We start from the raw sequence: 52,292 nt of genomic DNA, 5'->3' as shown, positions 1-52,292 counted from the left end.
CTGGGGCGGGGGGTCCGGGTGCGGGAGTCTCTCGGACCGGCGGTCGGTCGGTCAGTCAGAAGGAGCCCGTTGGCGGAGCCTGAAGGCCGCTCGCAGTTGCGTTGCGTGGGTGCGTGTGTGAAAAACATGGCCTAATCACTCCACCCTGGATCGCAGAGAGCCCCGGACCCGTCAGAACCACATACTCGAGCAGCAGTTAAAGACCCCGCTAATGGCATAATTAAGCCTTTAACTGGTTCACTAAACGAATTCAAGAGCCGATCTTCCGAGGGGCCGAGGTGTCTTCCGGGTTTATTCTGCCTGAGCTCATAACCCCATTGAGCCAATTATGCAATCAACTAGGCCAGTTTTCCCTTTCCCCCAGATATTTAACTAGACCAGGCGCTGGGTGGTCACCCTGGTCTGGATGAGGTAATAAAACTATTTCTGAACGCGGTGAAGTCGGGGTTGCCCCGTCAATCCACTAGGTGGCGCCAGACAAACATGAACCGAGGCCGACAGCGCGTCAAATCTGTCTCGTAGAACCAGAGGAATCGATTGTTCCAAACGCGCCCCAATACAGCGTATTGGTATATTTTAAAAGCTGCTGTTAATCACACCCATTCTTCTTTTGATCACGCATGCTAAAGACTCGTGAACGTAAGGCAGTATGTGCAACGGGTTTACACTGAATTGCCAAAATGCCGACGTTCAACTGCATTGCGAAACACAAGCCGTGCGGAGAAATATCTGGCCAGCACGCTTCACAGTGCAACAGACCTGGCATAGAAGAACTGTTTTAAAGACTTTTCTGATGGGGGCATGGCTGTGATGGGGCGATAGGGATTATGTAACGCAGTTAATCCCGCTGGATCCCCGTGTCTCTGTGAACGCAGAGCAGCACCAAGCAGGCGGAAGACAACTCCGACCAGCAGGCGCTCGGCTCCTACCAGGTGAGAGGCGCCCTCGCCTGCAAACTCCTTAACACCCGGAAAACACAGTACTTCCCCTGAGACATCAGCCATCTCCCAACCTCCTTATAGCCGCGCTTCCCAAAAGAAGGGAGTCGTGTCTTCCGAAACGAGCTGGGAGCGGCGGTATGGACTCTGGACCCGTAAATGGGAGGTTGTGGGTTCAAATCCCAGCTGAGGCATAGCTGTTGTGCGCTTGAATAAGGTACTTCGCCCGGGTTGTTACAGTGAGTACGAGTTGTATAACTGGGTGCAAAACGTAGCTGCTCTTGAGAAGTCATTGTAAATAATGTTATAGGTTTATAGCTTCAATGATTCACAGCTGATACCAGTTCCGAGACAATTCGGTTATTGAATGTAACTAAAAGGCGTTTCTAGAAAACAGTAGGGGTGTTACCACGGTGTCTTGGCCAAATTTCCCCTTGGCCTTTACCCATCATGGCCTCCTAATAACCCCCCTCTCTGAACTGGCTTCATCACTCTGCTCTCCTCCCCACTGAGAGCTGGTGTGTGGGGAGCGGACTGGAGCATCATCCAGGTGGGGCTGCACACTGGTGGTGCTGGAGGGGATCCCCATCACCTGTAAAGCGCTTTGAGGGGAGTGTCCACAAAAGCGCTATATAAAAGTAAGGATATTATTATTATCATCATCATCATCATCATCACAGATTGGATATTTTTTCTTGCTTAAGAAGTAGAAACATTTTTACATAGAAGGCGGACCAGTCATGAACACAACTCCAGTCCCCGAGGGTGGTTATCTTTCTACACAAGTCTTTACCTAATCGAACTCGTGATTTGCTTGACTGACCAAGATGAATGTTTTTAAAGAGACCTATGAGACGAGCTGAGCAGCACACTGGGAGACGGGAGATAGGAGTCTGTTTTTGTTCCCACAATATATCCGTAAATGTAAAGAATATCTCCTTATGTGTTTTTTGAAGTTTAATCTGGTTGTGAATAATGACCAAAAGACAACCGCCAAAACTGGTTTTCACCACCTACAACCTCAGCAGGTTTCACAAGAACCTCCTCCGTATTTTAACGCTTCTGTTGAAAGGGGATTCTTGAAAAGCGAATCTGTCGCGTTTTTCTTTTTTAAATGGCGTCTCAGGTACTGTACTATGTGAAAAGCCTATTTTCGGGCACTGACGGCTATTTTTATACAAAACGAAGATCATGGCCGTTAATCCGAAGCCGCAGTGGAGAAGGTCAGGACTGCGGAAAAGCCGACTCTCGTTTTATTACGCAAGCGGGCGGCAAAGGCGGAGACGGTTGGCGGTTTAAGTTCATTAAATGCTGGATGAATCTTTGAAACTGGTAACGTGATCTTGGTTTTCCTTAGTCATTCCCCTGAGACATCAGCAATCTCCAATCTTCCTTATACCCGGCTTCCCAAAAGAAGGGAGTCGTGTTTCCCGAAACGAGTTGGGAGCGGCGGTATGGACTCTGGACCCGGAAGTGGGAGGTTGTGGGTTCAAATCCAAGCTGAGGCATAGCTGTTGTGCGCTTGAATAAGGTACTTCGCCCGGGTTGTTACAGTAAATAGGAGCTGTATAAATGGGTGCGAATAGTAGCTGCTTTTGTTAAATCATTGTAAATAATGTTATTAATAAATTTATAGCTTCAATAATTCACAGCTGATACCATTTCCGAGAAAATTCGGTTATTGAATATATACTGATGGAAAAAAGAAACACAACACCCCCTCCTCCACACTCTGGCTCTCCTGTCTGCGTGCAACAGGCTGAAGAGTGACTCATCCGTGAAGAGGACTTGATGCCACTGCTGACCAGTCCATCGCAGCCTCTGTCTGGCCCAAGCCAGTCGGGTGTGACGTCTAGGAGGTGTGAGCAGAGGGCCTCTGACAGGTCGCCTTGCTCTAAGACCAGCAGCATGGAGCCTCACTGTCCTGTCACTGATGTGGGCATTGTGTCTGCTGGCAGTTTCAGCAGCAGTACGGGGGCAGATCTGAAATGATCTTTCAGATGGACCAGTCTGATGTGTCGGTCCTGCTCTGGTGTGGTCACTCGAGGGCGACCGGATCTTGGACAGTCATCTGTCCTGCTGGTCTGCTGTAACCTCCTCTGCAGTCGGGACACAGTGGAACAGCTTACTCCATAGTGTCTGGCAACGCTGGCACATGACATGCCTGCCTGCAGCATGCCAATGGCCCTCTCCTTTGCTTCTGGTGACATACGAGGCATTATGGAATGCACAGCAAACTGACTAAGTGTGGCCTTTTTCTTGCAGTGACCTAAGCTTTGGATTAAGGCCTTTTTAAAGGTGACCTGATCAGGCATTGTTCCACCTGGACCTCGTTGGGTAAAAGTGCACCTAACGAGCTTTCGTGTGATTGGCAAGTTGCAATGCCTCACTGCACAAGCTGTATTGCTGGTCAGAGGGCTTAAAACACATTGACAACTTTTTGTGAAAGTACATAAGCTATAACTATAGTATTCGCATTTCAGAAAATGTTGCATTTTTTCCCCATCAGCATACTATTTGTGGCGATTTTATTAAATAATCCCATCAAGTGGGTTTTCCTGTTTGTAGTTTTCTTTGCAGTTCATTTTCTTCGTTAGTGGACAATACAGTATCAGAATGTAATGGAAACCACCCTCTCCCGACTCCCCACAGAGAAGCAAGCATGAGGACACCCTTTTATTAAATAAAAATAAAATTAGTTTCATTATATCCTTATACAGAGTCTGTATGATATAGTTTTACCAGTGCACGAAGCTCCTGTAACGACAGTCAGCACATTGAAATCACACACACACACGAACACGTGACAGAGGAACAGGGACAGCGCCCAACGCGCGTCCAGGACGTGGGACAGGCCGAGCCGGGGTCTCAGGCGCGGGCGGCGCCTCCGTGCGGCGGGTCCCGGCCTGGTCAGTAGCAGCGGAGCAAGAAGGTGTTGCAGGCGGCCCCCCGGAGGCAGTCGCACAGCTTGCCGATGCGGGGCCCGTGTTTCACCGCGCAGCGCTCGCCGACGTCACACTGCGCCCGGGGAGACAGGAGGTCAGAAGTTAAAGGTCAGCGCTGGGTCCGGTTTGAAACGGTACGAGACACTGCTGTGGAAATCTGATTCTAGGCTGGGGGGTCGTTACTCCTGACCGGGCCTGAGGGAATTTTATGACGTGGCAGAAATAACTGTGGTACATGACTCCTTAGAAGAAACTGAAAGGCGGGGATAACATTATCAGGAATGGCCACTGGGTCATACGTGGAAGTATTTCAGTGAGCCCAATACGAGCGGTAATGGTCACTCGTGAACACCCATTCGTGATAATAACACAGAGTGACCGTGGCTGTGCCCAGACCATAAACCCCTCTGTGACACTGGTGGAACTGGGGACACTGTGGGAAATACACCTTGTATGTGTCTCCTTCAGTGTTCTCAGGAAATGGCCGTTTTCACACAAATTAAACTCATCTCAAACCATCACTGGGCTGCAGTGAGTGAGACACCTCGCATCTCTATGACAGGAATGTACAACACTCTACCGTTTATACAGTAACATATAATGAAGCAGTGCATACCGAGAAGTTCGTTGTGAACACGGGTGAACTTGGGTGTTGTCGTGTTCTATCACACTTGTATTGTCCCCGACTCTCAAAAGGTGTGATAACCCCCCTTAAATAACTTCCTCATTCCTTTGAGCTCCTCACTGTACCACAAATGTGCACAAGTGGCCAAGCCGCACTCCACCGCGAGAGCAGTTTCACTACGCGCCTAGAAGATCTCCTTCTAAACCACGCAATGCATCCACGGATGTCTCAGCCTGTTTGTGTCATTAGCAGCAGACTCCGCCCGAAGAAAAACCGTAAATCCAGTTCGTACACACTGTTGAATACGGAAGCGCATTGCTGCCACCAAAGGAAAAAAAATCCTCGCCCTTCTCGTCATTACGACCAATTGATCTCGTAACTTCGAGAAAATTGTCTCGTAATTACTAGATGGTAATAATCGTATACTGTGATCACGCGATAGTGTCATACTGTATAATACCTGTATCGCTGCGTGCGGACTTACAGTTTGAAGCAGTGGGACTGATTGCACGTATAACTCTTTATAACGGAACCACCATTGCTTTGATCTCTAAATCCCACAAAACTGGACCTCATCCTTGTCATAATAATAATAATAATAATAATAATAATAATAATAATAATTTATTAATAATTTCCTGCACTTCTATAGCGCTTTTCTGGACACTCCACTCAAAGCGCTTTACAGGTCATGGGGATCCCCTCCACCACCGCCAAGTGCCAGGCAAGCTCACGGTGGCTTCGACATGCGCTCACCGCACAATGTAACATGAAGTAATCATCGCTATCTCGTAATTACGAGGCGATTTGTTTTTCCTTTGGTGGCAGCAGTGCGCTTCCGTAGTTGAAGACGAGTAAATAAACTGCCTGTGTGAGCCCGTGACAGCTTATCCTTTCGATAACGGCATAAAAGCACGTTTCCAAACAGGACCGGAGGGAATTCTGTCAACAGTTTATTCAGGAAAAAGGCACACGAGGCACGGGCGGCCATAAAAAAGACATTCTTTTATATTTCTATTAAAGCATGAAGTACAATGCCGACTCCCCTCCAGGTAGGAAATGCTTTGTTTTATCAAAAGAACAGAGTAGAATGAGCCGATTCTCGGTTGTGTTCTTGTGAATTACATTTCCCACAAACCCGCACAGGTCTGGCGGTTCCCAGAAAGTAATTTGAGGGCTATGACCCTGCTCTTCGTCTGACTTCACAGGACGTCTACGCTAACATCTTCTACGGTTCTGCGTCGCGATCTCTTTTTTTAAGAACGGTCAAACTCCGTATAAAGCAGATCTATCTAGAAGGGCAATAACTTGTAATAATAGCTAATAATCAAGGCGGTGAACTGGTTCTCAGCAGAGGCGAGAAGCGGCCTTCCGATGCGACAGGACACCTTAGCAAAGTTAGCTGTTAAGTCTGTGTGTGACCCGCTGTTTACTTCATCCTTTTCTCCTTCCAATACGGGGTCTATCCCGGCAAGCAACAGGGGTCAGGCAGGGTAACACCCTGGACTAGACGCCAGTCCATCGCAGGGCAGAGAGACACACACCAGGGAGTGTTTTCCCAGAAGCCAGCTGATCTCCCAGCATGTCTTTGGACTGTGGGAGGGAACCCAGGCGAACACGGATAGACCATGCAAACTCCACACAGACAGCCCCCCGGATCCGGAATTGAACCCAGGGGCCCCAGCACTGCCGCCCCGATATTTATTCGAACATTTAAATTGATTTAACTCTATATACCGGTATACGAGAGACGTTTTCCTCAGTACGTGCAGTATGCTGCCAACTGCAGCGCTGGTACAGGAAGAGCTTGACTTACCCTCGGGATCAGAGATTTCTTGTCCACAGACACTCTGTCGTCCTGGCTTTCGTCCAGCAGCCCTTCCAGCGCTTCGGCCTGGATAATCAGACAGGAAAGTTACGAAGAATGACCAAATCGTCCGCACTGAATAGCCCAGACCTGTCATTCTCACAGCTTAGAGAAACAGCCTGAAAAAACGAAAAACACGGTTGCTCTCCTGGCGGCTGAATCAGCAGATTATCAGGGATGTGATCGTGCGTCAGTCATATTATTGGACTCTTTTCACACAGCCGAAGAGCCGACAGATTCGTTAGCAATAAATGCATTTTAGTTCAGGTGCGGCCGGTCGTAGTGTTTATGAGCCCTTTCTCGCGTGCTTGGAAAGCTCCGTGTGAAATTGGAGCCCAGGTGTGGGATACGGACGGTCCCTTTTCATTTCTTAAATCTACCGAAAGGGAACTGAACGCTACACGCCTGTGCCGGAGTGTCACTCCGCCACCGCCGTTTCTAAAATTCACGCATCCTTTAGACAACTCACGAACGTCGCATTAACTGCGATGGGGCTTCTCTCCTGTTTTTTTTACGCGTTTTTTTTTTAATTTTTCTAGCTGTGCAGAGTTCTAAACATGCCATATATTCCACAGATAACGAACCTGTAGTATTGTTTGCAAGTCGTTTTTTGTGTGTGTGTGTGGCTACCGTAAGTAAATCGTTTTGCTTAATTTGTTCCCGAACTCAAAGCGACAGTTTGCAGAAGACAAATATGTATTTTTTTTTCCTCCACTACTTCCAATTTTCAGAGAGAGAGAGACGGTCTCTGTACCCGATCTGCTGGCGATCAGACCATAGGTTGGCCCCGGTGGGACCTGTTTACCTGCTGAGCCAATTCAAGCGCGCAGTCAGTGGTCCGATTACCAGCAGATGGACTGGACTCTCACACTCAAAAGCAAGGGGAAGCCGAGTTCACAGACTGAGAGCAAGGCGCAGCCGGATGCTCACCAGGTCTTCAGCGGAGTACCCCCGGCGGCCGTACTCCTCCTCCTCCTGCGGAGAGAGCGCGCCGTCGGCAGGCATCTGAGCGTGGCCGGCGACTGCGAGCACCGACAGACAGACGCCCAGGTACAGCGCCGACCTCACCTTAAAGCTGCCGCTGTCCATGGTGCTGTCACCCTCGGCGGAAACAATTTCTACGAGCTTCTCAGTCCAATCTGCCCCCCCGTCCTAACTGGAGTACCTCAGCGCTTCCTGCCCCCGAGCGTCGGAGTTCAGCGTAGCCCTTTTCGGTTCCCGGAGCTGCAGTCTCTGCCCTCTCTAGTTCAGCCGCGCTGCTTCCAGTGTTGCCTGGGAACTTTATTTATACCCGGCGGGCGAGCGGCTCCCTCTCTCCGGCAGCCTCACGTCATCGCTCGTCTCCTCCGACACAGACCTTGTTTTTCTGGGAGTTACACCTGGGACCGAGGGGGTATGGATTTCACAATGAATACTGATTAAAACGCCGACCTCAGCCAAGTCGTTACGGCTCGGGGGGGCTGTCGACGAGTTAATGAAAAGAACACGAGCCTTTTCGATTCTGAAGGGTTGAAGTGGATCGTTTCCTCAACCTGGGAGACCTCCTTATCTTGACAATATAAACTCATGTTGACGCCGATCACAATACATTCCCGCATTCAAGCACGTGTAACGCGACCTTACTCAAATAATAGGGATGGCGGCAGAAATATCTACATAATAATATGGGTGGTGATGTGGTTAGCAGCGCTCGGAGCGCTGGGGGTCCGGCTACAATTCCGGGGTGTTGTTTCTGTGGAGTTCACATGTTCTGGGTGTGCCGGTTTCTTCCCACAGGCCAAAGACATGCTGGTGGGTTAATTGGCTTCTGTAAAACTGGCCCTGGTGTGAGTGTGTGTCCGTGTGCCCTGTGATGGACTGGCGTCCTGTCCAGGGTGTAGCCTGCCTTGTGCTCGTTGCTTGCTGGGATAGACTCTGGCTCCACCGTGACCCTGAATTGGATAAAGAAGTTAGAAAACGGAAGAATATTAATAAAATGTATTAAATGCTTTGCTTCAGGATAATATTTTTCATTACGAATGACAGAACTTCTTATGGATAATAGAATAAACACAGCTTTTGAATTTTCTCAGTACACAACATAGTACTCCTGATAGGGCTAACATGTTTCTTGTAGGGTAAATGATTGGGAATATTTGTAGTCAAGATGTAACTCAGTGATGTGCTAAACAGTATAATAGTCAACTGGACTTCATTTTCTTACAGATAAACTGGCCGTTTTCTTTGTAAGATATAGTATGACCCCTGATATTATTGAAGCAAAATATCTAAGCAAGTCAGCCTAGGTTTCAAAGGTCATGCTTTTCATTTGATCTAATACCCCTGATCTGTTCTCGTGCATGTGTACAGCATTGCAAGTTTGAAAATCAATGTACTGGCTCTCCTTGAGATAGACCTGGGTCTGCAGAACACTACAGTTGATGGAACAAATAAGAACTCATTTTTCCAAGCATATAGCAAGTGATATGCAAATACAGGTATTAAGAACCAGATAATACAACATCTTATTTTGTTTAGTATATATAGTGTGAATGGGTGGCACATTGGCTCAGTGGTCAGTATTGTTGCCTTGCAGTTCTGGAGTCCTGATTCCACTCTAGACCCACAGTACTATCTGTGTGGAGTTTGCATGTTCTCCTCATATTGACATGGGCTTGATGCAATCATCGAAGTCACAGCACTAAAAAGCAAGTGACACAACAGTGCAGTGGTGAGCACTGCTGCCTCGCAGTATGGGGGGGCCCTGGATTCAAATCTAGACCTGGGTGCTGTCTGTGTGGAGTTTGTACGTTCTCCCTGTGTTTGTGTAGTTTTCCTCCAGGTTTCCTCCCACAATCCAAAGGCACACTGGTAGGTTAATTGGCTTCTGGAGAAACTGGCCCTGCCGTCAGTGTGTCTGTGTCTATCTGCCCTGAGATGGACAGGTGTCATGTCCAGGACATTCCCTGCCTTGCTCCCATTTCCCATTTCCCAAGTGGATAGAAAATGGATGGATACATTCATATCTGGTTTCTTAAGGCAAGGTTCCTTATGAATGAACAGGAGCTTTGTGTAGTCCTTGTGTGCAGTTTAAATAATTCAGATCACAGTGAGAAGTCACTCACTACGCAGACATGGACTCTGCTCCTGTTAGCTCTGATGGAGTTGCCCTAGTACAGCATGCCAGTTAGCGTGATGGGGATCTTGATTGGCCTACTGTGCCAAACCAGATGTCCTCTCCCCAAAGCAAGTAAAGTCAGAAAAAAGTAGAAACCGGACCTCTTCCATGCTCTTGAGGAGGAGCCCCCACCCTTCACTGAGGTGCATCTTTCCAGAGAGCAGCTCACGACCAAACACCACAGCCATCAGCTTCCTGCAACAGAGGGAGCTCATAACTGCAAACGCAGAGAGTTTCTGGTAGAAGGCTTGACAACGTGCTGCACAGCTCGGGGGATCTGCTGACATTTTAATAATCACTCCTCGTCTAATTAATGAGTCAGGGGTCTGTGCTCCACTGTCCAGCGCTGTCCAAAAAGCCCCCCCCCCCCCCCCCCCGACAATGCCCCCTGTGCACAATTATCCAGGAGATGGATGTAGTGAGTGCAGAGGCACTGCCGATAATGGCAAGGCGAGGATGGGCGAGAGAGATGTCATAGAGAATCTCTGCGAAGTGCAATTTGCAGCTGGAGTGTTTATAAGAAGGCCTATTAACATCAGAGGGCCAGACGCACGGTGGACAGATTTTGAAGGCCTCTTGGCCTCAGACGTGACAGAAGATGTGGAGCTTGTGTTGTGCGCTTGTTGAGAGTCGGCTCATCGCCATCTCTTTTGTAAATGTGCCTCGCTTCAAGAACAGGAGAGAAATGACATTAAATTCCTCCACTGTCGTTTTTCACATTTCCTACCGTCTGATTTGCAGACACTACTAGTTTACTCCGCAGCTTCTTCGGTTTTCATTGCGGATTCCTTGATCCTTCGAAACAGAATTTGCTTTGGCGTCTCCCGTGCTTTCTCTGTGCATTATGATGCAACGCTACGATGGCACGGCGTGGCTCTTCGGAAGAGGAGTAGAGAACATTGATTTTGCCCAAGAACACAGGTCGGATAGATTCATCTCAAGCTGGGTCTGCCTGTGCTGTGCGGCCTCGTGCGCAGAGAACGTCCTTGTCCCCGAACCAACTGCTTTGCGCAAGAGAAATAGAAATAGCAGATCAGCTGCTTCCCGCTGTGCAATAAAGAATACTTTCCCTGCCACAGGAGCGATAGATTTATATGACAATTGCATTTCTTTCACATTGACATTCCATGATCTCACACATACGGGGGGAAGCTGGAGGTGTGTGGTGTGGGGAGCAGTGCGATCTGAATACCAAATGGGAGCAAATTGGAAATCACGCCATCTATCAGGGTGCCATTTCCTACTGATTGGATGGCAGCCGTTGGAAGTGCCAGATAATTGTCTTTGACTGATGAACAGCCGCACCTGGGGGTGATGGCAGGAGCCAGTGATCCATCAGCAGGGTTGACGCAGTCGGAGACGAAGCCTGGGTCTCGGATTCTCAGCGTCCCGGTCTGGACCCAGAGGAGTGGCCCCTCCATGGCATTCTGGGAGCGGAGGAGTCTCTTTGATTCCTGCTCTTCCGTTTCTCCCACCCCCTTTCTGTCCGGCAGCGACATTTTCCAGACGCCCCCCTCACCACCTCTTAATTTACCAGGTATTGATTTTGCGAGCCCCCTTGCACTCTTTCTGTAAATATTTCAGTATTTCCGCAAGGGTTGATGCATTTTTTAATGCCGTCGATTTCTCGTTTATTATTTATTCCGTTGGCTAATGCCTCCGTCTGAGACGACCTTGCGGAAAGGTGGCAAGAACTATATTCCAAGGCGCTACGCGTGGAATGAAAATGAAACCTAAATCCATTGGGATGTAAGAAGCAAGATACGGTTGCAAAAATAAAAGTTTGGGGGTCTGCAGAAGGCAGTGCTGGAGAATCTTTTGTATAGGATGACTAGCTGGATGAAATGTGAGCAAGCAGAGGGCTTCCACTATGATTTGTCAGGATTTCTATATTACAGCATATGATCTGCTTAAGTGGCCAATCCAAAGCTTTTCCAAGATTCGAAACGCATGATGTTAGACTACTGGCAGAGATCACAGGGATGGGGGGTGATGTAGCCAGCAAGAGTTCTCTAGGTGACACACCAGGCAGCTCCAGGTTACCAGATCAGCCCCTGAAGAGCGTGCAGCCTGGTGGAAAAGGCATTGCTCCATCAGGTGGGCATGGGCAAAACAGATCTGCAGCCAGTTCTCCTGTGATTGTACTTTATTTGCACAATACGGCCTCCACCATGCTTGACCCTACGGACCATGGTGTACGTCCGTCATCCATCCCCCACTTTTCATCCACTTCTTCCAGTTCAGGGTCACAGGGGAGCCAGAGTCTGTCCCAGCAAGTAATGGATGCAGGGCAGGATACACCCTGGACAGGACGCCAGTCCATCACAGAGCAGGCAGACACTGGCAAACACACACACTCACACTAGCTGATTTTAAGTCAAGTAACTTCCCATCGTGAAAGGAAACCGGAGCACCTGGAGGAAACCCACACGCACACAGGGAGAACATGCAAACTCCACACAGACAGCACCCCAGGTCTGGAATTGAGCCCAGAGCCCCAGTATGCTGACCACTGCGCCACTGTCAGTATGATATGTCAGTATGATCCATTAAAACCACTTGAACCAAAAACTTTTAAATGCAGAATTCCGAAAGTTCTGTATCATTTTCCTATTGCGCCGCGTTGCAAAGCTCTAAACCCACCAGGCAGTAAATGTTTAACGATCATGTCCCTTGAGAAATGTCACAGGCTTGTGAAAGATCACTCCGTGAGCTGCCGTCGCGCTGGGTCTGAGCAAACAGCCACTGCTGGCCACGAGCTGCAGAGGCTGGACTCCTGAAAAGACACATAACTTTCCACCAGCAGCCTGGGGGCAAGACTGAGCCGTGGTAAGAGAGGGAGAGACGACGGAGGCTCTTTAGCCCGTCATTAAATTCTAAATGAATACTCTCCGGCTTGGCTGAAGTCTGCTCTGCAAACTCATTCTAGAAAGGCTGTTAAGTACACATACCTTGTGATTCTTATTTGTGCCGTTCTCTCAGGACAGCACACAATAGGACTGTACATTACAAAACAGATAATAATAAATAAATAATGACAGTATGTGCAGACAATACACAAAACCATAAATACATGCTAGTCCAAGTCAAAAGTGCAGAGTGCAGAGGTGCTTTGATTTCTGAGGCATTGCACAGTTAGCTGGTTCTGATTCGCACTGCAGGAGGGTGGAAGCTGTTCTTAAACTGGGCAGTCTGTGCTTTAATAGTGCGGGACTGCTGGGCAGAGCGCAGGGGGGGAGGGTGGTTGGGATCCTGAGCAGTGGATCGGGCTTCATTGTGAAGAGATAAGAGAGCCACCTGGGAAGTGAGATAATAACAGAATTTCTTGTTTTTGTATTTTTTCAAACTATGCAGCCCAGTGTCTTGAAGTTGGCTTTGCGCTCACATATAGAAAGTATAAAGATGCTGCCTGTCCTTGGTCAGTAAGATAAAGGGCATGTATTTGGTAAGCTGGCTGTATGCCCAGAACTTGAAAAGAACTAACTGTTGTCTAGTTTGCAACTTAGATATAATTAATTGGCGTGTGTTGCTGTCTTATCATTTGTTTAGAATGTGTCATAGTAACTCTTTGTGTTTTAAGGTATAAAGGACCATCTTCAGCTACTTATTTTTTAAGTCTGGTGGTTGCAAGCCGGACGTCCATATGCATATGAAATAAAGGGACTTCTGTTTCACAGACACCTGAACTTTGTCATTTGTATGACACAACAATTGTGACAGTGGATGGTGTGAATTTCACCGACAGATGGTAGATCCCATCCTACAGTCCTCTGTGTCGTTGGGCTGTATTGTCTGCAGGTGTGCTGTAGATAGAATATGAGAAAGGTTACAGACAAGAGAAGGCGGTTCGTCCTGTCTAATTCATTCTGTAGTTTTTGGCTTCAGAGAGAATAGATAGAGCCTTTATGATCCCCAGGGGCCAATTTGTTTGACTGCAGGAAGACAATATAAAGAAGACACACAAATAAACAATACACACGCACAGGAGAATCATCTGTTGAGCAGGGCTATGGCTGCAGGTACGAATGAGAACTTGAGCCTGTTTGTTTTGAGGTTGGGAAATCTGTATCTGCGTTCTGAGGGGACTAACTGCAAGTTTGTGAATCAGAGGGTGTGAGGGGTCCTCTAGGATGGACTGTGCTCCACACAGGACTCGGTACTGAGAGGCCTGGAGGACAGTCTGACAGCTCTCCCCCGTCTGTTCTCACTGCTCAGAGGCAGGTTCCCACACCAGCGGAGCAGGGCAAAATCAGAAGGCAGATAGTATCTTATTGATCAGAAAATCTCAGCTGTTTCCGATCAACTGATCTCAACTGGTTAATTTTTTTGTTTATTGAAGAAACTGTTAACTTATAAGATATAAGTCTTGGTAGCACATGGCCTCTTTTCTAGATCTTATTGGAAGAGGGAGCAAATTCCATCCAGCAGTATCATCTGTTTTTCTGTGAATTAAGGGACAGTAATTCAAACTGGACATTTGCGAGCGGTCTTTTTGTAAGTGTGCTCTTAAATATTTCACAGAAGTTAACTGCCAGTTTAGTTTACATTTTCCTATTTAGTTGACCTGTTGGATTATAATTATAAGACAGAAGTCTGTCTTCCCTACATTTAGTTGCTACCCAGATATCTCGCCAGATGTCTCCAGGAGATCCAGAGTGTCTGTAAGGTGCAGTAGGCTGATTTAAATGTAAGAGGATATCAGCTGTATATAGTGCAATCGTATGTTCATGTCCATTGATTTCTGTCTTGTTAATGTTTGCATTTCATCAAATTCCTTTCTGCTAGAGGTTCTACAGAAAACAAAAGAGGAGACAGAGGGCATCCCTGTCTTGTACCTCTTTCGTCTGATTAGATAACCATCGATCTTAATTTGTGTAGTAGGATTTGAATGAATGATTTCAGCTGCGTTTAAAAATGCATTCCCAAATCCAAATCTCTTGGGTGCTTGATATAAAAACTCCCAACTGAGCCAATCAAAAGCTCTTTCTGCATCTAAACTATCTTTCGATCCTCAATGGGTTCCATAATACATAATGTACGGCCAAAATTATCCAGCGTTTGTCTGTTCTGGATATGACTGGCTATATACTGTATCTTTATCATCTGAATTTATCAGATGAGTTAGAATTCTCTCCACACTTTTGGTCATGATTGCAGTTTAAATCTTATAGTCCGTGTTAAAAATGGAAATGGGCTGAAAAGACCCACATCTAGACTGGTCCTTCCCTTCCTTTCGCAATAACGGAAATAAGAGCTGCTCTTCAGGATAGGGGCAGATCTCCTCCTTCCTCTATCCAGTCAGAAGTTGATGAAGCAGAGGAGATAATTGTTTTCGGTACATCTTAAAGAATTCACTCAGGAAGCCACCAGTCCCTGCTGGTTTGCTAGATTTAGGATACGTTTCCTCACAGTTTATTCCTGCCGTGAATATATTCTTTTGTTCGGCACTTTGAAAGACCCTAGCAAAAGGACAGGCCCTGTTTGTTGGGGATTCCAGTCTGCGAGTGTGAATATTTGGAGTAGTCAGAAAAGGTTGCTTGTATTTCCTCTAGTCTGTAATGCAATTGTTCTGTTTCCAAGTCAATCATTTTATGGATTGTGGCTTTGGTTTGTTCTTCGCATGGTCGTCTTGCTCATCTTTGTATTCATTTGGCTCCTGATTAGTAGTAATTGTGTTTTAGGAATTTTCATTTTGTTTCTATTTCAGCAGCTTGCACATTACTTTTTTCTGCTCAGATTTTCAATAATTACTTGTATGTCTTTTGGGTAGGTGATCATGTGTTCTCCTGTTCAATACATTTTAATTCAGATTGTAGTGCCCTCCATCTTAATTTCTTCTTATCTGACCAAATCGAGATAAGTTCCCCTCTAAGCACTGCTTTGGCTGTATCCTTAAAATTACTGGAGACATCACTGTCTTCTGCATCACTGTTTTGTGAACATAGTTCAATCTCCTGTTTAATTTCATCTTTTATATTACTATCATTCAAAACACCATAGTTCATCTTCCATAGATTGTTCTGCTTGCTGAAGTTTAAAAGCTACTATTAAAGTAACTGCTGCCTGGTCAGATAGATCAGCTATTGCAGCTACACAGTCCTTAGCCCTGGTTCTGTCTTTTCTGTTCATAAGGAAGTGATCTAATCTGCCACATGAGTTATGAGGGTCAGTGAAATATATACAGTTCCTCTCTGTAGTCTCTCCACACAACTAATATATGCAGGTCTTCAGTAGATCTATTTACATGTTTTATCAGAGGTTTAGGCTTCTTGAAGGTGTCCAATTTGGGGTTTAGATAAAGATTAAAATCCCCTCCTGGTATTAGCAGTCCTATTGTTTCTGTGCCTGTTAAATATTTAATGTTGATTTGAAAAATTATATCACTTCCCATTGGTGAATGAACTTTAAGCACTAAGCAACTAAGCAGTTGCTAAGCAATCTCCTATTTTCCCTTGAACTAAAATAAATCGACCTTCTTTGTCTTTAATCTCTGAAAGTATTCACTATTCACAGTAGTCAGAATCAACTCTATGATGACCTTTAAATTTTGTTTTCATAGAAGAATAGAACAGTTGTTTTTTGAACAACCCCCACCACTCTTGGTGTAAAGAAGTGCCTCCTGCACTGACACTTCTCCAGTTGCCTTTTGAAGTACTGGTGCACCAGCAGGTGGCAGTCTTTCATTCTGGAGCACAATTTGCAAACCAAAGTCCCAGTATAGTGAGATGGATCGTTGTATGATAAAACCCTTCCACCTTTTGAAGGATGTGCTAAAAAAGAGAAAGGAGTTCCTGCCCACAGCAAGGATCTTTTCACAAAAGGGGTTTTGACTCTGGTCTTGTGGTCAAATCCAGAAATCAGACTTGAACTAAGTTCTCATTTGCTACATCTGAACCTGTTTCCTTCTCCTCTCCTCTCTTGATAAAAACAAAATTGGCACCTCCTGGGTGTTAAATAAAACCCTAATTGCATTATGGCTATTTTTGAAAGGCAAAAAGTCCTTGATTAGTGCGATTACTTAAAGTCAGCAGTTTTTCCTGTGTATCACAGCAGCTTCCAGCTCCACATCACCTCCACCAGTCCTGATCAAGCCCACCATCGCGGGGACTGACCTGATTAAAGCCCAGCTGCTTCACTTTCAGAGGAGGCCAGAATCTAATGTATTGATCAAAAGCCGCAGGGTCGTGTCTAAGATTAGTCCTGCAGGCGGACAGGTAATGGTGGCTGAGTGTGTCTGGCTCAGAGCAGTGGATGAAAGAATCAGGTCTGCTAATTTGTTCCAGCCCTCCTGCCCTTTTAGGATCGGCTGCGTCTGTTAGCTCCCTGTCTTGTGCGCCTTTAAAGAGCTTTATTCGGCGGTCGATACCCGCACGCGGGAAAGAAAGATGTTCAGGACATTCAAAGCACGTCCCCCCTGGCCGATTACTGCGCGGGGCTGCGGAGGAGAGGGTCTCCTGTTCTTGACTCCGAGATCGATGGTGTTTGAGAACTTCTAAACAGGCCGGGGGGCTCCCATGAGGCTCCAGCGACACATTGTTCCACCTCCCCCGTTTCTCATGCTGCTGGTGTTGCCGGCTTGCGCGTTCCGGCTTTCAAGGCAGTTGAAAAAGCTTCGGGAGACAGGTAGCAAAAAAAAAAAAAAACCCAGTGAGACAGTTTCAGTTTTCCCACGTTTTCCAACACGGATGAATTCCTGAAGAGGTGCATCGCACGAGAGGATGAAAAGCTACTCTTTTGATTTGGAGGATGTTTTTGTGGATTTTGAGGTTTGATTTTTTTGTTATTAACTTGGTGGCGTTAATGAAAAAAAACGAACCGGACTGCTAACAGTCTGGTCCCCCTGGAGTTGCATATGGTAATGGTTTTTGTACCTCCCCCCCTGTATAACACACACACAAATTCGAAATCGACAAATTAAGAATCAATTGGGCTAACCAAATGACTGGTGATTTGTAAGGAGCAAATGCTTTGCGGATTTTCATTATTTGACTACACTTGCAATTCAGGGTTGCGGAGGGGGGAAGCTGGAGCCTATCCAGGCAAGCAGTGGGTGCAAGGCAGGGTACACCCTGGACAGGACGCCCGTCCATCACAGGGCAGACAGGCACACTCACACCAGGGCCAGTTTTCCCAGAGGCCAGTTGACCTACCAGTATGTAGCTGCACTGTGGATCAGAGTACCCATCCATCAACTTTCTAGCCCCTTTATCCAATTCAAGATCGTGGGGGGAACTGGAGTCTATCCCAGCAAGCAACAGGCTCAAGGCAGGGTATACGCTGGATGGGACATTAGTCAATAGCAGAGCACAGACGCACACACTCACACCAGGTGTAACGACGCGTAGATCAGGACCCTGTGCAGAAGTAAGTGTAAACAGACACATGGAGGAGACATTCACCAAAGCTCTTTCTCAGCCACTTCCGGATTATACCGTCTGCACAGGGTCCTAAATATGCACTACACGGGAGTCAGGACCGGCCCCCGTGACAGCAAGACTCTGGAGTGGAGCAGCCTGTTGCAGCTGCTGACCCAGCCAGCACTAGACCCATTGCTCGGCGCCATTTGGAAAGCCCTATCACAGACTTGCCTGAGTCACTGAGTGCTAGTCTGATGAAGAACAGCATCGGGGTGAACTGACGTCAGAATGTGAGTGGAAGAGGTGGCCGGATTTAAAATGAATGAGACTGTTTTACCTTGGATTATGGGGGCAGCGATTCCTCCGGTAAATTGTCTGAATAATTCAGCTGCTGAAAGACGTCACCCCTGCTCCTTTTAAAGTGCCAGCTCATTTGTCACTACTCTTCTACCGGGCAGTAACCTTGCAGGAGGCTCTACACGTTTCGCCATGCTTGCGATGAACTTGAACTCTCGAAATGTTTCACAGCAAGGTGGCCAAGCCAGCAAGGAAGTAAAGAGCATTTTTAGTTCTTTCGAGGTTCGACACATGTCCATCTCCATGGTGACGGTCAGTATACAATTCTTTATTGGTTCCAAAGCATTGGAAACTTAAAATGAAAAAGCAATGGCCTGAAAGAGGTTTGTGTACTGATTCATTGCCATAGTTCAGCTCTATGTTTTCCATTTTCTATGGAATGGCCAGTGACTTTTCAATTTTGGATTACAGCTACCCCCCGTATCCGTGCTGACCCAGGAGATCTGAAGGGAATTACACAGATCTCCTGGAATGTATTTTCAAGCTGTCTCCTTTTATTTCCAGTTCTGCTGCCCCAAAGTTCAATCAGTGGGGCTTTCCTCTCGTGAAAGAAAACCGACACAACTCTCGCTGGCTGTGCCGCAAGCTCACAGGGGCCTGGATTAAAAGACTTTGCACATGGACAATGTCGTGCTCATTCAAGAGCAGCCTAGTGGCACAGCCTGGATTCAAACCAGCAACACCCTCCGGCTTGTAGGGCACACCATAACACTCAAAGTGGAGGCTAGGTTTTTTACCACTCTCAAGTAAAAATTCCGACAACAACAGGTTTTCACTGGCATTCTAAGAAGGGGAAGAAATGGGAAATGTGTGTCCATGTTGCACTGCTGTGCTTGGCATGGAGCACCAGTGATTTATTTCCCTTGAACCCCTCTCCAGTTTTTTGGAACCTTTAATATTTTGTTTTTTAGCTATGCATGACTTATAACCATAGCTTACATTTTTTTAGAAGAGAGTTAAACACAGTTTAACTGGAGATTAGAGGGATGTTCTGTGAAAGAAGTCCCGAAATAAAATATACAGACACTAAAGATTACTCACAGGGAAGTCAGATAAGTTGGATTTTGTAACCAGTGTGGCCGCAGCATTTTTTGATGAGCCTAAAATTCCATTTTATGTTTGCAAGAGCTGGTCAGCCATTGATCAGTCGGCCTCTGATTGTGCTAAAGTATTTGTCCAGTTCTTGTGCCCTGCCTGTGCATCTTTCTCTCCCTCCCCCCTTCCTCAGTTCACCTATTAGCCCACCACAACGGAAAATCCATTCTCATGCAATTAGCGCTGGCCAGTGGGTTGCAGTGGGTTCGACTGTGTGCAAATGAGCCATCGCTCAATGTGGTTCAATCTCTTGCTGCTCAGACACGAATCTGTTACCCTACTGTGGCCCCACTGTGATTCCCAAAGCACTCACATTAATTTTCTTACTGTATGAAAGATCTGTTGTTTCTGTGCAAGCAAGGGGAAAATCTATGGCAGAAATCTATTACAAGAAGGTTAAAAAGTGAACTACGGTATGTACGATTTTGGAAGTCAATCAGATTCCTTCTGTTTTTTTTCGCAGAGATCAATGGCCATCCTCATTGAGCAGCCACCTCTGCTCTGACATGGCTAAGTTACAGATTTTCTCCTGCCTCTTCTAGTTATTGCTCTTCTGTAGTATTCTTTGCTTCTGTTTTCAGCAGACTTGTTTTGATCTGTTGGTCCGAGACATTTTAAAATTGACCCTCCCGGTTTCCACGATTCATGTTAGCAAGAGGGAAGTAGTGTACTGGGATGTACAGTACAAGCGAATCAGTGCAGGTTGTGCAGCAGACATTTCACCACAGCAATGTTCCAACATGATCTGCAGGCAGTGAACAAGTCCCACATAACATCCTCAAAACGGCCTCAAAGTCAAGAGCAGTATTTCTGACGGATTAAAAGAGATGTATTCACAAGCCTGCTTGTTTACAGTGTAAAAAGACTGCTATACCTCACCAGAAGTTTTTTTTTTGCCACATTCTGAATGGCAGACAATGACAGCAGCATGGCGCAGTGCAAACCTGGACGTTTTGTCTATTTTGTGATGTAAATTGGAGTTTCTGTGTAAAGTTTGCTTTCACTGTGGCTTGAGAGACTCTCACTGCTGATTCTTTCTGACCTCGGGATATCATCATCGCCTTGCAGCTCCCCTTCGATGTTAGCGAGAGGGAAGTGATCTATGTAGAGGCTGTCCATCCCAGATCAGGAGTAGCCCACCCTAGTCCTGGAGGGTGTCAGTCCAGCTTGTCCTATACAATACGTCCTATACAAAACATTAGTATGTAAATACTTGGAACACACAAGTTTTGATTAATCTTGGAAATAAATTGATTCAGTGTTGTCAGGAATGACCCACTGTAGGCATTAAGATTTACAAGGTGTTGGCGTTCCTATTTAGAGCAGTATCTAATTAATCAATTGATTGTACAAATCAACTGGTTAGGTGGTCAAACACAGATAGATTCAAGCCTTTACAAATTGAGGTTGGCGATCTATGAAAGGTCCCCCGGAGCAGGGGCTGATCGCAGATACATCAGACTTTATAGACCAGAGCAATACTGACCTCTGTTATTTGTTCCAGTCAAACGCCTCATTTCTGGGGGCTTTTAGCAGTTTCATTTAACAACATGAATCAACAAAAAAAAGACCTACTGTGATCTGGGGTGCATCTCCATCAACACAAGATCATACCACAAGCATCTTTTAAAACATAAGATGACGAGTTTCTTGAAAAAAGGTTTAACTTAGAACAGTGATAGTCATAGTGGGGGGGTGGCACAATGGAGCAGTGGTGAGCACTGCTGCATCACAGCTCTGGGGCTCCCGGGTTCATTTCTGGACCTGGGGTGGTGTCTCTCCTCGTGTTCCTGTGTGTTTCCTGCAGATGATCAGGTTTCCTCCCACAGTGCAAAAACATGCTGGTAGCTTATTTGGCTTCTGGGACAATTGGCCCTAGTGTGAGCGTGTCTGTTTTTGTGTCTGTGTGCCCTGTGATTGACTGGCGTCCTGTCCATGGTGTAGCCTGCCTTGCCCCTGTTGCTTGTAGGTATAGGCTCCGGCTCCCACACAACCCTGAACTTGGAGGAAGTCGTTGGAAGATGGGTGAATGGTTGTCCACATGACTCAAAGCTGGGTGTTTATGACAAACTAGGAAATGCAGACAGGATCCTCCAACCCAGCCACCCACCATCAAGCTGATCATCCTCTGGCAGTGAGGCTCCGTGCACTCTGGCGGGATGTTTTTTCCCATAATTAATGCCACCCAGATGGTCAGAGAGGTGACCATGACCTTACAAACCCCAGGACAACTACCTTTAACCCTACCACTAGCACTGCTGAGTCCCTTGTGTACCCCTGCCTGAGAAATCCCAGTGAAACACCCCAGGCTCAAACCCACAACCTCTGGGTCAGAGCGTGCAGCCCCCACCTCCTGGGGTTAACCTGCTGAGCCGAGCCACCCGGGACCCCTGTACCCTTCTTCTGTTCTCGTACTCTTACATTCTGGGGTTTGTGTGATCCCAAGACCAATTAGCAAATTGGAAAATATACAACATGATCAGCCACAGAGAAAAGTCAAAGTGGCCTTTGACTGCAACGCCTGTGGTGACTATTTTGATTGGATCAAAATCTTCCACTGGTTTAAACTGTTCCTTTGGGGAAAAGAAACAATGCGTCCCCTGCTGTATTCTGCTGGTAGATGCCTCTGATCCGGCCCTTATCTTTTTCCATTAGGCTGAAAGTCAAGGATACTTAACCTAGACTCGAGTGTCCCCTGTCTTATGAGGATTAACCTGAAAGAGGGCTTAATGAGAGAAATGCACCCACTGGAAAGGGTTTGTATGCAGGACTGTGGCAAAAAGAAAACTGCCGGCATTAAGGCAGAGTCTTAACAACAAATGAGTCTGGAAATGTTAATACGTTTACCGTGAAAGGACTGCAATTAGGGAGATAAATATTTTATCATTTGGATATCTTTACTAATCTCTGATGTCAAAGCCCCAGCGACAGCAGAACAAAAACAAGGTTTCAAGTGCAGGGAAAGCAGCACAGAAAAAGCAGGGATTTTCTTTAAAAGCACTTCGGTAAATTATGGGAGCACGCTGATCTTTAGCAAATGCGCTCTCTTCAGATCACAGGAGCCAGAGCAGTATCTCAAGACAGCGGGCTCAGCCTGGTGTATGAAGTTCAGCTGGGGGAGAAACGTCAGAAGCTGGCCAGTCTGGTCTAGCTCCTGACAAAGGCAGTGAAATATAGTAAAACAGCTCAGTCATGGTAACACCATTTGGCAAGCTAGGAAAACTACAGCAATCGACATCATGTTTTAAATACATGTTTTAAATGATACATCCAAATTTACTGCAATACAAGACTGTCTGGTGGTTTATTAAGAGAAAGAAATATGTTTAATAATAATAATAATAATTCCTTACACTTATATAGCGCTTTTCTGGACACTCCACTCAAAACGCTTTACAGGTAATGGGGATCCCCTCCACCGCCACCAGTGTGCAGCCCCACCTGGATGATGCGACGGCAGCCATAGTGCGCCAGAACGCTCCCCACACATCAGCTGTTTAAACAATGTTTAAACAATGCAGACGCGTCAGAAGTCCCTTTTCTGTGCTTGTTGAAGACACATCTGTCCTTCGCAAGTGGCAGATAAGGTGTTTTATTCTGAATTGTATTATTTAGGATAGAGAGGGCTCTATCAGTATGTTCTCCCCATGTTCTTGTGGGTTTCCTCCCACAGGCCAAAGACATTCTGGTGGGTTAATTGGCTTCTGGGAAAACTGGCTCTGGTGTGAGAGTGTGTCTTAGTCTGCCCTGTGATGGACTGGTGTCCTGTCCAGGGTGTACCCTGCCTTGTGCCCATTGCTTGCTGGGATAGGCTCTAGCTCCCCCGAACCCTGAATTGGGGGGGTAATGGAATGCTAAAATAAAGTTCATTCAGGTTCTTGAAGCGCACTACTGCTGGAGTCAGTGATATTGACTCAGAGCCCCCTTTTTTAAAAAAAGAGGCAACCCAACCACTTGTGTAACTGTGCAGCCATCTCAGTCATTCATCTTTCTGACCCGAAGGAAGAAAAACGAAATCAGTTTCACCACCAGCGAAGGGCCCCCCTGACTGGGGCTGGACTGCTCCTCATCCTCCATGCAAGGACTTGAGGAGAAGACTTTTTCGATAGCTGAGGAACGTTTGAAGAATAAATCCATGAATGAAGCCAATGAGATCTCTGCGATATCCCTTTGATTCTGACTCCAAATGGGGCGTCTATCCCTGCCCCCTGGGATGTCTCCGAGCTTGTAAGCTCATCGCCACCTCGCCTGAGCTGACCTGTGTAGGCTCAGGGTGAGGGGAGAGAGAAAGGCTCTCAATCTTGTTTTTATTCCAAATTTCCATTCCTTCATGTACTTATATTCTCTGGTGCGTTTCCTACGTAATCAATTTTATTCTTACATGGAACCCTTCCGATCCAGAGCATCCTCAAGCACTTTACATGAATCATACATATAAAAAAGTACAGTCAGCAAGAAAACACAATGAAACCCTGTATAGATGTGACATTTCAAGAAAGAAATCGGTTCTGAATTGAAGGCCATTGAAAAGTTTTGAGGTGAGAATTAAAAACGGAGGCTGTATTTTGGCAGCATCTAGTGTTGTGTGTTATTGTTTCTGTATGTCATCTGGCATGGATCATAATGGCTCCGTTATCCATTGGATCTGGTCTGGGATGGATCATGATGGATCCATTATCCATTCTGATCCACGTTGCACTTTTGTATTAAAGAAAATACTCTGCATTGCGGTGTGTAATGGCCTGGGATTCATCACCATCAAATGGCAGTCTGTCTCTTGCTGTGGGGCAGACAGCAACACAACCTCCCTCTCTCTGCCCGGAACACAGACGGAAAGGTCTCGTTCATTCATCATCATCTGGAGGCTCGTTAACTGCAAATCTGCACTGAGGTCCGCGGTGATTCATTCATAAAGCCTTTATGACAGTCATAAAGGAGACAGCGGAAGGCTGCGCTTCGTGAGCCGATGAGCCAAAGAGAGAGCATGCTGGCACCGGGCGATCCTTCTTCATCAGTATGGACAGAACAACACGGCGTTCACCCTCAGCTCTTCGGGACATTTCTTTGACTTCCGAGCTTGTAGCAGCCCCTGTGAGAGCACAGGAGCTCTAAAGCTCATTCCTTCCTTTATCGTAGGCTGGCTAGTCACACACCGAACGGGCGTGCGCTATCAATCATGGCTGCTGCCTTTCTGAGCCTCGGAATGATTTGTTAAAATGTAAAGATTTTAAGGATGTAGACAAGGCCGCCCGGGAGAAAAACGCTGTTTTTACAGGATCCTGTCTTTGGAAACCAATAAAATAACTTAGTAGTATCTTTGGAATAAATCTTTGGAGGCGCGAACCTCTGCTTAGGGGCCGTGGGGAAGCGCTTGCGCAAAGCATGCTGGGAGGCAGCGTGGCATAGCCGGAAGCGAGCAGGTAGGTTCGCCGCTCGTCCGCGCTTTAGTTACGAAGTCCACGAACAGGCACTCAAATCTCCGGCAGCGCGGTTCGGTTCCCCCGGGGAGATAATTATACGCCAGGACGTTTTTAAACAGTTCCAGGGGCGATTATCCGTATCCTGCGGCTCGAAGACAAAGACGGATGGGGACTGTAGCGGGAAGTCAATGTTCGTTCTGGTATTTTCTAATAGCCGGGGCCAGCTGTGATTTATGGTGTTCCCAAAGTTGAGCTGCGGATAACGTCTGACCTTTGGATCGTAAAAAAGGTCAGGGGTCCCAATTATCCAGCGAAGGTATTGACAAAGTCAACCCAGCGGCGTTCTTCCAAATGGCAAGTGCAAACCATGTGGAAAAGCGCTTAAAGCCCAGAACGAGTGGCGCTTCTGTACACAGAGAGTGGTGGGGGGCTACCTGCCCAGCCCTGCTGTCGAAGCGGATACCCTGGCTTCTCTCTAGACATGGCTGGATGAGATCCTTGCATCTGTAAAGCTACCAAACAGGCTTAGAGAGGCCAGTGGTCACCTCTCGTTCGTGACGTGTTTTATGTTTTTAGCTGCGGTTGATGACGACTATTGATGACGTCAGACATCTGCGTCAAAGTAAATACTGCGCAGTGTGCGGACAAATGCGGCGCTTTGTCGTGGCGACTCTTGTGTTCCGGGAAGAATCACGAACTGAAGTACGCTCTGTTAACAGTGTTCACAGGGGGTTGAGCACCAGTCCGCTTGAACGATTTTTTTCCTACAACAAGATCAAATAAGCGTGTATGCGATTTACGTATCGCGTATGACTGAATTAGTAACTCGATCTTCACTGGTTTTAGATTATCATGTCGGGTAAGGAAAACGCCGTTTCCAAAGACGTAGAAAAGGCCAACGGAAACTTACAATACGTCTGTTTGTGTTGGTCTTTGTAATACACTACAGTGAAGAAGAAATTGCAGCCGAAACTTGACCATTTTCATTTTGAATAGGAAGAACCCTTCCTTCTCAGATGGACGGTGCATTTTAAACATTTGAACCAGCTGAAAAAAATGTCTTGCTTGTGCGTTGGACATTTTCTGTTAATTTAAAATGTTAGATGCGTCATGCGCCCATGTAAATTTATTTCGAGATGTAGCAGAAAATGACCTTCTTGGCTGTAACCCTGGTAAATGCAAAGAGACCCAGACAGCTCTGAGAGACCTTCAGCTCACAGCGCACTGTTTCAAGGCCCATCACATACAGTGCCTATAGAAAAGCCAACAGCCCTGGTGTCAGTGCCTAGAGGATCTGGTATCTTAAGTGTGTGATCTAAGAAATTTTGAAAATGTTAACAAGACAACAATAACTTAAAAAAACAACACCTAAAAAACAGTTCCCAACAAAGAACGGCTCAAATTTTCTTTTGCCTTTTTGCAGCTTTTGTTTTTTAAATTAGAATAGAGTTAAAACCCTATTGCAGAAGCAACCACAGAACGATATTTTACGATCTTGTAAAATAATCGAAGGATCTATCTGGCTTTTAAAAAACATTTGGGAAAAGGACCCCAGACCCTGTGGAATCACTCCACTGTGCCTGTCCCACTGTAATAGATAGATAGGTAAGACTCTATTGATCCCAAAGGGAAATTGATGGAGAAATAGTGGAGATCACCTCATTGAGCCAGCTCTTGAAACAGGGCAGGATGACAGGTTTCCAGCCTTTGATTGCTGCTATTTGAGGTTTTTTTCCCCCTCTTATCTCCACACCTCACACCACGGTTTTAAGCGGATAATATTGCATTTTATTGATTCAACTGTTTAACCGAGCAAGAAGGAGACTGATCAGAGAGGCTACCGATGAGCCTGCTGGCAGCTTTGAAAGAGTGAAAGAGCTACAGGCTTTTATGGCCAAGACTGGTTGAAGTGTGCAGTATCCCCACAAGATCCCAAGCACAGGACAAACTGACAAATGCAAAACTGAAGTATCATAATTGGACGCCCTGACGTGTCCCAGTTGCTGTCAATGAGAAACATTCCCGTAAGATGATGCTTCCTGCTTCCCAATGGAGGTGGTGATCCTTGGGTGATCTGTACTGCATGGTGCTGTTTTGAGTTTGTGCTAAATGCAATTCTTTGCAAACACGTGTAGTAGTCACGTGTTTGCAGGATCACTTACATATTTTGCTGCTGTTCTTGTTTCAGCCGTGGCTGCTTTTATGCCCTCCTGCTATACAGGCCGGAGTTGGAGTTGGGATTCTTGGGCACATGCACATTTCAGCCAGTCTTGGCCATAAAAGCCTGTAGCTCTTTCACTCTTCCCAAGTTGCCATTGGCCTCTCTGATCAACCTCTTTGCTTGGTCATCCAATGTGGAGGGATGGACTGATCTAAGCAGCATTTTGACAGTGCTATAACCCCTCCATCCTTGCATTTAATTCACCACTTCTCCCAGTTCAGGGCTGCAGGAGAGCTGGAGCCTTTCCCAGGAAGCAATGGGAACAAGGCAGGGACGCCAGTCCGTCACAGGGCACGCACACACTGCAGAATGAACTGCAGGTTAAACTGCACCCGAAGGACAGCACCACTTATAATTGTATTGCATAATTTCACAATGAGATTTTTTTGCTAGTTGAATGATTATTATCTTCCAAAGAGCTCGGCAAAATGTCTTCAATATTTATTCTTTGCAGACAAGCAACAAAACACTGTACAGAACTTCTTATGGAAATCTTTTTAAAGAGTTTCAGTGCAACAGTCCATCTGTCTATTTTTAATAACTGCTCAAGTCCAACATAGTGTCTCAGTGAACCAGAGCCTAATTGAGGCAGGACACACCCTGGACAGGATGGCAGTCCATCACAGTGCACACACACACTAGAGCCACTTTTCCCAGAACCCACCAGCATCTCTATGGATTGTGGGAGGAAACTCATGCAAACATGGGGAGACCATACAAGCTCCAGACAGATGACACCCCACAGGTCCAGAATTGGGGGAGCGGGGACCAGAAACCCAGGTCCCCAGCACTGCGAGGCAGCAGTGCCAACCCCTGTGCCACTGTGCTGTCCTGTTACTCTCCTCCACTTCTCAATAATCGTTTTGACCACCCTCCACTCAACATGCAACGCCTTTGACATGTTTTTGTATCTATCCTCGGCGTTGTCGTTCTACCACCTGCCGGGGAGTTCTTTGAAAGCTCCATGGTGCTCCCTAGTGGATCTCGACAGGAACTCCAATTCATTTTTCACAGCCACATGAAGTTTAAAATAAGGGTTTGGCACGGAGGAGACAAAAAAGCTTGCAAATGTCTTGTTGGTCCATTAGTTCATAAAAATGTTTTTGTATTTAAAAAAAAGAGTCAATACTGGGGTGCTGTAATATAAAATATATTATAAATTGTAAATGACGGCACAGAATTCGCTGTGTTTAAATGGTTATTGAATCAATTTAAATACAATTGCATTACACTCGATAAAAATGCTTATTGATTATCAGACCATAATGACACAAATAATTTTTTTTAAATTTGTTATATGGTGATAAGCCAGTTTGAATTGCTTATTGATTTTATCATCTTACATTGTTAAAACTGTTTTATTACATACTGAATGCTTTAATTTCCGATACATCCTAATTCTATAGCAAACCAAAAATAGTTAGGTCTAAGGATTGGCTGTGTTGTATTCGGAAATTGAATACCCATCATTTCAACTTCTCTGGGGGGTAGGTTTAAGGTGGCACTGGAGTATAATTATTGTGCTGGTTTCCTTAAAAAATTAAAGTTTTAAATGACAAATCTCACAGAGATTTGTGAATCAGATCAGATTGGTGATCCGGGTTTTATTTCTAATGAAAACGCTTTAATTTAAACCTTTTCTTTCCCTCCAATGTCACAGCTAGAGCTGCACAAAATCATTAGCAAATTATTTAGATGATCTTTTGCTGGGAGAGGGTGAGACAGACCATCGAAACCTCAGAATGGTCACGACACCCTACGTCGATTAGCCTGTGCTTTCTGCGAAACAACCCGGGAGAGAGATTTTCCCAGCAAAGACGACAAAAAAAATTCAATTTTTTAGTGCATCATGGGAACAACATGACCAGACGCATCGAGTCAATTCTCCCATTTCGGATCCTTTTCTTTCTTCCTTAATAAACCAAATCCAGTTATAATCTAATAATCCTTTCATGCAAGTCCTGTTTTATTGTGCTCAGTATGAAGATAAGTGGTATTAGAATAATGTTGCAAGCTGAAGAGATGTCAAGAGGTGTGACATCAGCTTGGGGCCCCGCTGGCTCGGCATCATTAACACAAGGAGATGTAACATTCGTAAGTCAGGGTAGCCAGTGGACAGATCTTGCGTAACTCTACCAGGTTATCTAAGGCAAAGCAAGAACTGTGCAATACTATATATTAACAAGTACAGCTGAATATAGTAACTTCTGAACGTAACGTAATTAAAGCAGAGGTGATGATCTTGCTGATAATATGGCCTAAACGGAAATAATTGCCTGCTTGAGAGGGGTGTTTGTTTTTTAAAAAAAGGTATTCCAGCTGGTGAGGCTTTTTCTTCAGGTGTGTCTTCAGGTGTCTTCAGTGCATAGTATGGGTGAGCAGTGTTGATGAATATTCTTCATGTTGGTCCTCCGCTGTTTCTGGGTATCTTGCACAGAACGTAACGGGGTCCTTCTGAACTGAAACAGTAAACAAATACAGAAATATCTTTGGTTAAAAAGGGTTAAGCTTTATTTCCTCGGGTCTACATGAAGACAGGAGTGCCCTGCTGTGGCTCGTATTCTGAGACTGTCCAGAATCACCCAGAAAACAAATTGAAGGTGAATTCTCCAGCAACCAGAGGCCTGGCCTTTCGGCACAGGGGGATTCACTGCTGTCTGAATAGGCTCTGTTTGGCTTGGGCCAGGGAGCTGCCTGGGAGATCATGTTCAAATCCTGGCAGAGATGAGCTTCCCATGACACAGTTACACAGATTCAGAGAGTGTTTTATAAAATGCGGCATAAGGTCACCTAGACAGATTTCTATCAGTTATGTAACATGGCTCATTCAGCAACTGTTCCCCAAGTGAAATCCTTCTTCCTGAACTAGAAGGTTTGGAATTTCCCTGCAACAGGAGACACATTCTTCTGAGTTAGAGAAGTGGTTCCCTATGTGTCTTTCAGCTTTTGATGCAGTCACATTCTCAATCACAGGCAAATCGATATTCTATTTTCTGTGTGAAGCAGATGATTAAATCTGTTTTCAGCTTTTAAAAAGCTGAATAGGATTTGTAATAGGTATCAGCCATGTACCAATCTCTGAGTTTGAGAAGTCCCTTCATTCGGCTGTGCTACATGGAATAACCAGTTGAGCTTCTGCAGAAGCAGTGGTATTGCTGTGGGAGTGTTAATTACTGTGCCATTTCTCCCTGTCTCAGATCATCAGGAATTGATTTTATTAAGAGCTGCTTAGACAGATACAGCTGTCCCCCAGGACCAGGGCTGGGAAGCACTGCTGTAGTTGAATGAATCTTTGCCTGAGGAGGTGTTGTGTGGCTTGGGGCTTGTAGGAGCCCGGGACATTGTGTTCAAATCCCAGCGGAGGGAAGAGCTGTGCAACACTGCAAGTTTCTGGAGAATTTGATATTGTGCAAGGGTGCCACCTGTTGACATGATGCGGAACTGCAAGATGTCAAAAGCTCGGTGCTCTATTGCATCGTTTTACAATAGCCATATGCGATACACATTTTACATGACTGGACTGTTATTCTGTAAGGGTTTAGCTTTTCATAGCAGAACAAAAATGAGGAATTTAACCTTGATTTGTACTACATTCTCAAAGGGCTTCTTTGTATTCACAGCATCTGTGACTATTATCCTTTTACTTGTATCAGGTCCCCTCTTAGTCTTCTCTGTTCAGGACTAAAGAGAATCAGTTTCTTCAGCCAGTCAGTGTTGGACAATCCCTTAAGCCCCAGAATATAGTTGCTTTTCTCTGAATGAAGTCCAGAGCAGCAATATCTTTTCTATTACTTGGTTATTGTACACAATATTCCAAGTAATATTATGCTTTATACAAATTTAATATAAATTCTATGCTTTTAACTAAATATCCTAGCATTTTGCTTGCCTTTTTAAATGCTTCTTTGTGTAGAAGATGTAAATAATGTGTCAATATTAACAACTAAGTCTTCTCAGTCAGCATTCCCCATTTTAGATTTACAGTTTACCAACCGGCATGCGATACCCTGCACTTGTCTATGTTAACCATCACCAGCCTGGTGTCAGTCCAGTAAACTTTCTGAATTTCATCGGCTGCTTCTACAGTATTTGCTAACCCGCCCAATGCGTTGTCATCTGCAAACTCAGCGCTTCCCTGAGGGCAACGCCACAGTTCTCATAGCAATACCTGTTCCTGTGCACAGCGCGAAAGTCCTGTTCCCAGACTAAAACAGGTGGGATAGGGCCAGGCAGATCAGGAGCACGGAGCAGGCGGGGGGGATCCCAGGTGCCTGAAAGTCATCAGCACATGAAATCCAATCGGTTATTTGCTCTGTGTTTTTTTGTTTTCCTCCTGCAAGCACAATACATTGAATGAAAAACATGGCTGCCGAGTCTGTATGGGTACCATGGAAATATGGTGTGGGCTGCTCCTGACGTTCAGGGCAGTGATCCATACAGAAGGTAGGTACCAGAGACCAGTGGCCCGTCGGGCCAGAGCTCATTCTGGATCCTGGAGAGTTGAGCGGACTCAGAGCATGAGAACCCCAGGCCATTGCAGGGGTCACCCCCAGCGAGGCTCATCCCCAACTCATATAGCTAGAGGAGCTGCCGGATACAGTTCCTCCCTCAAGAAACTGAAACCCACAGCTTGTCAGTTATGAGCCCGTGGCTCACCCATGATTCTTTGTTCTCTTCCCATATGGTATAGATAGGTTGCTATTGTATATACGTTATATATAAGTGGAGTCGTGAGATGAGTATGTGTTTTTTTTGTTCTTGATCCTTAAAGATCACAATGAAAGCTATTCTTTTCCCTTCTCTGTACATGTGACTCTTGCTGTGCATACAGCATAGTGTAAGCATTATTTCTAGCATTATTTTAATTTGTAACCCAAAACATAACTAGATTCTAAACAAAACGCGTCCTAAAAAGCCAGTAGTTTTGAAAGTTTGGATTTGCATCTTTTTTTTTGCTTGTGTAATGTAATTATATGTCTAATTACGTTTCCAGGGTGTAGCGGGAGAGACCGTTGCAGGTACTGTGGAAGGGATATCCTGTCAACAGTGCTCGGGCCAGGTAAGACTGCCGGCTTCTCTCTTCTCTTCCACTCCGGGCTACTCCCATGTCTGCACTACGTGGTGTCCAATCCAGGACTTCAGAGTTCCACTTTCCAGTTTTTATTTGCTACCTTTTAGCGGTATCAAAGTGTCTTGTTGTCTTGCTGGACAGTAGTTAAGATTTGAAAAACTTGAAAAAAATTATTAAACAGCCCAACATTTGTTTGCAGATAGCAATTCTAGAACCTCCCTTAGAACCTGTTTCAGGTTTCCACTCTTGTCTCTTGTCTGTGTTGCTAAATATTTACCTATATCATCTGCAAAGTTCCCATTTCAGTGAACTTTGGCTTTAAGTCATGTTTTTGCAATTGTATGCGCTGGATACTGTATGTCAGAATCAATTCTAAAATAATGTGTTTAAGGTCAGCCTTCTTTTCTTAAAAGGTACCCTCATTCATTGATACGACAGATGAGGAAAATAGAGGAAACAGCTGAGACCAAAATCAATAAACGTGAGATTACAAAAAGGCAGCACTCACCGTGTTAAGTACAGCAAACAGGTCATAGTGGACCTGACCTGAAAAACAACAGAGAATTGCTTTCTTCAATTTTTGCTTGTTGTGAAGAAATAAAATGTGAACAGTAATTTTATGTCCGGGGAAAATGTGCCCATGTTTTGCACAAAATGAAATGTTAAGGAGCGACGGTGAGTTGAAAGAGCATAACGGGACCTGCAGCAGTCCAGCTCGTGGGATTAGTAATCAAACTGAGTCACACAAAGAAGAGTAATTTGCGAAAAGCCTTACTGTCGTGGTCATCACTGTAATCATATTCGTACTCGAGTGTTGCAGACATGGTGCTGGTTTCTTCTGTAGAATTCCCTTCTCCCCCTGTAGAGACAGCAAGTGATCGTTTTTCAGTCCTGTCCATCTCTTATATGTTCCGGGGAATTCCTGCACTAATGAGGTAGATTCCAAGCAGGAATTCTGCCTCTCTGAAGTCCCATTTCCTTGTGGGGAGTTGTCACAGACTCAGTTAGGGGCCCCAGCCCCTCCCCAGAGTATTGCTCTCAGGGGTACCCCGCTCCAGGGAGAGCCAGAATTCAGAGTCGCAAATCCAGGCTTAATGCAGTTGTGAGACCTATCAACAAAGCTGAGCCTGGTCAAACATGGGCAATGGTGGTGAAGCTGGACCACTAGGTGGAGCTCTTCCTTCTGAATAAGACAATGTACAGCACACTGATAAAGCAGTCTGGTTACCATTCATCCAACTTCTAAGCGCTTTATCCAGTTTAGGGTGATAAGGGGGCTGGAACCTATCCCAGCAAGCAACAGGTGCAAGCCAAGATACACTTTGGACAGGACTCCAGTCCATCACAGGACACACACATACACAGGCACACCAGGGCCAATTTTCCCAGAAGCCATCTAACCCACCGGCATATCTTTGGACTGTGGAAGGAAACCGGAGCACCTGGAGGAAACCCACGCAAACTTGGGAAGAACGTGCAAACTCCGCACAGACAGCACCCCAGGTCTGGAAGTGATCCCAGGGCCCCAGCGCTGCGAGGCAGCAATGCTGACCACTGTGCTGCATCACGTCTGGTAACGTAGTGGTTTTATTTTCCCTCCAGAAGCAAAACTGAAGTCTGAGAGCAGGATGTTTGGTAGTCAAATTTCAAAACAGGCCACACACAGCAGTACATTCCGGTAGTACAATCTTTCATGTCCTTCTTCTCTAATTAGACTGTTTTTTCTAAAACAGTAGGATTATTTCTTATTCTTTGAAAAGCTGGTGAACCTGGGAAAGATCAGTTAGCCATCACGCCAGGAAAATATGGTACACAGGGGTGCTGAAAACCAAACTGCCTGACTGTGCTGGGTTTGTGCCTGCTCTGTTTTTGTGCTTGGTCTTGTGTCTCGGTTCATGTGTGCAATGAAAACAGTTATTGGGAGGAAAGGAAGTGTTACCAATCGTTGCTTTAAAAAAAATAAAACATTTGAAAAAACACAGAAAAGGGGAACTGGGAGCTCATGATCCAATTCACGGTCAGGGAGGCGATTTTATTGTTTCATCAGAATTGAAACAAAAGTCTGACAGCAGGGTGTATGGTGTCTGAAGGTTGGTGACCTGATAATTCTGTTTTGTCGTAAGAATTGAAACTGAAATTTTCTGAAACTGAAACTGAAATAAATGAAGGCAAACAAGAACGAATGGTCTCTGAGGTCTGAGAGAGAGTCTGATCAAGTTCTGTAATCCTGAGTCCAGGGAGGAGTGGTTGAAAGTTGGGCCCCCACTTTGAACACAGTGCTTCATTCAGATTGCTTTGGTAAAGTACCCTACCATATACATTTGGGATTTAAAAATAATCTAAAACTAAAGATTCTGGCTATTTTAAAAAATGATAGCCAGTTAACTTTGGAAAAGATGAATTGGTCCTCCTCAATCATGAACACCATATTCCACAATGCTGTTCCAGACCAAGCAGCCAGATCCCGGGGTGCTTGTGCCTGCTCTGTTTTGTGCCTGGTGTTTTGTCCTGTGCCTATCTCTGTCGAGAAGCCGCTCGCTTTCATAAGCTCTACACTGATTGGAGACCTCTGCCCTGGATCCGTGTCAACAAGCAGCACACATCCGGGAAGGCCTCTCCTCTGTCGGCAACCTCCTACGAGTGGGTCGTCACCCGACCTGTCTCATTTGTCTATCGCATAAAAGCGATCGCCCTGAGGTTATGAATTTCCTGCAGGCACGCCCGACAACATCGGCAGCCAAGAGTTCCATCCTGGAATCCCCCTGGCTGATGGTCTCGGGGCTGTTGCGCTTGGTAAGGAGCTGAGACCAGCATAATCTTTGAGGAAGCAAAACTACAGTCTTGGCACCACTGTGGAGCAATCACAAGGAGCATCAGGCCCTGTGGTCACAGCCTTCAGATAGTCTTCGAAACTGCACTCATGCCTGCTTTCATGAAGTGAGAAAGTGACAATTTTCTATAAAGAAGCAGAGAAGATACACTGTTTTCTGCTTACAGAATGGATGTCTCAGGAAGAACCTTAAGCTCTTTAATTTTGCCATCCTTTGCACGACTTAGAAATATCCTAATTCACATTTCTTTGTGAACAAATGTCCACCGTGTCCTTTTTCTAAAAAACAAACGGACAACAAGTATCATTCAGCTTTGATCTTGAGATGAAAGCAAAGGCTATTTTTTCAAAGAGTAGCTTTTCTTGAAACAGCTTGTCACAGGAAATACTGAAGGCTATGGAAGCACAAAGAAAAAAAAGTGTTAAACTTTTCTCATAATTGCTAGATCACTTTATGTGATCACGTACAGTTTGAAGCAGTGGGACTGATTGCACGTATAACTGCTCATAACAGAACCATCATTGCAAGATTTCATTATGACTCAACCCCAGTCGAAACTTTGACATTGACACAACCAATCAACCGAAAAACAATTGTAAGAGGTTGTACATACACTGAAGTAATCAATGCTATCTCGTAATCACGAGATCAATACTTCTCCCTTGGTGGCGGCAGTGCGCTTCAGTAGTAGTCTGAATAAGAAAGCACCTCCCTTCTTTTTGTGGTGAGAGACATGGGAGACATTAGTTTATTTTGGGCTTGTGAGAACAAAAAATTGCGCTGGGTCAAAATTAAATAGCTTTTAAAAATCCGCCTTCTTAAAGATGACCGAGATAGCGTGCTACCTTTTAATAGGACTTTGATCACCAGTAACAATTAAGTTATTATTAAATTAAGAGTTCAGTTATATAAGCTAATTTAATAAGTTAAAAGTGTATGAAAAATTATTATTATTATTATTATTGTTATTATTATTATTATTGTGCAGCACTTACCCCAGCACAGGGGCAGTAGCAGTAGCAGTAGCAGTGATAATCCATGGGTCTGCTTGTTCATGTTTCCAGAGGGAGTCTGAAACAATGTGTGTCTCTGCCGAGCTCTGGCTGGGCCAGTGAGTGTACGGGCAGAGGAGGGGGTGGACTGGGGGGGTGTGGCTTCAGTGTGACTTGACTTTTTTTTAACTGTGCTTTGCCAGTAAGAGACCGACCTACCAGAACCACAGGTGAAGCTCGGCCCATCTTGAGATTGAGCTACTTGCGGAACAGGCGGTGTGACGCCCCTACTGCATGTCCTGCAGTCATTCGTTTAAACCAGGGGTCCCCAGCCCTGGTACTGGAGAGACTGGGCCATTGTAAGTAATATTAGATTAACTTAGATTGCCTGCTTAAACTTAAGCAAGCTTCAATGAAGTGCTCAGTAGAATTGTTGTCAGAATGAAGGATATTCTGACTTTTATTCCAAATTACTTAATTGAACACACCACCTGTTCAATTGATGAGGCCCCAGGCTTTTAGAAAGCACTGGTTTCAAGGCTGCCTAACTTACCCAACTGAGCAAAACTCATGTCTTCCACTTTTTCACAAATTAGGGATTTAATGAGCACAGTTAGCTTTGCTGCCTCACAGGGTTCCATTCCGGATCTGGGGTGCTATCTGTGTGGAGTTTGCATGTTCACCCTGGGTTTGCGTGGTTTTCCTTCAGGCGCTCTGGTTTCGTCCAACAGTCCAAAGACATGCTGGGAGGTTCATTGGCTTCTGGGAAAATTGGCCCTGGTGCGAGTGTGTTTGTTCGTATCTGTCTGCCCTGCGACAGACTGGCATCCTGTTTTACGCCCCCTTGCCTGCTGGGATAGGCTCCAGCTCTTCCGCGACCCTGAATTGTTGCAGCGGTGAGGAAAGAGATGAGTGGATGCTTCAGACCAAGGTTGACATGTCTCGTGCAAACTCTTCTGCTCCACGCCAACAACACTTACCCACAGTGCCCTTTCAGCTGTAACACTGGACTTGGACAAGCAAGCTGAATCTCCTGCCAGTCGGGAATCTGGTCATGGGAAGTCAACAGCTGAAACCTCAGTTGCGAATTTGAACTCACAAAGCTGGATGGTTTGGAGTGAATATTTATTTAGTGATAATTTATTTACAGAAGCTCTAGACAATCTGTTTGGTAATCTCCTCGGAAAAGTCCAACTCCTTCCCGTCGACTTCCTGCCATGTCCCAGCGTCCAGCGTGTTCAGTGGCTCCATCTGGAAAAAAGATTTATTGCTATAGCTCAGCTATTTTGAATAATGCGAGGAAAAAGACCAAAGCAAAGTATGTGAATGAAGTACTGTACATCCCCCTCCCCACAGCAGAGGGAAATACAACCAGCTCTGGGCTGCTCAGTATTGTGGAGGTGGCGCCACCTGCTGTCACGACTTGGAACTGCAGGTTTTTTTTTTGCTAGTTGAATGATTATTATCATCCGAAAATATCCTTCTTTGCAGACAAGAAACAAAACACTGTACAGAACTTCTTATGGAAATCTTCTTAAAGAGTTTCAGTGCAACAGTCTATCTGTCTATTTTTAATAACTGCTCAAGTCCAACAAAGTGTCTCAGTGAACCAGAGCCTAATTTAGGCAGGACATACCCTGGACAGGATGGCAGTCCATCACAGCGCACGCACACACGCAAGTGAGTACAGGGGAACATGAGGTTCAGCTTGGACTGAGACAATCATCACAGGATAGAGACACACACCAATTTGGAAGCACCAATTATTCTAGCCAGCATGTCTATTGAAAAGGTGGGAGGACACTCATGCAGCCACAGGGAACATGCATACTCCGCACAGAATGTACCACAAGAAGAACACTCAAACTCCACACTGAAGGTGTCCCAGGCCAAATATAACCCTGGACCTAGGAGCTGTAATTCAGAACAACTAACAGCCACTGCACCCTGCTGCCTAAACAATACATTGTGTCCGACAAAGAAAGTTCTTACTGTGAGTTAATGCATATTTATTTTTCATCTTTATTTAAATGATTTTTCTTTTCATTTAAACGTGAAATCTGGACGGATTTCCTTCCTGTCACCAAAGTTTCAGATTCATTCTCCTTATTCAATTATTTGCAATACTGAGTCTCAGTAGTATGTACAACTAAACCAGGCTGAATCAGAGATCCCCGACAACTAAGCCTTAATTGGATCGATTGAGCACTGTTCTCCCCCTGGATTGGAACGCTGGAGAACAAGCCGTAGCATTATGGCACAGTTCGTGATTGTCACCGTACCTTCGGCTGTCCATCGGTCCAGACAGCTGCTCATAGGAGCTGCAGGAGCTGGGCCAGGGCCAGGCAGATCAGGAGCAGGCAGCAGGCAGGGGGGGTCCCAGGTGCGTGGAAGAGACTGGCACGTGAAGGCGGCTGAAAGATACAGGCCACACGAAATCCATTCGGTCAACCTCTCTGCTGTATGTCTCCCGCAAGGGGCAGGACTCAACGCTTACCTCTCGAGCTCACTTAGCTGGGCATTTGTGCAATGAAACAAAGTGAAAATCCGATCAAGGATGGAGCCTAACAAAGCTTGCAAACAGTCCAGCCCGTCTTCTTTCCATCTAAAATTTCATCTAGTCCCCTTCTTACAGGAGCCCCGTGCTTAGGCCTCAACCTGGGGAGTGTGGAACACCCCAGGGAGGATACCGAGCCTTGTGGGTGAACCTGATACTCTAAATGAATTAGATCCTTAATTAATTAAATTAATTGGTGCTGGCTAATTAATCACTAACTGCCAAATAGCTTGAATAGTTTCCTGCTGTTTGTAACCTCTCTTATGTTCTTAACTGATATGTGATGTTTCTATAATCACTGAAAGAGAAACCGTTCAATAAAAAAGAGACAAAACTAGACTTACATTGCCCATTCCAAGGATTTCATATACTTCACTTTTAATGCTGGCATTACCTGGAAAACAAAAAGGTGTTTGGGGGTTCTGGTGATTGGCAGCTCAGAGGTCTGTGAGGGTGTATCTGAAAGCAGAGATCTAACAGGCTATAAACCTGATCAAACTGGTAGAATTATGAATCAGACCATACAGAACAATTTCCGAAACCCTTACTCCAGATGAAGTAATCAATTGTTGAATTGTCTTCGTCGTAATCTGGCGTCGCCGTTGCGTAGTAGTCTTCTGAGTAGTCCCTTTCTGCCCCTGTCAAGGGCATAGAAGACAGAATTTGAATTTATTGAAATTATCACCCTTATTGAAAATACAGTCCTTTGTCTGTTCCGCAGTGCATGTTTGGTCAGGCCTTGTTATCTTAGTGAGACATTGGTGAGCAGCTCTGCTGCCTTGCAGGCAGACGTGATCAGGTCTCAGAGAGCTCAGTAAGGCTGTGTCTTGGTCTAGAATGTGTCATGGTCAGTTTTCAAAAACAGGTCTTAGGTAAAGTCTGCCTTACTTTCTAATACGGATGGGAATGACATAGAAGTCAAAACAGTTAAGAGGAAGCACTTCTTTGCACAAAGGGTGGTGGGAGTATGGAACAAGCTGGCCATCCATGTGATTGAAGCTACCACCTCGACTGCCCTTAAAAAACAGGCTGAATGAGATCCCTGGAGCAATTAGACACTAGCTAGCAAACGGGTGAGATGGGCTGGGCAGCCTGCTCTCTTATGTTCTTATGACATAATTTAGATCATCGTTTGTTTCATAGTACCCATTCCAGCCATGCAGGACAAACCTGCAAAAAAGACTCATTAGGAAGCACAATAACATATAAAAGAGTAAAAATAATTATTTTGTCCAGAAAGCATAATGAACATTGGGTATCAAGAGCTTGGAATAGCCAGCTGTGCAAACCTGAACTAGCAGGAAGCTAGTTCACGGTCTTTAAAGGTTTTGTCTTCTTAAGATATTTTGCAGGGCTTTCTGGTCTCCCTGGAGTAAATGTCACCATGGGTGTCGTGTACGAGCCTCTGCGTCAGGCCCTTGGAGGTACACAAGGCCAAACAACGAGATCCAGCTGGGTTTGTGCCTGCTCTGCTTTGGGCCTGGTGTTGTGCCGCTGTGCATGTACAGTAATCCCTGCAGGGGGAGCCTGGCCATTCACCTCTGCTCTGGCGCAGCGACAGTGCCCCTCCATCAGTCCTGTCTTGTGAAGGGGCTGGAACTCATGTGTCTGATTTGTATACAGAAGAGAAACAGTCTTGTGTTTCTGAATTTCCTGCCCGCGGTGCCGCTCGCAAACAGCAGTCACAGTTTCCATCCTGGAAACGAAGGGTTGATCGCCTTTGTTATTGCCTAGGATGAGCCAACAATGAGCGAAAGTTTCACGAAAAGGTTTCACTGTCTTTTAAACTGCTTCTAAGGCTTCAGTCAGGGATTTTAGAGAACAGATTTTAGGAACCAGGGAGTGCAATCAGGCTCTGATCACTGCAGGACCCTGCTGTAAGCCTGTCGACATGTCTTCTAGGTATTCGTTTTTATTTGTTTTTCCAAGACACCTCCTCTACAGCAAACACACACACACTTTATCACACTGTACCTGTTTCAATGGGATTTATCTGAGTGTACGCGTTTTAAATCACCAGTGCTTAGAAGTCTGTAAGAAATATTCCTTTTAGGATAAGCTGAACTGGAATGAGATTGAATCAGGCGTCCCTGAGTCTGTTTCACATCAAGCGTCCTTGTCCTCTGGTGTCAGGTGAAGATATTTTATTGAAGGGGGTGAATCCGCCATTTCTGACACTTACTACGGTCTTGTTTATTTAGGATGAGTATCTATCACCCAGGAATCTGAAGAATTTAAACATAATGGAGTGTGTGTGCCAGTGAAAAGGGACACTCCAAAAAAGCTTACTGATTAGTAGTGAAAACTGAAGTACTGGCAACAAGGTCTTCACATTTGACCACACTCAGATCTCTCCACATGAAGCAGGCAGAGCACATGTGACATTGGCCAGGTTCATTCATTTCAAACAGCAAGACCATCTGTGTGACCCTCCCCTCCGTTTCCCCTGACATGAGACATGCATTGTCAAAATAACTGTCACACGAGACTCATATCTGCAGAACACAGGGTATGTCATTTCAGCCAACTTGTCCATCATTTTCCACCTTTCTTTGGTCACTGAAGGTACACAAGGCCAAACAAGATACTGCTGAGTTTGTGCATGCTCTGATTTGTGCTTGGTGCTGTGCCACTGTGTATGTAACCCCTGCAGGGAGTCTTGCTCTGGTGCTATGGCACTAGAGTCCATTTGAAAGGGCTGTCTTTGGCCACAGGGTGGGAGAGATAGTGCTGACAGTGGGGTGGGATAAAGGTGTAAATTTGTCTTTACAGAATGAGATTGGACCCACACCCTCATTTGTATAGCTGCAGGGTGCCATGTAAGTCTTGGAAAGTTTGCAAAACTAAAAGTAACTTGTTCAACATTCCGTTGCAGAATCTGGCTTCCAAAAGCCAACCTGATTCTCCCAGGATCCCCTGCCTTAGGAGGCGAGGGTCCTCTGCACTGCTCTGACGGGCAAAAACAGCTCTTGCCAGGTCTCAGCTCGCCCAGGCTGCCTCATTCTGATTTTCATTCTCCTCTTCGCTTCAATGGAATGTCCTGAGACTGCTGCCTGCTCCTCACTCGGACAAGTCTCTGTGTCGCTTTCAAAGATGGACAGCTGAGGCTGCTCGGGGGTGATCTGGCACAAGAATGTGCTTCAGTCTCTATTCGTGCTCTCTCCTCCTCCTCTCCTTACACTATTTCTTTCCCTCTCTCTCCTCTCTCATTTCTCTCTCTCCCTCTCTCCTCCTCTCTCTCTCCCTCCTCTGTCTCCCCTCCTCTCTCCCTCCTCTCACTCCCTTCTGTCCTCTGTCCTCTCTCCTCTCTCCCTCTGTACTTGGCTTTTTTTGCATGGAAGAGCTTGAGGGACATGTGGCCCACACCACACACCAGACCCGCACTTGGAAATTCGGGATCACCGCGCTCCATTTCTTGGGATGTCAGGACCAGGCTTCCCATCATCATGAGAGGCTGGGAAATGACCTCTGTCTCGGGAGATCTGTGCATCATCACCTCCCACGTGGAGAAACCATTTCCCACAGTTGGGGCTCCTTAAACCCACGACCCCCAGTGCGGAGAGTTTCTTTTCCTGTCCCCGATGGGGCATCATGTGTCAGAAACTAAAGATACCCAGATCCTGAGTATGGAAATACAATGACATGGAAGACAGACAGATCCATTAGGACTAAGACTTGTTCTAAAAGTAGAACTTGATGAGAAACAGCGAAACATGAAACAGGCTGCATCTGAAAAGATAATCCTTATTTTGCCCTTTGACCCTTCTGCTGCGGGCGTACCGAAATGTATATGAAAAAAAAGCCGCGTATGTACTGGATTTATTCATTCCTTGTCCTGTGGTCCTAAGGCAAAAAATAAAAATCTGCTTTTACAGAAGGGAGAGCACAAACTCTCCTGCTTTTTCACAACTAGCCCTACCAGAACGACTACCTGAAGGTGTGCACGTACTGTATAAAGTGCTTCCAAAATTAGACCTATTCAGTAAACCATACATCCATTTTCTAGCTACTTCTTCCAATGCAGGGTCTTGTGGGAGCCAGACCCTCTCCCAACAAGCACTGGGCACATGGCACGGTACCCCCTGGATGGGACGCCAGTCCATCACAGGGCACGTACAGAGACGCACACACTCACAGCGGTGCCCGCTTCCCAGCATGTCTTTGGACTGTGGAAGAAACCCATGCAAACTGGGGGAGAACATGCAAACTCCACACAGACAGCACCCCAGGGCCCCAGTGCTGTGAGGCAGCAATGCTGACCCCTGAGCCACCGTGCCGCCCAGCACCTGGTACCTGGTACCTGCCGGAGCAGCACCCTCTAGTGTTTCCCAGAGTTCATCACCAGCTGTGTGCGTAGTACTGTTCCTTGAGTATGCCAACGAATTAAGCAACAAGAAGAGGTTAACTCCATGCTGAAAAGCAGAAAGAGAAAGCAACATTTTGGCTGTTGTGCCTTCTACAGGTGAGTGCGTGCCTGGGCAGCACATATATTCCAAATTGCAATGATCCAGAGCAGATTAGCACAGCCCCTGCGCAAGCATGATATCCAGGTACCTGCAGTGCGGTTTATTAAGTCCCCTGTTTTTGCGAGTTACCTTTCCACAGTGAAATGTGCATTACGTCGTTCTGTTAGTATGTGAAAGAGTACAATAGTGCAATACAGTCTGGTTCAACCAAAATGAGCAGGTAACAATGATGACGGTAATTAGTAAAAAAATCAGTGCTATGGAAAAGAAGCTAGACTCCCTAACTCCCAACAAGTCAGAACGTTGCAGCACCTCAAAGGTAAAGGAGATTAAAGCCTTTGCAGTTGGATATTTCTGTATTTTCCATGTGATACCCAGGTATTTTGGAATTGGGGGAATTGTTTCTGTGTGTTTTTGGCTCACGGGGGGAGTGATGAAGGGCAGGCATGTGCACCCCAGAGCTAGTCCCCCTCCGCGCTGTTCGTCTGTAACACCCTGTGAGCTCCACAGCACCAACTCTCACACTGTATCTCTCACCTGGGTCACTTCATGCCTGCAGGCCACCAGCCCTGAGCACAGCCCTGTCACTGGTGGGGCTCTTCTTATTGGGGAGTCCCAGTCATGGCTGGTGAATCAAGTCACATTTCCCAGGCTTAAACTTCCCCAGTCTTGGCCACTGGGCTCATGCTGTGCTCCATGCATGTAGCCTCACTGGTAGGGCCACTCTCAGCCCTGAAACTCTTAATAAACCAGGCATGGGGACACACCCAAACTGAGAGTCCCATAATGCCCGCGGCAGTGTCGGAGGACTCTCCCTGACAGTACTGCAGGCCCGTAAGAAACCGGAAAGCTACAGGGAGCGTTGCAGCCACTAACACATCACAGCTGGCAGACTCCAAGCCTGCTGAAATTCTTCTGGCACTGCCTGTGCTATAGGCTGCGACCTGGGCTCTGCGTGAATGTCTGTACCAGACACCTTTAGTTCTCCGAGCTCTCCAACTCCACCTCCAGGCAACTACAGGCTGCCGAGTAAAGCAGATGATCATTTGCTGCGAGATTTAAAAAAATGGCTCGAGACTTGGAAAGCCGCACAGATCTTGTTGTGCTGTGCAACGGTGAGGCTGAGAATTTGTGGCACGGTTAGGTTCTGCGGCCCCCACACACAATCCGATCATGGCATGGTCCTAACAGCACCGTGTTCTCAGGCCCTGATACTGCACATGCAGAAAGTGTCCAGACTGGAGAGCTTATGGATTTGACCCGGAAGTAATCTCGTGTGGGGTACGGAGGGGAGGATAAGAAGATGTACCGACCCCCTAATTTAGAGGGAAGTTACTTCTGTCAACTAGAATTACACCAAAGGGATGTTCACCGCATTCTAGAGATAGAATTTGCTCCCCCCTTACTGAAGCTATTTCTAATAACACTCAAGGAGAAGACAAAGCAAGACTGAGATAAAGGAGAGATCAAAATGAGTTTGTTTCTCGCTCAAACGTGGATTGGGAGTTTTAGGTGGGTGTAGTCCCTTGAGCAAAAGGGGGACACATGGGGGTATGGGGGCGTGCAAAGCAATTTTGAAACAAGAGCTGCCAGAACACACTATGTAAAAGCTCAAGGCAAGTTTCCGTTTCCCAAAGAGCAGCTTTTCCACCCCCCAGGCGAGGGTGTCCACAGAGTGCTCAGGGCTGTTCCCTCCAGAGGAGACACGACGGACTAGGGAAGTCAAAAAAGCAAGAGACGGGTCCCAGCTAGACTCTTGGAAGCTGTTCTGAGCTTGCCCAAGGGAGAATCCTGTGTCTTGTATAAGATCAAAAACGATCACATTTCTGCATGCATAGACACTCTTTGTCAGGCTTTTCAAGAATTTCCTATGTACTATACTATACAACAGAGTTGCTTATAAGATCTGGCCATTATTCATCGGCTTGACTGTGATGAATACTTGTCATCTGTGAGACCTTTCATAAAAGAAAATGAACCGTGCAGTTGGAAAGGGCACTCAGAGTGTTTAAACCACAAAAAGATAAAGACATCTTGAATCGGACCCTTTCTTTGTTATTTCCTGCTCCACATCAATGAAATGTCGAGGGTCAAGCCTCTGTTTTTAAGTCCTCAGTGGAAAAGCCATTTTTGCACTGTGTGTGTTTATGACACATGTCACAGCTGTAGTGCTGTCCAAATCTTCACACGCTATATTCAAAACTTTGTTAATGAAAGGAGAATCCCGGCTTGCGTAGGACATTAACACAGCAGGCAAATTGGAGCTGAAACTCGTTGAGCTGTTCCTGAGTTTACAAGTTGTAGATTAGTTCCATTTGCACAAAGTAAAATGACCGATGCAGCAGAAATAATTTGGGGTTAAAGGCAAAGGCACCGTAGTAATATGCAGGCATTTATGAGTGACTTGAAACCTTCTAAAATAGTTGCAGGGCACGTTTTTAAAACCTTTGTGATTCCAGAGCATGGAGGAAAATCTGTTTCCCATTTTCCGAGACTCCCCGTAAATGTTTAATGGGTGCAAAGCCATCGCTGGAGACAGCCTGGGCTGTGGAAAAGAGATTTTGGTCCCCGCGTAAACACAAGTTTTAAACACAAGTTTAAAACTGAGAATCTGCACCAGAGTGAAAACTATCTTCTGAAACTAATAAAGGATGGAGATCTGCATGACATTAGATATAATATCCAGCCAAACAACAGAACATAATATACCAGAGTGCACAGACCGCATGGCTGTATAACAGAAAGTAATCCATCTGAAACATTACATCTCTAAAAGGATTCTGATCTGCCCCCTATGTTAACATGATATCAGGATGTTCTATCAGACTTACCCCAGCACAGGGGCAGTAGCAGAGCCCCGGTCAGGAACAGCTGTAGTAATCTGTGTGTCAGTCTGCTCATGTTGCCAGTGAAAGTGTCCAAACATTCAGCGTCTTCAAGACTCTGATTCTGGGCCAAGTGTCCCGCCGCACATAATCAGGGGGGGCGGGGCTGTGAGCCCGGGGGCGTGGACTCGGCGCGGCTTCTCACTCGAATGCCCGCCCGAGAGACTGGCGTCTTAAAGGTTAACAGGAAAACTGCTGGGTGACATCAATTTGCAGATCCCCAGGGGCCTGGGCGCAAGTCTCTGTCAGCCTCAGCGTGCGGGGTTGATTCGTGTCAAATAGTGGGGTGTTTTTTTTTTGTTAGTCTTCCCGAAATTAGCCCTCATGTAGCTGCAAGCATGACAGTTTCTGGCAGCTCTGCAGCTCGGTTTTGGCCGCCTGCAGTCTCTGCGGTTCTGCACGGCTGGGCATGCGGTTCTGGGCGCGGGGTCACGTGTGGTTCCGGCTGCTGTGGTCCGATTAGTTGACCGTCCTCTCCCGTCTTCTTGTCTCCTTCTTCCTCGCTGGTTTGCGCTCATAGCTGGCTGCCCCACGCCTCTCTCCGCGGTGGGGGGGGGGATTGGTAGTGATTCTGCACCGTTTTCCACGCAGAACTGAGCGGCTTGCTTTCTGTGCGAGTGGGGGGTGGGTTGCTTAAAATAACATCTTTAAATCTTTCCTTTTCGCTGTGCGGAAGCTCGGGGGTCGTGGCGGAGATTCAGCAGGGTAAGAGACACGAGGATTCATTCGCGCTCCCCGGGCGAGTGATCAGCACAACCGGGCGAGTTGGTTTTTATGAAGCCTTTTCAATGCAGGTTCCCGCGATTTTTCCCTCCCCCCACCCCATTCCCGAACGAAACTGTTCCCACCCCGCGACCGTGGGACCGGGACGGCGGGAGACCGTTCCCCGAGCCGTCTATTCCTCTGGCTGACGTGCGCAGCCCGTCCCGGACCGCGGCCTGGGGCTGCGCATTCCTGCCTTGTCTGGGAGCTGCCTGGATTCGCCCGCCCCTGCAGTTTACAGGAAGACGGAAAGTAACAGTGATCCCTGCATCTGGCCCAGCATCAGCCCTACAGCTGAAGCTTTCGTGCTCGGAAAGCCCGTGCAGTTTGCAACTTGTCTTAGGAAATCTCTGTGCCAGCGGTTGCCAAGACACTCTTTCTCTGGGCATCGTCCTGGAGCTCTTCTGCCAATCGCTGGATAACAGTGACAGAACGAAACACCAGGCCTGATTTTACATGTCGGCAGATTCCGATCAAGTCCGTGCCGATGCTGCTGTGAATGAAGCAGCAGATGACCAGCCTTCATTACAGACGACTCTCCGCGGCCTGGAGGAACTGTTCACTTCCCTGGGCTGCGCTGTGTGTCTCGAAGCAGAGCTTCCCAGCCAGCAGCTCTGTCGCCCTGCAGCTCCCAGCTGGCAGCCACACTGGAGCTCAGCAGGTGGGAGCCTGGCCAGTACCTGGAGGGGAAAACTCCTGGGAAAGCTGAGGCTGCTGCTGGAAGAGGTGTTAGTGGGGCCAGTAGGGGGCGCTCACCCTGCGGTCTGTGTGGGTCCTAATGCCCCAGTATAGTGACGGGGACACTATACTGTAAAAAGGTGCCGTCCTTCAGATGAGACATAAAACTAGGTCCTGACTCTCTGTGGTCATTAAAAATCCCAGGGCGTTTCTCAGAAACAAACTCCCCCCTGGTCTTTACCCATCATGGCCTCCTAATAACCCCCATCTCTGAACTGGCTTCATCACTCTGCTCTCCTCCCCACTGAGAGCTGGTGTGTGGGGAGCGGACTGGCGCATCATCCAGGTGGGGCTGCACACTGGTGGGGGTGGAGGGGATCCCCATTACCTGTAAAGCGCTTTGAGTGGAGTGTCCAGGAAAGTGCTATAGAAGTGTTTGGAATTGTTATTTTAAAATATCTGACAGAACTTTCTGGATCACAGAAAGAGTCCAGCCCACACAATGCAGGATTAAGCCCCTTGTGAAGTTGACACCTGTCTGTCTTTTTCCTGATCTAAAGTGGCAGGAGGAAACTGCAGACTGACTCACAGGTGCGCCAGGATATGAAAAGTCTGAGTCCATGAACAGAAGTGAAGGAGATCAAACCAGATTTTGTAGTATTAAGAGAAAAGATTTCTTGTTCATGCACGCAAGAAGTGGGGCTAATTTAAGAGGAACTCTTTAGAGAAGCATGCTTTGCTGTGGTAAAGAATGGCACCATCACAGCCGAAATCTAGCTGAAAAATGCCACAAACCGAAGTCCATGTTTGATAAGCATGTTAGGTGACCTGCGTGGGAAGCCCCTGCAAATGTATTGGAAAGCATTTTCATAAGGAGACGCAGTCTGCAACTGTGGTTCCCTTTTCTAAGGAAGGGAATTGATCACTTGTGAAAATTAAAAGACAGCTTGTTCCTTAGCAAAATAAAATGAAATCATTTGCATTTCACAGAATTCCACTGGGTTGACTTTGACGATGCTTTTGGCCAATGGATTCTGAATACCTTCATCGCATCCTGGAAGGATCTCTGTTCAAGACTTGAATCTGAGCTCAGTCTTTAACCCCACACTGTTCAATTCAATGTATTTTTATATAGCGCCTTTCACGACACGGTTGCTCCAAAGCGCTCAACAATGCAAGTGACCCTACATGTTGTGAATCCAGAACAGAAGACCAGAAGACAACGGAGGAGAGGACCCAAAAACTCCTTATTAAGGAGAAAAAAAACCTCTAGGGGTCCAAGGTCAACTGGCTGTCCAGAACCTTTGGGCACAATTAAAAAAAAGGAAATAAATGAATGAGGGTATTAATCCATCCATCCATCATGTCTTCTGTGTGTCAGTACTCCATGCAGATCGCTGTAGACCAGCAAAATCCTCCTAAACGATAGCTATATCCACGATGTCCCTCTTGGATCCATCCACACTAGACTGATAAATGCCGAATCTACTAGTTGTGTGTCCTGAGTCCCATTTCTAATCCATGCATGCATTTCCTTTGAAAGGTGCCTTAAATGTCAATCTTAGCATGCGACTTCGAGACTGAAGTTTAAAATGCAGAAGTGAGACTAAAAAAAATATGTGCACTCAGCAGAGGAATTACGTTACTGGGAGTAGAGATCTATCCGAGGGCTTTGCGTAATTCTTTAAAAAGACATTTAACGAGGCAAAAAGCCAAATGTGAGGAAATGCTGGTATTTATCGTTTTTTTTCTTGCATATCTTTTTTGTATATGTCTTGGCAGTGAAGCAGCCAGTTCTCGAAGTGGATGATTGGTACTGTGAGTTATTGCTCTAAATTGCTGCCCATCAGAGTTTTGGAGCTCCGTTCAACTGAAAGTTTACTTTAAAGGCAGTCTGATGCCAAGACTGCAATTGCTATTCTTCTGTAAGTCCTGTACGACTGAAATTCTTCTGGATGTTCTAAAATTCTAAGTTCAGTGGTCTCTCATATGCCGATGTCATGTTCCTAAAATATGGGCAGCTCAATTCCATTCTGGGTTTGCTCCGCATTCTAAAATGGCCCCCTTAGTTTAAATCACTGACGCCACCGCCTTTAAACTCAACAATTGAGAACATGCAGACTCCCCACGGTTGTCACTTTAGTCTCCGCTGTGGGCCAGAGACAGCAGCTATATCCTCCTGAAACTCACAGCTGGCAGCCCACTGAAGCTCAGCAGGTGTGAGCCTGGCCAGTACCTGGATGGGAAACTCCTGGGAAAGCTAAGGCTGCTGCTGGAAGAGTTGTTAGGGGGGCCAGTAGGGGGCGCTCACCCTGCGGTCTGTGTGGGTCCTAAGGACCAGTATAGTGACGGGGACACTATACTGTAAAAAGGTGCCGCCTTCAGATGAGATGTAAAACTGAGGTCCTGATCCTCTGTGGTCATTAAAAATCCCAGGGCGTTTCTCGAAAAGAGTAGGGGTGTTACCCCGGTGTCCTGGCCAAATTTCTCCCTGGCCTTTACCAGTCATGGCCTCCTATTAACCCCCATCTCTGAACTGGCTTAATCACTCTGCCCTCCTCCCCACTGAGAGCTGGTGTGTGGGGAGTGTACTGGCGCATCATCCAGGTGGGGCTGCACACTGGTGGTGCTGGAGGGGATCCCCATGACCTGTACAGTGCTTTGAGGGGAGTGTCCAGAAAAGCGCTATAGAAGTGTGAGAAATTATTATTTATTCAAATGCAACTCTGCAGCCGCAGCACACTGAGCAGCTCAACCCAGCCCCTGTGCGAGCTGTCTATGGAGAGATGTCAAGTCTCTAGCAGAACCAGAAGTTCTTTCCCTATATTCCAACCGCAAAGCCTGCTGGGGCTGCTGCTGCTGCTTCTCCTTCCTCATCTGCCATCTCAGCCACACTCTTGCGAAAGCCAGCCTGGGAGGAAGCAGTTTGTCTGTCTTTGCAAACCCTCCTCCTCCTCCTTAATGAACGCAGCTATACAGCCGGGCGGGGGTGAGGGGGGGGGGAAGATAATAGAAGCACTGCCATAAATCCAGATGTTAAGAATTATCCCACAAGCTCCGTGACCTGACCCAGCGTGGGTCAGGGTCCCTGGGGAGCAAAGCAACTCATTCCTCAAAAAAAACTAAACACAACACGCGAGGGATCAAGCTCTTAGCCGCCGAGCTGCAACAGTTTCTCTTTGGCGCGGTGTTCTCAGTGGCAAGGGGCCAGCATCTCATTGCTCTGGGCCCACGCGGGCTTGCAGGGGACAGGCTCTTCGGGCCAAAGAGACGGGAATCTCTGCTTCTCCGCCACACGTCACAGCCAGAGAGTCAATCGGATCAGCCCCCTGAGAAAAGACAAAGACAGTCTGTTTCAGCAGTGGGTGCTGGGGGAGCGAAACAGCTTTTAACAGCACTTTATTAACCCTGTACAATTTCTTGCATTAGGAATTTGTCTTTTCGCAGACCCCAGCTTGCTCTCCATGAGACACACAGACAGGGAGAGAGAAGCCTGGGGTCAGAGCGCAGGGTCAGCCATTGTACAGCACCCCTGGAGCAGTTGGGGTTCAGGGCCTTGCTCAGGGGCCCAACAGAGTAGGATTCCTCTGCCAGCTGCGGGATTTGAACCAGCAACCTTCCAGCCACAGGCGCAGATCCTGAGCCACAGAGGCACGGCTCTGCCCAGCTTCATTTAAGTGCTGGGAAAGGTTTATACTTATGGTAAGCCTTTCATTCATTCTTGTCCTGGGCTCGTTCTTTAAAGCAGATGGAGAAAGATGAACCGTGAAAACTCCCGATCGTTCTGCCCGATAAACCAGGAGATGTCACCACCCTGCTGGCGTCCAGACCTTGCCTGTTGGAGCAGGCTTGTGTTTCCTACAGGTCCTGTTTCTCAGCCAGGGCACGTCGGCCTCTGGGCAGGTGCGTGTCCGTTTGACTTGCGGTTTTCAGCTTCATCTGTTCGGGAGGGGGCTCTCTGGGGCCCAGAAAAATCCGTAGGCGTGGTGGGAGGATTCATGGTCGCATCTGAAGGGCGCCCCCTTTGGAGACAAATGATCCTGGGAATGAGGCACCCCGTCTTGCACAAAGACGAATGGGGCGGCCCTGTCTGTAGCAGAGCAGGTCTGAAATACTGACCGGCTGATCTCTATTCCGGCCCTCGGATTCGCACATTTCAGGAGGCCGGATCGGAGCCTCTCTCGGTCATGGGTCACTCAGCAACGGCGGTGAGTTCCGCTACCCCGAAGGGCCAGGCTCACAGTGCGGGAGAATTTCACTTCCGGGTTATATCACCTAGAGAGGGAGCGGGTGCGGTGCTCAGTTCCCAGTACATTCTGCTGGGGCCGGCACCAACCGGATTGGACAAGGGGACGCAGTTCCTGCTGTGGCTGCTGCCGTCCCTGACCAAACAAGGCCTGTGGAACACGAGGAAGACTCTCATCCGGCACAGCGCAGACTGGGGAGCGAGGGAGCAGGAGGAGAGGATCCTGGCGGACCTCAGGAGGAGGATGAAGCGCGACGTCGCCAAATGGGGTTTCCCCACGGCGAGGGGGCGCTGGAGAGGACTTTGGGCCCTGTACAGGGACTAACGAACCTTACCAAGTGGTAGGGCTTGGAGGGACTCTTTTAACTGCGCAAATCCGCCCCCACTTGCACAGATCGATAACGGACAATCACCGCCGTTCAGAATGTTTTATTGCATGCGATGTTTTATTTTGTGTGAGAATGTTTTCCTTTTTGAGATGTTGTTACGGAATAAAGTATATTTATTCGGTGAAAGAGCCCAGCTCTGTGGACACCCGACAGTGTGCACTGCATTCGAGAAAACTCATGCCCACCCTTTCTCTTTCCTGTGTTCCCATCCAGAATTCCAGTGTACTTGTACATATGGCAGTGAACTACTCCACTCACCTCCCCCAGCTCACTGGTCGGCGATGTGTGGACCCGTCGCCGACGGCGATGAGTGTGTGAACTCGTTCGGCCTGGCAATGATCTCACGGCCTGTCCCCACCCCCCACCCCCCGTGGAGACCGGCGATGAACTCACACACCCCCCCTCCTTGACTGGCGGGAAGCACTTGTGTGTG

The 52,292-nt window shown here is 46.6% G+C and overlaps 2 protein-coding genes, 1 long non-coding RNA gene and 1 other non-coding gene across 4 annotated transcripts; 1 reads left to right on the top strand and 3 right to left on the bottom strand.

The window, feature by feature from the left end:
- Positions 1-3,750: 3,750 nt before the first annotated feature.
- cart4 (cocaine- and amphetamine-regulated transcript 4) lies at positions 3,751-7,502 on the bottom strand. The gene is made up of 3 exons (XM_088905840.1): positions 7,306-7,502; positions 6,325-6,402; positions 3,751-3,956 (listed from the first exon to the last, which is right to left on the bottom strand). Exons 1-3 carry the CDS (start codon positions 7,462-7,464, stop codon positions 3,849-3,851), a joined length of 345 nt encoding a protein of 114 aa, XP_088761966.1. The 5' UTR covers positions 7,465-7,502; the 3' UTR covers positions 3,751-3,848.
- Positions 7,503-28,119: 20,617 nt separating this feature from the next.
- On the bottom strand, positions 28,120-35,979 carry LOC148815330 (uncharacterized). Its single transcript, XR_016086074.1, has 5 exons — positions 35,880-35,979; positions 32,829-32,912; positions 32,562-32,599; positions 31,151-31,253; positions 28,120-29,441 (listed from the first exon to the last, which is right to left on the bottom strand). It is a non-coding gene; the product is annotated as an uncharacterized LOC148815330 (long non-coding RNA).
- Positions 35,980-36,987: 1,008 nt separating this feature from the next.
- Positions 36,988-45,845, bottom strand: LOC148815328 (uncharacterized). Its single transcript, XM_088905464.1, has 5 exons — positions 45,731-45,845; positions 38,982-39,071; positions 38,778-38,827; positions 38,159-38,290; positions 36,988-37,127 (listed from the first exon to the last, which is right to left on the bottom strand). The coding sequence occupies exons 1-4, from the start codon at positions 45,798-45,800 to the stop codon at positions 38,189-38,191; spliced, it is 312 nt and encodes a 103-aa protein (XP_088761590.1). The 5' UTR covers positions 45,801-45,845; the 3' UTR covers positions 36,988-37,127; positions 38,159-38,188.
- Positions 42,904-43,007, top strand: LOC148815329 (U6 spliceosomal RNA). Its single transcript, XR_016086087.1, has one exon. It is a non-coding gene; the product is annotated as a U6 spliceosomal RNA (small nuclear RNA).
- Positions 45,846-52,292: the final 6,447 nt, after the last annotated feature.

The sequence above is a fragment of the Atractosteus spatula genome, chromosome 25, assembly GCF_055471065.1.
Source record: "Atractosteus spatula isolate fAtrSpa1 chromosome 25, fAtrSpa1.hap1, whole genome shotgun sequence".
Classification (NCBI taxonomy): domain Eukaryota; kingdom Metazoa; phylum Chordata; class Actinopteri; order Semionotiformes; family Lepisosteidae; genus Atractosteus; species Atractosteus spatula.
This window is presented reverse-complemented; position numbering and strand designations above follow the sequence as displayed.

Excerpts from the sequence above, each read along its gene's own strand:
- cart4 (XM_088905840.1), bottom strand. The coding sequence starts at position 7,464 with ATGGACAGCGGCAGCTTTAAGGTGAGGTCGGCGCTGTACCTGGGCGTC. Across the intron at positions 6,403-7,305 it reads GGTACTCCGCTGAAGACCTG|GCCGAAGCGCTGGAAGGGCT; the intron begins GTGAGCATCCGG and ends CTGATTATCCAG. Across the intron at positions 3,957-6,324 it reads AGAAATCTCTGATCCCGAGG|TGTGACGTCGGCGAGCGCTG; the intron begins GTAAGTCAAGCT and ends CCCCGGGCGCAG.
- LOC148815328 (XM_088905464.1), bottom strand. The coding sequence starts at position 45,800 with ATGAGCAGACTGACACACAGATTACTACAGCTGTTCCTGACCGGGGCT. Across the intron at positions 39,072-45,730 it reads GCTACTGCCCCTGTGCTGGG|GGGCAGAAAGGGACTACTCA; the intron begins GTAAGTCTGATA and ends TGCCCTTGACAG. Across the intron at positions 38,291-38,777 it reads AAATCCTTGGAATGGGCAAT|CCGCCTTCACGTGCCAGTCT; the intron begins GTAAGTCTAGTT and ends TGTATCTTTCAG.